The sequence below is a fragment of the Triticum urartu genome, chromosome 2 (assembly GCF_003073215.2).
Source record: "Triticum urartu cultivar G1812 chromosome 2, Tu2.1, whole genome shotgun sequence".
Classification (NCBI taxonomy): domain Eukaryota; kingdom Viridiplantae; phylum Streptophyta; class Magnoliopsida; order Poales; family Poaceae; genus Triticum; species Triticum urartu.
Window position 1 is genome coordinate 71858278 of NC_053023.1, and position 72089 is coordinate 71930366.

The 72089-nt window shown below is 44.2% G+C and overlaps 1 long non-coding RNA gene and 1 pseudogene across 8 annotated transcripts; one reads left to right on the forward strand and one right to left on the reverse strand.

Annotated features, from left to right (window-relative positions):
• Nucleotides 1-8998: 8998 nt before the first annotated feature.
• On the reverse strand, nucleotides 8999-15198 carry LOC125535868. Of its 8 annotated transcripts, none has more exons than XR_007294839.1 (4): nucleotides 13848-15198; nucleotides 12057-13742; nucleotides 11818-11984; nucleotides 8999-9505 (listed from the first exon to the last, which is right to left on the reverse strand). It is a non-coding gene; the product is annotated as an uncharacterized LOC125535868 (long non-coding RNA). The 8 variants fall into 8 exon arrangements; XR_007294834.1 differs by having other exon boundaries at nucleotides 11818-12473; nucleotides 12552-13742; nucleotides 13848-15197; XR_007294841.1 differs by having other exon boundaries at nucleotides 11818-12132; nucleotides 12261-13742; nucleotides 13848-15197.
• Nucleotides 9519-13172, forward strand: LOC125535867 (annotated as a pseudogene).
• Nucleotides 15199-72089: the final 56891 nt, after the last annotated feature.

Below are 72089 nucleotides of genomic sequence, written 5' to 3' on the forward strand. Positions count from 1 at the left end.
TTTAATGGCCTCAGTGATCCAAAACCCTTAGGTGATTCTTCCATGTTTGATATTATTTACGGAGTAGGAAATTTTGATACAAACAAGCGTATTTATTTAGTACATGCATGTGTAACCAGTTTCCTGTCGTTTTAATACTCACATCACCTGTCAAAGGTGAAAAAAAATATCTTTCTTTAGTTCTTCACCGACAGTCCATGGTTCTCGGGAGTCTGTACTGAAACGCCTTACAAAGAAGATAAGAAAAGCTTACACAACTTCTCTGTAGTATTTAGCTTTTCCTTTTATCATTGTGTATTTGTAGATGATCTTTTTACAGCATTGTGCGCTAGATGATGATTATGAACATTTTCAGTACCAGCTATGCTGATGAGTTGAAGGTTGTACTCGTAGTAGCAGCATGATGATCCTTTTTCCCACCCGAACAGATATAATACCATATTATTTACTACTGTATTGGGTGTCTTGTTTCAAAAGAAAATGAAATACTTTCGTGAAATAACTCATTCGAGTTTATTTATCATAAATTTAAGATAGACGGGCGCAGCAACGCGCGCCATCAATGATCTAGTTCCATATTATAGTGCGTGAATGTAGTGCGCATAAGGGCCGATAGCCATGCATGCACAGGCAAGGGGCAATTGTCATGTCTTGGTATAGGGGCTACAAACACAGGTTGGGGTCTATAGATGTGCAGAGTGTGCGGCCCGCGTAGGGCCCGTAAATTTTGGGGTCCCAAATTTTTATATAGACCTATGTATATTTCTAGGCGCTGGGTCATGCATGTCCTCCTGGGCGCTGAGTCGAGTGTCCTAGCTTCCTAGGCCGCCTGCTCGATGCGTTGGACATTTGACGATCGCTGGCTTTCTGGCAACCGTGTGGACGCCTCGATCAAAAACCATGTGGCCGCGTCGAAACGAGATATCGATCGCTTCCAGAGGCAGGCAAGACGGCACGTCCAGAGCTGGCGACTGGCGACACAGTAACATGCGGGGCAACAAGCATGCCGCTTCTGATTAACTTCGTCTGACCAACATGTTCCTCTCGCCAAAACAGGTAGTCGGCTACCTCTGGCTTGTCCTCCTAATTAATTTCGGCTCGTATAGCCCTACTCCTAATTCCTAAATTCTAATTCACTTTTGGTAGGGATCGTTACCTTGTTAGAGATCGGTTCTTGCCTCTTTGATTAAAGATCATAGTATAGCAGTTCAATCGGACAGGACACGAAACTAGGGTATGAATTTTTTATGTATCCAAGTGTTATGTAAGATATTATACCATATACATTTTAATTACTTGTTGGTTCATTTTTCTAGTGAGATAGGGTCTCATCTTTTAGTTTCGCACAGGGCCTTGTAAAATATTTATATCATATACATTTTAATTGCTTATTAGTTTATTTTTCTAATGAGATAGGGTCTCATTTTTTTAGTTTCACACATGGCCTTGGATTTTACCGGCCCGGCCTTGACAAACAAGACGCACTATAAAGGGGAATGAGGGAGTATTTTCTTCTCCCAAGCACAAAGTGTGATGCGCCATCTCGCCCAACATTTGTGTGTCATTTGAGAGTTATTTACGCAAAACCACCACACTTGGGACTAGGGTAACTACTTGGCACCATATTTGTGTCAGGGCACAAAAAACCACCAACTTTGTGCCTAATCGGTAACGCGGAGCACTGATTGTCCGATTTGCTCGTGAAAACAGGAAAACTGACAGTTTGGCCCCACCTGTCGGGCTGATGTGGCGAAGACCAAAAACTTTGACCAGCTGACGTGGCCAAAAAAACGTGGGTCCTACCTGTCAATGACTGTAACGCCATCTTCTTCACATCTCTTTCTAAGGGGCATTCCGTCGAGCAGGTTCTGGGCGGCCGAAGTATGTTTGCTGCGTCGTGCCTCCGGTGATCACCGTGAAGGCCACTATAGAGAGGAGACGCTCGGAGCTGCCTGTGTGTGTTTTGCCTCCATGGGAGCCGCGGGAGCCGTCGCTTCGACAGCCGAACCGGTCGCCATGCCCAGCGCGAGGAGCCATGGGAGCCGTCGCGTCGCACAGCCCGGCGAGCCGCCATGTCCAGCGCAACGAGCTACGCCACCAACACGACAACTGCAGGCTGTCAGAGGTCTGGCAGCAAGGAGCAGACATGCTCACAAACACCAAACACGCACACACACATCGAGCTAGAGCACGCGCACACACAATCACACAGAAAACTCACGTTGGCCGTCCAAATTGACGCTCGCTAACCATCGTAATCATGGTTAGACATCCAAATCAAGGGCCAGTGCACTCCCATGGCTAAAGGCCTTGTCCGCCCCGCCCAATTTCACCCGCTTGTCAGCGCGGCCGGAGACCTGCGGAAGATGCGCCGCCGCTCGGCTCGCGAAGATCAGCGGGCCCGGATTCCTACGCGTCTGCTGCTCCCATGGCTAGAGAGGCAACAACCACTTGCCCGTGGCTCTCATGACCGGCTCTCTGGTGCGCCGCCGCTCGCCGCCACGCAGCCTTGCTAGTGCGGACAACGCCGGGATGTCAAGCGGTCGTGGAGCCGGCGAGATGGCATACACTAGTGAAGCCGTGTTGCAGAGGAAGGATGGGGGATGTGGGTCGACTTGGGAGGCAGCAGCGGTCGAGACCGCCGGAATTCCTACCGTCGGGAGAGAAAGAGACGAGGAGGAAGAAGAAGAAAATAGGGGGAAAATGACGGGAAGCTGACAGGTGGGACCCTAGTCCACATCAGCATATTGTCCATGTAGGTACGCCAAGTCAGCCCGACAGGTGGGGCCAAACAATCAGTTTTCCTGTTTACGCGAGCAAATCGGACAATCAATGCTCCGGGTTACCAATTAGGTACAGAGTTGGTGGTTTTTTGTGCCCTGGCACAAATGTGGTACCAATTAGTTACCCTAGCCCCAAGTATGGTGGTTTTGCGTAAATAACTCGTCATTTGACCTAGTGTGAGAGTTTGGAGCATAGGGTTTGAGAGGCGGTTTGACATGTCTAGTTTTTCTATTTGAGTGAAATTTCACATATTTTTTCCGCAAAATAGCAGTTTCACATGTTTAGTGTGAAACAAGGCCGTCCTTGGACCTGTGCAGGATATGCGACCGCGCAGGGCCGCAAACTCCAAGAGTCTAGATTGAATCCCATCCACCACTTAATCCCTCCTTGTATTAGATGATGTAATAGCTACAGGGTTTGATAACTCAACCATTAAGAAGGTAACAAAAAAAAATCAACAGATGCTACTTCCACATGACAATTCTTTTGCCCCCGTAGATTGGGGTGGATCGGCGTTGTTTGGGCTGAGATTTTAGAGCGATGCTACACTTACGCGCAGGTTTTGACGGAAATAAAGGTTACGGACAGACGTGGCCTAACTAGATCGGGGAAAGGAGGGCCACATTCCTGAAATTCAGACGGCAGGGATGGATTAGAGGCCGCCACATCAATCCGTAGGGCAGCTTCCATGACACTCGTCTGTAAGTGGAGCAATTTCGGAGATTTTATCTCCCCTAACCCAAACCAAACGCTCGTTAAAGCATTTCCCGGGAATGGTTTCCAACTGGGCCAATCTACATGGATCGGGACCAAATTACGGCCGATCCTGTCTTCCAAATAAGGGAAAATAATCCTATGCGACCCGGGTCGTACACTTCTATCGTGAGACCCTGTTCACCGATGGACACTTGGCAAACACGAATCTCAATGCAACCAGCCAATTAATCTCAAAGCTCTAGTCCCCATTTACCAAATCTCAATCCCCTTTCCTCTTCGGCGTTCATGCTCGTTCCTTGCCGCCGCTCTCCCCGTCGAAAGCTTGTCGGCGCTGACGGAAGCTCATTTTGTCGCGGAAGCACCGGAGCTCTGTCCCCGCTGCTCTCCCCATCGTCCATGACCAGGCTCCTCGGCGCCCCGCAGCCACCGGTGCTCGCTGTGTTCCTAACCACCGGCCCTCCGTCCATGGCTACTTCCCATTGACCTGCTTGTTGCATCTTGACAGAAGTATAACTCCAAGTACAGAGCATGTATGTTGGTTGCAACACGAGCTCTCATCTGTTGGTTACAACACAGAAGTAGCTGGGGCAGTGCCGTGAGTTGGTCACCGACGGGAGGAAACGCGCCGGGCTGAGTGTTGTGCTTGGTGTCTACGAGCTCACTGGCAGCGACGTGACGCGTAGCCGGGAGTATCACAACGGCTGCTAGAATTTGGGAGGGTTCTGGAGATTGAAACTGATTTGCAAACGGGTAAGTGAGGAAAGAGAAGGCTGCTGAACCCCCCCCCTCCTCGAGCCGCTCCCGCAGGCATCCTCGGGGGAACCCTAGCGCGCCGCCACTCGTCCCCCCCCCCCCCCCCCCCGCCCCCCCCCCCCCCCCCCCCCCCCCCCCGTCGGCCTCTCCCCCTCCCGCCGCCGCCGCGAGGCGCCGCCGGGCAAAGCCCGGCCAGCGTGGGTGGCAGAGGGGATCTCACCACCTTCCTCGCGGTCAGCTGCTGGCGCGGGACGACGCAGCCGCGGGAGGGCGTTGGGCTGTGCGGGGCCCGGCGGCGCGGCGGCCCTGCTTGGCGGCGGTGCAGCAGCGACCTGGGGTCCTCTCGGCGTGCGGCGGCTGCGGTGTTCTTCCTCTGGTGGTGACGCGCAAGACGGCCCCGGGCAGATCTAGCTGATTTGGCTCCGGCGGCCCGTCGTGCGCTGGGGGCTGCGGGCTGCCTGGGCCACGGGCGTCTGGTTCTGCCATGGCCACGGCTGGTGGAGCAGGAGGCGTGGCGGCGGCGGTGAATGGTGCGCATCTAGGCGGGCGGGTGGCGGCTCGGTTGCTTGCCCTGTGATGGCGCGGGCCGTGTGTGGCTTGGGCCGCGGGCGGCTGGCGTTGCCGTGCTTAGGGGTGGCAATGCTGGTGGCGTGGTTGCGGTGGTGGCGGTGCGTACGCGTCCTGAGGTCCGGCCGGGCCTTTGTCCCGGACAGGGTGACGGCGTGTGGCGCGGGCGGACAGTCCGTGAGCCCTTCCTTGGCTGCAGTGGCGGCGATCCTTTCCCCTATCTTCGTCGGATGGGCAGCCGTCGGTGGCCTCTCGCCGGTCTGTGCCAGGGGCAGGGGTGAGGCGAAGCTGGGTGCTTCGGGTGGGAAGGCCAGTAGGAGGGATTGGGGCTTGAAGTGGTGCCCCCGTCTTCGGCACAAGTGTGTGCCGCTCCTCCCTTCCCGCTTCCTCACCCCGGTGCTTGTTGGTCGCTGACTCGGCGTTGCCTGAGGCGGGATGGTTTGTTGCTTCCGGCGGTGGTTGGGGTTTGTGTTGTCCAAAGCTTGCTCCTTTGATGTTCTCGGGGCTGTCTGGATGCAGGGCGGCGACCCTGGTGGTGGGAGGCATGCTGATCTTGGGCAGATTGCGCGGCTCGGGTGCGGGCGGGCAGTCATGGCCGCCCGGGTGGCATGGTTGCGGAAGGTTGGCGGAGCTGGGATGCGTTGGAGGGATCGGTGCACCGGGGTACATCACCTGCCTAATCCCGACCGACGGTGGCGGCGTCCGTGGACGTCGTTTCCTCCTTGCAGGCTCCGTCGTGGTGCTCCCACTCCCTTACGATTACTCCGGGTGAAAATTTGATCTGCGTGATCGGACGGTGGCGGCTATGGTCGTGCCCTTCTTGAAGGCATCGTTTTGGAGTTCTCGCTCCGCCGTTGGCCTCTCACCTCTCCTAGGTATCGCTCTCGGTGATCTCCGTCGGCTCAAGGCGGTGCTCCTTTACTTATCCTTTGTGTGCTTTGTAGTCGTGGGAGCGGTGTGTTGGTGCCCGACACCCTTGTATCTCGCCCTGGGTGTGTGTTGTGTGCGGTGTTGGTTGGTGTGTGTTTGTATCGTTCTCTCGAATGTACTGTGATATTGCTTTATATATAAAGCAGAGGAAAACCCTTTTTTGTAAAGAGAAGGTTGCTGTTTTGAGATTGGTGTCGCCACGCGTCGCACACGAGAGGAGGTCTCACCATCGACTTCGTATGACCCGGGTCGCATAGGATTATTTTTCCAAATAAGGCATCCATCTGGCGATTGTACGGTACTGTTCATTTGTAAGAAATTCTTCTGGCTCTGGTATTCACATCACCTTCCATGTAGGTCCTTGCTTCACCACAAACACATTATCCAAACATCCACTCACCACGTCGCGTATATGGGGAGTAGGTGAGACCCTGGAGCACCTGCTACTGCAATGACCCACACTATGTAATGTGGAGGCATGATTGGGACATTCATACGGCTGTTACAGCCCCAACTCCAGTTGCTACACATGTTCAAATTCTAGAAAAAAAAAAGACCAATCACTAGAACTCGTGCACGCCAATTAAATTATTAGGTAATTAATTTCATTTCTAGAAACAACTTCTAATGTTCATAAGAATATGTTGTTGCGTAAACAAGATATGTTTGTATCGCTGAGGGATGAAGGGCATGATGGACAAGAGGAGGAGCATTGGAGCATGAAGACAAAGGCGAGCGTGCAGGCAAGGATGACGAAGTTTCAAGTTCAGATTTCAGAACTTTGAAGCCATCATGATGATGCATGGAGAGATAGACACCATATACAAGATGACAGTTCATATTTTCATCCATAGCCTTTAATAGGCGCAAGCGCTATGTCTCGCCCATACCGAGACGTAATACATCTCACCTACGGCGCGACACTATTGGGCCTGCACAATACTGTAGCAGTGCATGATTTTTATTGCGGTTTTTATCGGCTTTTCACTGTTTTGCATCGGTTTTCTTGTATGGTTTCCTTGGTTCCCTCTTTTTTATTTTCTTCGGTTTTCTTTGTTCCTTTCTTTCATTTTCATCAGTTTTCTTTGTTTTTCTTTTTTACTTTTTTTTTCTCAACACAGGTGTACTTTTTTCATACATACTGTGCATTTTGTATACATCAGGAACATTTTCTTATACTTGTATAGCACATATGTTTAACATTTTTTTCAAATATATGGTTTGATGTCTACTTTTTTCTACATGTTGTACATTTTTCATATATATCTGAAACATTGTTTGTAGACACGTTCACAATTTTTCAAGTACATGATTAATATGCCATGCAAATAAAGTACATGATTGATATTTTAAAAATATATGTTTTTATGTCTACATTCTTTCACACATAATATACATTTTTCGTATTCATAAGGACCATTTTTTATACACGTCTAACTTTTTTTCAATTATATGTTTTTAGGTCTACTTTTTTTCATACACATTGTACATTTTTGTATACATCATGACATTGTTTAATACATGTTTAACAATTTTCAAATACATGATTACATTTTTCAAAAATAACGATGTCTACTTTTTTTCTACACATCGTACATTTTCTTATACATCAAGAACGTTTTTTATACATGTTTGCATTTTTCTAAATATATATTTAACATTTTTCAAATATTTTTCCATGTATACTTTTTCATAGATGCTGTACATTTTCCTTATACATCACATTTTTATATACACGTTTAACATTGTTTTTACACTGCTACAAGATGTTTTAAATATGTAATGAATGCTTTTAGAAAAGAAAAAGAAAAAACTGAAAAAAGAAACGCCAGAAAAACCAGGTGAAAAAACCATACAATATATGGAAAACCGCAAGGAAAATCGATCTAAAAAAACAAAATTGTTCGTATGTGTGTTAGATGACATTAGGCGGGCGCTGGTTCTGAACCATCTAATGGAGCGCTGCAGGCGAGGTATTATAGGACCGCTCTAAGCGATATACAGACGCTCCTTTCTATAGGTGTTGCATCACCATACTTTTGGGCCAGCTCATATAATTTTGAATTATACGACCATAGTTTTTAGAGCCCGTGTTATTGGAGGAAAACAGACTAGGCGGGCTTTTGGTTATCTCTCACAATTGCTAATTGTATTAGAGGATATGCTCTTCTCTCCCCAAAATAAAATAAAATTACAGGATAGGCTCTTACATCGACACTTTATGCTGTGGAATTTTTCTCTCTTTCCTTAAGCGTCTAAATTAGTGTCTCTACAGTGTAGATGCTCTAACTCAGCTTCCTTATGCGTGTGGAGACTTCGAATTTGATATTTCCTCAACCAATGAGAATTGTTTTTCAACCGATGAGACTTGACAAATGACTTACCGTGTTCGGTGTCCCGATCAGTGGTAAGTTATCTCAAAAAATAAAAAAAATCGTCTGGAAAAAAGATCTAGCTAGAAAGAAAAGTGTACCTTTTGAAGGGTCCACCCAACCAGTTGTGAATTTCTATCCCAGAGTACTTTTATGTGACATAACATTTTCTTTGAAACTATCATGGATTTGCAATTCTCGACACCAGAAATTAAATCTCAACAACATATATCAAATATCCAATGCTTTTGCTTGTTTTAATAGACCATAGTTCTGTGATTGCATTTGTGGTGTGCAAGGTTTCCAAAAAGTATGAGTTTCATATCAGTTGTTTTAGATTATTTTTTTAGACAAATATGAGTTGTTTTAGATGAATTCTCAGTGATGCATGGGAAACATACACACGGGAGCAGATAAATAGGACTATCAAGGACTTTCCACATGCATCTAACAGTAACAGAGTACTGTTAACCACATGAAAAAAGATGTTGTGAATATGCCAACCCATGGCATTTTAAATTTTTAGGGCTCCATAGCATCTGCTTCTGGAAACCAGCAGAAAATGTCACAGTTGCCACCTGCTAGCCAGAATATTACCCTGATTGGTTGTTGGTGACTTGGTGTCTATGCCTTCTTAAATCTGATCAATTCAAGCAACATTATACACGGCAAGCTACTCTGATCTGATGCAACATTTCAATTGCTAGTCTGATGCAAAGTCTTCCGTTATGCAGCGAGTCTAAATTAGCACAAATGGCATATGATATGAATTCAGAGTTCTGCTGCAAATCAAGAAAATCAAGAATAGCATAAACATCAACAAAGCTCTCATCTGGGCAAATGAATGACTGGTAGAGTGAGATGAACAAGCCAGATAGTCAGTAACACGTTTGTTTCCTTTTTTGGTCCCCTCGGACATTTTTACAGTTGTCCCTAGAGTCAAATCCACGTGTGAAAGAGGAAAAACAGGTGGTCAGATATAAAACTGATCCTCGTATATTCCCGGTACATTTGAACGCAGCACCAGCGACGAATAGACGTGGTCGGCACCAGTATGACTGCTGCAGCAGGAAAATGTGTTATGACGACCACGATGGTGACAACAACGCTGCTACACAGCCGACACATTGTGGACGATTTGGAATCGATGCAGCGCATCAAGCCATCCATGCAATTAGCAAAAGTGAGCATCACCGTCCACTCCTCCCGTCGTCCACAGTTCGGCCGGCGACTGTCGTCCGTACAGCAATTTCGTGGTGACAAAGAAGTCCATGCAGATTCAACAAGCATTGCTGGCCGATGCTTACCGTCCACCAATATTTCCAAAGAACTGGTCTTTCCCCACCAGTTCGTCCTTCGCACTCCACAGTCACGGGTCTTTCCTGATAAAGAAATGCTCTGCAATCAACACACTATTACTTGTCAACTCAGACACGAAATATCAAGACTTTTCTCTCCACCCAGCAACATGCTCTCTCTAGTACGATTTACATGACTGGAGTGGGAGAGAGCCCAGCGACGAGTCGCGCGCTGACATTGAGGACTTGAAGAATTTGTGGGAGCAGAGTACCGAAACAGCGAGTATCAAGCAGAAGGCATGCATCCCCTCGATCGGTGAGTATCTCCCCTTTTCAATTCTCCTCGGTACAAGTGTTCAGCTCATTTTTAGCTCCCACTCTCGTCAGATCTATCTGCTATGAGCCTATGACTAATTCACTGGTGGAATTGGAAGCTCAAGCGCAGTCATCATCATACTAACCGGAGGTTGTCCAAATAATCAGTCTAGCTATTGGCTCTCCAAAAAAAAAGTACAACAGACAGGGAAATTTCTAATATATGTTATTTTTAAACAAACTATGTAGGGAGCAGATACAAGGAGGAGCAATCAATGGCTGGGTCTGCTGTTAAGGCCGTGGTCGGGAATGTGAGCAAACTTGCGGTTTGGGAGACCTCACTTTTATGTGGTGTCACTGGTGAAGTAGGATTCTTGAAAGATGAATTGAAGCGGCTAAAGTGCTACCTTAGATCTGCTGATGCTAAACGGAGATCAGGAGATGGGTGTGTGGCTACCTGGGTCAGCCAGATCAGGGACGTGACATATGAGTCCGAGAATGTCATTGAAGCTGCAGATTACATGGAGAAGAGAAACAGGCTGAAGAATGGATTCTTGGGTGCCATTTCAAGGTATGCTCGCTTGCCAAGTGACATGGTTACCCTTCATAAAGTTGGTGTCGAAATCCAGCGTATAAGAAGGAAGATCGGTGAGATATTTGACAGTGCAAACTGTTTGAATATTGATTTGGATACTGGTGTTCTAGGCAAGTGCTGTGCCGAGGATGAGTTTCCACGAGGCAATGATCTCATGGATCAAAACTTTGAGGATGATGTTGTCATTGTTGGTTTTGAGGATGAGTGCCAAGAAATAACGGACAGGTTAGTTGACAAAGAGAACAATACTCTTAGTGCTATCTCCATAGTCGCCATGGGTGGGGCGGGAAAAACATCACTCGTCAGAAAAATCTACACATCATCAAGAGTAAAAGAACACTTCGACACAGTTGCTTGGGTGACTGTGTCTCAAAAGTTCAAGGCCATTGATTTACTAACAAGTGTTGTGGAACAAATAATGGGGACCAGAGTTGGTTTTAATCTCCGTTAGTGTGAGGTGGGAAAGGAGATACATGATTTTCTGTTGCAAAAAAGATTCTTAATAGTTTTCGATGATGTTTGGGAAACAGATACATGGGAGCAAATAAACAAAATGGTTAAAGCATTTCCAGATGTAGCTAATGGTAGTCGAGTACTGTTAACCACACGAAAGCAAGATGTTGCGAATCATGTGCAAATGCCAACTCATGTTCATCATTTGAAGAAGTTAAACGAAGAGAAAAGCTGGGAACTTTTTAGTAGCAAAGCTTTACCATCATACAACAGGTGTTCTGTATGCGATGTGGATGAGTTTGAAGAACTAGGAAAGAAGCTTGCAAAGAAATGTAATGGATTACCACTTGCACTTGCAGTTTTTGGGGGTTATCTATCAAAAAATCTGAACAAGGAAACATGGATTGATATACTCTTGAGCTGGCCATCAACCAAAGACGGACAGATGATGCGAGACATACTAGCTCGCAGTTACAACGACCTACCAGACCATTATTTAAGATCATGTTTCCTCTATGTTGGTGCTTTCCCCGAGGATTATGAAATATCTGTGTCGGATCTTATTGAGTTATGGATGGCAGAATGCTTCATTCCACATACACCAAGACATACACTGGAAGAAATAGCACGTAAGTATGTAACTGAGTTAGCTCAAAGAAGCTTGGTCCAAGTTGTTAGTAGAAGCAGAGCACATGGATGGATTGAAAGAATAAGGATCCATGATATCTTGCGTGACTGGTGCATAGAAGAAGCAAGAGAAGACGGCTTTCTTGACATGATTGACAAAACTGCATGTCAGGCTTCCTCTCTCTTTTCATATAGCCCTTTTTTTGGTTTCAATATATGTCTTAGTATGGTGTTTCTTGCTGACACGTGGATGCACTTTATAATGCAGGCTAGGATAGCACATCGTCATCCGAAAGAACGCTATCCTATCGCGCTTCATTCCAAAACTTCAGCGGTCAGATTTCACAGGCAACAACTCCTAATCTACGAACTCTGGTTGGCTTTGAACTTTCATCAATATTCCTACCTAAGCTGAGATTCCTGAGAGTTCTTCACATTGAAAACTCAGACCTCGAGAGTTTCTCTCCAGCCATTGGTGGGTGCATTCATCTAAGGTGCCTTAGGTTGAGAAGATGTGGAAATGTAACACTCCCTTCTTCAATTGAAGAACTCCTTTACTTGCAGATTATAGACCTGAGGAAAACAAACTTGGACTCAACAGTACCAAACTCTCTTTGGAATATTCCCACTCTAAGGCATGTTTACCTGAGCAGTGCATTTTCTTCACCAAGGAGTGTGGGACACAAAGATCTCCAGACCTTATGGTTGACTTGTGCATCTGCTGGTACCAAATATCGCTATCATGACATGGTGAAAATTTTCAGAAAAATGAGACAACTAACAACCTTGTTCTTGGTAATGAAGCCCATGCATGCTAAGATAATGAATATATTTGCGTACATGCCTCACCTGGTTGATATTCATCTCGCCAGTTTTGGTGTGCTTGATAAGCTTCCAGAGAGTAATCACTTCCCGCAGAGCCTTCGGCATCTCTATCTAGAAGCTGATGTCATTGAAATAGACCCGATGCCGATCCTGGAGAAGCTTCCCTGTCTTGTGGTATTGGAGTTGTCAGGGTATAAAGGTCGAACCATGTCGTTCTCTGCCCAAGGGTTTCCTCGCCTACAAGAGTTAAAACTTGATATTTTCTCCATCGAGGAGTGGAGGATGGAGGTAGGAACAATGCCAAAGCTCTCCCACCTGACACTTTGGTTGTGCAAGGAGATGTGGAAGTTCCCAAGCGGATTGCTGCACCTTCCATCCCTCAAGAATTTGAAACTAATGAGTAAGTCCCCGATTTCTGGAGATGACAGCACACTGAAGGAGCTGGAGCGGAGAGGATGCAAGGTACTGTAGCTTACTATGCCCTCATGTTCTTCTTTAATATTTACTGCTGTTTACGGTCAGATATTACAGTCCCCGTATATTTTCAGTACAAGGACCGAGATACTCATAATAAAGTTCTGTTTTAAACTTATCTGTGACTTGCTCTCCATCCTTCCCTGCCTTGCTTGTTTGGAATGATGGTTTAGGATAAACAGTTTGCGCACTCAAGTTATTTTCTGTTTTTTTTTCCTTGCAGGTGGAACTTTAAGAAGGTTTACGAGCTTCTTGCTGGTGGAACTTTAAGAAGATTTACGAGTGGCGGACATGTCTAAGTATTATTACTACTATTCCTAATTCAGATGTCTTTGTCCCCTTGTTGCGGTGGCATGAGAGAAGGATGCATCCTTTCTGAATGTATCTTTTTCGCCCTTCCTCAAATTATGTGCATGTTGTATGTTTTGCCTGAATGTAATATAATACAAAGGGCGATACGTCTAACCACCGGTGAATCTAGATGATGATGTGCGTATCTATATTTCTGATTTGAACCGTCGATGGATTTTGATTCCCACAAACAAAACTGATGTGTTATTTATCGAAAAAAATGTATTTTTCTCTCTTGACATGGTGAGCACTCACTTATCAGCTCGTGCAATGTCAGTCAGTTTGGTTCATTTCACTGAATGCCAAGTTCTAGACTCGGATGCCCCAGGTTCTGCTTCCCTTTTTCCCCTTTGTGCTACACCTGACGGTACACTAACTTTATTTTGGTTGTATTCTGCACGCAGCTACAAACTATACAACGACAGCAAAAAAATCTTAAACACCATCCACAGTCAACTAATTTTAAGCATTGTACTACTCGTAGATTTTTTTGTGTAACATTGCAGGGATTGCAGAGGAGGGGGGTGTGGCGGAGCAGTAGCAACAGTAAGTAGTACCGACTACCGGGAGCTCACAGCTTCCGCAGATCAAATACGTCGGCGAGGCAAAGGATGGCCGGCGCCCGGCGGCATCCTCCTGCCTGCGTTACGGCCAGCATCTTCAAGCTCTGATAAGCAAATCCTGCATACCACCACCACCGTGGCAGCATCAAACTTCTCATCAGGCGGATACAAATAGAGGGAGAGGCAGGGATTGGGGAGAAAGGAAAGGAGGAGGGGACTTTACGAGCTCGGGTACGGGGAGGGTCACGAGCCCTCCTGATGCCCGGTGCTGCTGCTGCTCTCTATGGCTGTCGGAGGTGGATTTTCGCCGGCGCCATGACCAGCGGGGGGAGAAAGAGGAGAGAAATTATCTACCTAGTGCTCCCCTCCGTCTGGTCACCGCTCCTTTCTCTCCCTCCCCTCTGTCACCGCCGGTGGTAGGCGCCGGGCTTAGCCTGTGCGTGCGCCGGCAGCGTCGGAGGCACTCCTCCTTCTCACGGGTCAAAGGGTGACGCGGGGCTCCCTGGCTCGAGAGTGTGACTCCGATCTGGGCTGCGGCGGCGCCGATCTGGTTCATGACAACCCAGATCTAAACTACGGCGGTGTGGCGGTTGGCCGGCGTCCTATCGACGGCGGTGGCAGGGCTGGCGCTGCTCCTCCCGATCTAGGGCGGAGGGACTTGGATCCGAGGCGACGACCCCGAGGTTGGCCTTCATGTCCGGTGGCGCGGCAGGGCGGGTAGGCTGCCGGCTCAGATGGTCGGCGATCCACCGGCGAGTTGGTGCCTCAGTGACCAACAGCGTTGAGCTGCTTCTTCCTCCAATACTTGCATCGTGCACTCTTGTCGTAACGAATATGGCTGTGCTGCTTGCCGGTCGCCGGGTGGGGCGGAACGGGAGATGGGGATTCGGATTGGGATAATTCCCTGGTTGGCTGGCTCCTGCCGGCCGCGTCTTCCTAGAGACGTCGTTTGGGTTTGCCCCATCTTTTTTCACTTCACGGTTTCTCGGATAAAAACCCTAGGACAGTGACGACATTCTTGACGCGGTGTCTTTTTTGAAAGCGTTGTCGTGAGATCTAAGTGCTCATGGGCAGTTGCAATTGGCGTGCCCCTCTTCCTTCAGGAGACATTTACTTGGATGATGACGAAAACTCTGATATCATTCTTCCTCTTGAAGGCATAATTTTGGAGCAGGTGTTGATTGGAAGGGCCCAGAGGCGAAGCGGGGTTTCATATTCCGCATCGATGACGGCGGGTCTCGGCGGCGTGGCGCAATGGAGGCTCGGCGTCCGATGCGGTTTGACGGACTCGCGCAGGAGGGTGACACTGTCTGGCGTCGTGGTGGCGTCGATGGTAGAGATGTCTGATTAGGTCAATGCATCAGTTCTGCTCTGATGATGGATCGATAGAAGATGGAGGTGACAGCCCTTGCAGCGTGCGGTGCTCACTAGAAGTGTGCCGGACCGGTATGTGACCCAGTCTAGATAGTGGCTTGATTGGAGCATTCAGCTTCAGATGTTAGGCTCTGATGCGATGTCTGTTTGGTATTAAACTTGGATATTCGGCACCCTTCATCAATGGATAAATTTATTGATGTATTACATTGTAAGGTCTCTAGGAATAATTAATAAAATAGTTGCATGCATATCCAAAGGCCGCGGTACATCCTTTTTTTTAAAAAAATCTACCTAATGCTTGTGAGCTTTTCTTTTTGAAAAAAACTATGATATTAGATTAGAGTAACACCAAAATGAACAACTTCAGCAAACACCGGCTTACAGTACTTCAATATTCCTCCTAGTTTCCTAGCATTTCTTTTCACTAGTAATGCAAATTCAATTACAAAAATGCCAACAAACAAGTTGCTCCATCCGTCCGGGTTTATTAGGCCCAAAAACAAGATTGGCAGGACCAAGGCAACCAGTAAATGGATCCGTTATTTTAGGCATTAACCTCTGCAGTAGATTAGGAGGTATTTGTTTTCAGCGATTTTTTGGTGTAGGGACTAGAAAAAGTCTCTTTTAGAGACTTTTTAACCAAATGAGAGGGACTACTAGAGACTAAAAGTTGATTTTTGGGACTAAATGAAGAAGAGTCTTTTTTGGAACTTTTTGGACTTTTCCAATAATGCCCCTCCCTGCACTCATTACCCCGCTGTCCAATGATGTTGTTTGGTTGTTATTTTTCTGTACACTAGAGATAACATGGTCATTTAATAACCTCTAGAAAGAGACTAGGAACTTTTTAGTCCCTGAAAACAAACATGAAGAGACTTTTTAGATATTAGGGACTTTTTAGTTAAAACTAGAAAAAGTCTTAGGACTTATGAACCAAACAGGCTCATAGTTGATGCTTCGTTTTGCATGTTAGTTATTGATGGCGCATGCGTGCAGCCACCATCCCAGCAGTCCCTGCCAATGGGACGAGACTTGCCTGCTCCCCGCTTGTGCGTCCATCCGTGCTTCCGCATACGTGGCTTGATTTGATTGAAACAAAACAAGACCCGGCCCCACCCCTTTAAAATCAGGAGAAGGATGATTAGATTAGAAAAAAAGAAAAAAAAAACCATAGGATAAGGTGGGAGCACGAATCCCTGCCAATGACACTTGTGCATGCATGTTCACGCACCCGGAGGGATGCATGTGTGGCGCAGATTCCGGAGTTTAGCCCCTCTGAATCAGCAATCAACAGTTAATTTGAGGGGGAAAGGTATGTGATTTTCAAAGCGGGCCTAAAAACGAACGGGATTCTTTTTAAACCCGGGCGGAGGGATTAGACGACAAACATTTGCGCCATGATGAAATCTTTAGCTTCTTGAACTCCGGAAGTGAATCCTTGCAAGCGAGCACATCTCCCAGTTGAAAATGTTCCTAAGCGCGCTCCTCTCCTTGCTTGTCCGTGGGTAGCTCGTGAAAACTGCATGCGCAGGAGATGAATGGTGTGTAGACTTGCCCTGCTCTCCAGCAAGTTCCTGGTTGCTTCAAGCATGTTGGCATTGGCGCGAGCTGCATGGTCACGGGTCAACCTTGACCTGTCATACTCACAGTCCGAGGAGCCAACCCTCTCTCAATTCTTGGTGGAGTTTGGATTTAGTTTTTCAACTTCAAAACTAGACAACTTGCATCCTTAACTTCTGAAACCGAACAAGATTCATCTTTGGTCACAGTTTTGACCGGTTTTGATGCTGACCGTGCAGACTCAAATTTGCCTACTTTTTTCAAGCCCGCGTAATGTTTTCAAATTCAGTTACTTTTTTTAAATACGTGAACTTTTTTAAAAGTTGTACTTTTTTAAAATCTGCATATTATTTCCAAGTTCATGTACTTTTTCAAATCTGCGTATATCTTTTAAGTTGATGTAGTTTTTTCAGGTTCATTTAATTTTTTAAAATTGATGTAACTTTTCATATTCGAGTTTTTTCTTGAAAGAGTTCATGAATTTGAAAATTTTATGTGAACTTGAAAATAGTACACGGAGTTGGACTTTTTGAACACAAAAAATATGTGGATTTGAAAACTTATGTCAACTTGAAACAAGTACATGAATTTCAAACAAAGTTCATGGGTTATAAAAGGAACATGAATTTTTTAAAAATATATGGACTTTGAGAAGCATGCAGATTTGAAATAAGTATGCGAATTTCAAAAACAGTTCATGCCTTTGAAAAATAATTGGATTTGATACAATTAGAAAAACTTGGGAAAATGCGCTGATTTGAAAGAAGTACGTAATTGTTTAAAAATCACGGATTTGAAAAAAGTACGCAAATTTCAAAATAGTTTGCTGATTTGAAAAGAGTATTTTATTTTTTAAAAACAATACGCGACCATGAAAAAACTATGCGGATTTCAAAGTGTATGTGAATTTCAAAAATTTCACGGATATTAAAAAAATTACACGAATATGAGTGAGCACCTGTCAAAACCGGGGTGAGTCAGCACCAAAACCGGTCAAAACCGAGACCAGGGACCAATCTTGTCCGGTTTCGATAGTCGGGGTGCAAGCTGTCCGGTTCTAAAGTTGAGGGACGAAATCTATGCTTCATCAAAAGTTGAGGAACAAAAAGTATACTTTTTACAAAATTCTATTGTACATATATACAATGGAAAATATCAAAAGGGAGAACGAATTCGAAAGAAAACTTGCTTGTGATTGTAGCCCGGAAAGGACTGGCTTGATTCCGGAATTGGCACTTTAAAAGGGAGGAGCTTCGGTTGCGGACGGCGGCTCGGCGAGGGGCCGCTTGATTGCTTCGATTACCGGCTGCAGCTCGGAAATGAGCTGCCCGAAATAGAGCTGCTGCTGCTTTGGTTGGGGATTGAAGCTCCCAATGGGGGAGCTGCTTGTTTGGGCGCCTCTGCTCAAGCACCGCTCGATCCTCGTACGAGGCCTTCGATGGCGACGGCGCTGGCGCGAGGGGTGAGATCGGCACGGCGGACGGCGGGCGGCGGCGCATAACTGACTGCTGATCCCCTTTCCTCTCTTGGTGGAACCCTTGCTAGTGGGCTTTGGTGGGCTCATAGGTCCAACTTCAGCCCACCACCGCGTACCGTCTCCAAAGCTTCATCAGTGATCGCGAACCAACCCGTGATTGAGATGGTTAGGTGGACAGTGGTATCTTCAACTCATCAGGGTTCAAATCCTGATGCTCACATTATTCCTGAATTTATTTCAGGATTTCCGGCGATGCGCTTTCAGTGGGCGGAGACGTTCCCGTCGACGACGAGGCGCCTACGATGGCTTCGTAAATCTCAAGATGATATGCCGGCTCAGTCTCTCGGAGGTGCTCATAGGGGTAGGGTGTGCGTGTGTGCATTCATAGGGATGAGTGTATGCGCGTGTATATGAGCGCTTGTGTCTGTACTGATGCTCAAAAAAAAAGCTTCATCAGTGATCTTGTGGTTTGTCTCAAAAAAAAATCAGTGATCTTGGTCAAATTCAAAAGACCAAACCAATTTGTGGTGCAAATAATCGCGAGTCGGGTAGCTTACCGTCATCTCCTTTGCTGCAAGTTGACAAGCAGAGAGCACATTTATTTCTTTGGACAATAGTTCGGTCGTCAAGGATATTGAAGCCAACGTGGTGTGTGGGGGGGGGGGGGGGGAGGAGGAGGAGCTCATGCAGTGGTGATCAAGGAGGCGAACGCGAGGAAAAGGATTTTGAAGCTTGTCGTTTTATCTGTGAATCTAGAAGTAGAAACTTTGAGCTCGTTGTTCATTGATGTTGGTAGGAATGGCTGGCTGGATGACCCACATGATCTTGTAACACTTTTTCTGAACATTGTTATTGAATAAAGTGTGACGAGGTTTTCTAAGAAAAACACGTTGCGTATTCAGACTCCACTTGATAGAGTGGCGACGTCTCACGACGAAGTGACGACGTGGCCGGTGGTGCACTGATGTTGTGAGGTGAGGCGCGACTGTTGAGCGGAGAAGGATGTGCCGATGCAAGGGGGTTATCGTCGGTGATTCTACAGGTGGAGCCGGTGCTACGTACAGAGATGTCGTCACTGTGCTGCGAGCGTCACCTCATGGGGCATTGGTGCTGCGAGAGGGCCAGAGCGAAGAGGAAGGGAATCAGAGGGTCATGCACAGACGCATTGCACGCTACAAAGGCGGTCAATATTTTCTACTCCACAACCAATTGCGCCTAGGGACGACCGGCTGCACAAACCTGGGAAACATGTTCTATTTAAGAAGAATATTATCTAGTTCACACTTGTTAGGAATGAGTGACAAATAATGTACAATAGCCTATGACACTTCACATGCCAGGATGACATTTGCGAACGGCATGATTAGCAGCTTTAGTGTTTTGGGGATTGCGTTTGTTACAGCAAGCATAACATTTCATTTATTTAAGTGCATTTTTCATCCAAAAATTGCCACCATCAGATCTTGATCCTGTGGATACGAGGGTCCCCAAAACACTAATATTCTTCTTAAGCAGTGGTGATCAAGGAGGCGAACGAGAGGAAAAGGATTTTGAAGCTTGTCGTTTTATCTGTGAATCTAGAAGTAGAAACTTTGAGCTCGTTGTTCATTGATGTTGGTAGGAATGGCTGGTTGGATGACCCACATGATCTTGTAACACTTTTTCTGAACATTGTTATTGAATAAAGTGTGACGAGGTTTTCTAAGAAAAACACGTTGCGTATTCAGACTCCACTTGGTAGAGTGGCGACGTCTCACGACGAAGTGACGACGTGGCCGGTGGTGCACTGATGTTGTGAGGTGAGGCGCGACTGTTGAGCGGAGAAGGATGTGCCGATGCAAGGGGGTTATCGTCGGTGATTCTACAGGTGGAGCCGGTGCTACGTACAGAGATGTCGCCACCGTGCTGCTAGCGTGACCTCATGGGGCATTGGTGCTGCGAGAGGGCCAGAGCGAAGAGGGAGGGAATCAGAGGGTCATGCACAGACGCATTGCATGCTACAAAGGCGGTCAATATTTTCTACTCCACAACCAATTGCGCCTAGGGACGACCGGCTGCACAAACCTGGGAAACATGTTCTATTTAAGAAGAATATTATCTAGTTCACACTTGTTAGGAATGAGTGACAAATAATGTACAATAGCCTATGACACTTCACATGCCAGGATGACATTTGCGAACGGCATGATTAGCAGCTTTAGTGTTTTAGGGATTGCGTTTGTTACATCAAGCATAACATTTCATTTATTTAAGTGCATTTTTCATCCAAAAATTGCCACCATCAGATCTTGATCCTGTGGATACGAGGGTCACTAGCAAAATCGCTATTTGCCTCACTCTAAAGAAGGATGGAAGGCCTCATGTATGAAAGATCATCAAACAATTTCCTTTCTTTGTTTGTGCCATCTTTATCAAATTCTACTCCTTAGCTAGCTTGATGCTTACATGTCTTGCCTTTGTTGATACTGGTCATGGAGACAAGAACTTTCATTGGAAGAGAGCAGATACCAATCCGAAACAACCATTAGAATTGCCTCATTCAAACGGACGATTGTCATTGATAAGACAGGCAAGTCCCTCCGATCTAATTTGTACTAAAAGCCGTACTAAAGTAGTGTCAATAAATATGGATCAGAGGGAGTACGCAAGATTATTAAGTCTTTCTCTTACAACAGTGGGTCTATTTGGTACGATGAAAATTAAGAGGGGAAATAGCACAACAAACTAAAATAATAGATAGAGAAAATGAAAAATAAATATGATTGTATGAAGCTAGATAAATAAATACGTAGTTGCTCAATACACAATAATAGAATTTCAAAGTTCACGACATTAAATGTTCAAATCTCCAAATTAAATATCAAAAGTCATACCATTTATTCTAAATAAAAGATATATCCAATTCTAGCCCCGCGAATGCGTGAAATTTTAATGAAAAAATAGCATGCCAAACTAAACTAATACATTGAGAAAATAAAAAAAAGCATATGACCATAATAAGCCACAAACATCAGAAATGAGGTCCTCAATACACAACAATATAATGTTCTAAACATTAAATGTTGTATTCTCTAAATTTAAGTATTGTCATGCCATGTTTTCTAAAGATATATGCATTTCTATCCACGTGAATGCCCAGGTGCACCTGCTAGTTAACAAATTAATTAATCAATCATGTGTTTGTTTTGAGGTTCATGCAGTTCTCATGGAAAGGACCACTCGGGCAATACTCTGGCTGCATTTAATAGATAGCTCACCATATATCAAGCAAAAGAAAATGAAACGGATGGAGTATTTTATTGTCAGTTCACCATATCAAGCAATAGTTAATTTGCTGCCAATAGATAAGGTATTCCTATGAGGCATCAAATGAATGATAGCCAACGATATCCCTGGATAGAGAAACATGACACCAAGAAATTAATTATCTCCCAAATTTTCTTCATCCATCCACCTCCATATACGCATGGCCAAAGAAGCATCACATCCAAATCAAGCCATTGAGCAGGTTAGAAACAAGGTCTCTCTTGTGATGGCGCTTCTCAAAACCAAGAACGCAATGTCTTTGTTCATGGTGACCATGACGATCATGGCTTTGGTCATGTCACCCTGCTTCGGTCAAGGAGGCGACAGTATATCATGTTTAGGTACTTTAACTAATTTGTTCTTATAATTTTACATGTCGGCGCGATTTTGTTGGGGATCATAGCAGAAATTTAAAATTTTCTACGCATCACCAAGATCAATTTATGGAGTAATCTAGCAACGAGTGGAAGGAGAGTGCATCTACATACCCTTGTAGATCGCTAAGCGGAAGCGTTGCAAAAACGCGGATGAAGGAGTCGTACTCGTAGCGATTCAGATCGCGGTTGATTCCGATCTAAGCGCCGAACCACGGCGCCTCCGCGTTCAACACACGTGCAGCCCGGTGACGTCTCCCACGCCTTGATCCAACAAGGGGAGAAGGAGAGGTTGGGAAGACTCCGTCCAGCAGCAGCACGACGGCGTGGTGGTGGTGGAGGAGCGCGGGACTCCAGCAGGGCTTCGCCAAGCACTACGAGAGACGAGGAGGGAGAGAGGTAGGGCTGCGCCAAGAGGGAGATGATCTCGTGTGTCTTGCAGCCCCCAATACCTCAAGTATATATAGGGGAAGGGGAGGGGCTGCGCCCCCATCTAGGGTTCCCTCCCTAGGGGTGGCGGCAGCCCCAAAACCCATCTAGGGTGGCGGCCAAGGGGGGAGAGGGGGAGGCGCACCTGGGGTGGGCCTTAGGGCCCATCTGCCCTAGGGTTTGCCCCCCTCCCCTCTTGGAGGCGCCTTGGGCCTTGGTGGGAGGTGCCCCAGCCCACCTAGGGGCTGGTCCCTTCCCACTATTGGCCCATGTAGGCCTCCGAGGCTGGTGGCCCCACCTGGTGGACCCCTCCGGTGGTCCCGGTACACTACCGGTGATGCCCGGAACACTTCTGGTGGCCAAAACCATACTTCCTATATATCAATCTTCAGTTTGACTAATTCACATCTAGATGTTTTTTAAGGATGTCACATCTAAGCTCCCACAAATACATAATGCAGCAACAAGAAACAAAAAAAAACAAAGACAAAAAAATAGACCACAAACAAAGTGAATATCAGCTTAGATGTGACATAACTATGTCACATCTAGATGTGTCCTAGAAAGACCCATCAATCTTTACCTCCGGACCATTTCAGAACTCTTTGTGATCTCCGGGGTCTCATTCGGGACTCCGAACAACATTCGGTAACCGTGTACATACTTTCCCTATAACCCTAGCGTCATCGAACCTTAAGTGTGTAGACCCTACAGGTTCGGGAGTCATGCAGACATGGCCGAGACAACTCCCCGGTCAATAACCAACAGCGGGATCTGGATACCCATGTTGGCTCCCACATGCTCCACGATGATCTCATCGGATGAACCACGATGTCAAGGATTCAATCAATCCCGTATACAATTCCCTTTGTCTATCGGTACGATACTTGCCCGAGATTCGATCGTCGGTATCCCGATACCTTGTTCAATCTCGTTACCGGCAAGTCTCTTTACTCGTTCCGTAACACATCATCCCGTGATCAACTCCTTGGTCACATTGTGCACATTATGATGATGTCCTACCGAGTGGGCCCAGAGATACCTCTCCGTTTACACGGAGTGACAAATCCCAGTCTCGATTCGTGCCAACCCAATAGATACTTTCAGAGATACCCGTAGTGCACCTTTATAGCCACCCAGTTACGTTGTGACGTTTGGCACACCCAAAGCACTCCTACGGCATCCGGGAGTTGCACAATCTCATGGTCTAAGGAAATGATACTTGACATTAGAAAAGCTTTAGCATACGAACTACACGATCTTGTGCTAGGCTTAGGATTGGGTCTTGTCCATCACATCATTCTCCTAATGATGTGATCCCATTATCAACGACATCCAATGTCCATGGTCAGGAAACCGTAACCATCTATTGATCAACGAGCTAGTTAACTAGAGGCTTACTAGGGACATGGTGTTGTCTATGTATCCACACATGTATCTGAGTTTCCTATCAATACAATTCTAGCATGGATAATAAACGATTATGATGAACAATGAAATATAATATAATAATAATTAATTTATTATTGCCTCTAGGGCATATTTCCAATAGCCTCCCACTTGCACTAGAGTCAATAATCTAGTTCACACCGCCATGTGATTAACACTCACAGGTCACATCGCCATGTGACCAACATCCAAAGAGTTTACTAGACTCAATAATCTAGTTCACATCACTATGTGATTAACACTCAATGAGTTCTGGGTTTGATCATGTTATGCTTGTGAGAGAGGTTGTAGTCAACGGGTCTGCAATATTCAGATCCCTATGTATTTCGCAAAACTTTATGTCATATCGTAGATGCTGCTACCACGTTCCACTTGGAGCTATTCCAAATTGTTGCTCCATTATATGTATCCGGTATCTCTACTCAGAGCTATCCGGATAGGTGTTAAGCTTGCATCGACGTAACTCTTTACGTCGAACTCTTTATCACCTCCATAACCGAGAAACATTTCCTTATTCCTCTAAAGATAATTTTGACCGCTATCTGGTGATCCACTCCTAGATCACCTTTGTACCCTCTTTCCAGACATGTGGCAAGGCACACATCAGGTGCGGTACTCAGCATGGCATACCGTATAGAGCCTATGACAAAAGCATAGGGGACGACCTTCGTCCTTCCTCTTTCTTCTGCCGTGGTCAATCTTCGAGTCTTACTCAACTTCACACCTTACAACTCAGGTAAGAACCCCTTCTTTGACTGATCTATTTTGAACTCCTTCAAAAACATGTCAAGGTGTGCGTTCTTTGAAAGTATCATCAGGCGTCTTGATCTATCTCTATAGATCTTGATGCCCAATATGTAAGCAGCTTTATCCAGGTCTTCCTTTTGAAAAACACTCTTCAAACAACCATTTATGCTTTCCAGAAATTCTACATTATTTCGGATCAATAATATGTCATCCACATATACTTATCAGAAATGTTGTAGTGCTCCCACTCACTTTCTTGTAAATACAAGTTTCTAGCAAACATTGTATAAACCTAAAAGCTTTGATCACTCCATCAAAGCATATATTCCGACTCCGAGATGCTTTCTCTAGTCCATAGAAGGATTGCTGGAGCCAGCATACCTTTTAGCATCCTTAGGATCGACAAAACCTTTTATTGTATCACATACAACTTTTCTTACGAAAACTGGTAAGAAAACTTGTTTTGACATCCATCTGTCAGATTTCATAATCAAAAAATACAGCTAATGCTAACATGATTCCTACGGACTTAAGCATCGCTACGGGTGAGAAATTCTCATCGTAGTCAACTCCTTGAACTTGTGAAAAGACTCTTTCCCATAAGTCGAGCTTCATAGACGGTAACATTACCGCCCACGTCCGTCTTCTTCTTAAAGATCCATTTATCTCAATGGCTTGCCGATCATCGGGCAAGTCCACCAAAGTCCATACTTTGTTCTGATACATGGATCCTATCTCGGATTTCATGGCTTCTAACCATTTGTCGGAATACGGGCCCACCATCGCTTCTCCATAGCTCGTAGGTTCATTGTTGTCCAACAACATGATATCTGAGACAGGATTACCGTACCACTCAGGAGTAGTACATATCCTTGTCGACCTATGAGATTCGATAGCAACTTGATCCGAAGCTTCATGATCACTATCATTAACTTCCTATTCAACAGACGTAGGCACCACAGAAAACATCTTTCTATGTTGCATCACTCTCTGGTTGAAGTAAAGGTTCGACAACCTCATCAAGTTCTATCTTCCTCCCACTCAATTCTTTTGAGAGAAACTCCTTCTCGAGAAAGGACCCGTTCTTAGCAACAAACAATTTGCCCTCGGATCTGAGATAGAAGGTATACCCAACTATCACCTTTGGGTATCCTATGAAGATGTGTTTGTCCTCTTTTGGGTTCGAGCTTCTCCGGCTGAAGCCTTAAGCATCGCAGCCCCAAACATTAAGAAACGACAACTTTGGTTTCTTGCCAAACCAATGTTCATATGACGTCGTCTCAACGGACTTAGATGGTGTCCTATCTAAAGTGAATGCAGCTGTCTCTAACGCATAACGTCAAAATGAAAATGGTACATCGGTAAGAGACATCATAGATCACACCATATCTCATAGGGTTCGATTACGACGTCCTGACACACCATTACCCTGTGGTGTTCCAGGTGGCTTCAACTGTGAAACAATTCCACAATGTCTTAAAGTGTTTGCCAAACTCATAACTCAGAAATTCTCATTGAAGATCGTAGGAATTTGATCTTCTTGTTATGATGATTCTTAACTTCACTCTGAAATCGCTTGAACTTTTCAAACGTTTCAGACTTGTGCTTCATTAAGTAAATATACCTATATCTACTCAAATTGTCAGTGAAGATGAGAAAATAGCGATATCCACCGCACGCTTCAATTTCTCATTGGATCACACGCATCAGCATGTATGATTTCCAACAAGTCACTTGCCCGTTTCATTGTACGTGAAAACGGGGTCTTAGTCATCCTGCCCATGAGGCATGGCTCGCATGTGTCAAGCGATTCAAAATCAAGTGACTCCAAACATCCATCGACATGGAGTTTCTTCATGCATCTTACGCCAATATGACCTAAGCGGCAGTGCCACAAGAAAGTGGTACTATCATTATTAACTCTACATCTTTTGGCGTGAACATGCGTACTACCACGACCGAGATTCAATGAACCATTCACATAGGGTGCATGACCATGAAGGTATTTTTCATGTAAACAGAATAACCATTATTCTCTAACTTAAATGAATAACCGTATTGCAATGAACATGATCTAATCATATTCATGCTCAACGTAGACACCTGATAACATTTATCTAGGTTCAATACTAATCCCGAAGGCAGATGGAGCGTGCGATGGTGATCTCATCAACTTTGGAAACACTTCCAACACACATCGTCACCTCGCCCTTAGCCAGTCTCCGTTTAGTCCGTAGCTTTTGCTTCAAGTCACCAATAATAGCAACTGAACCGGTATCCAATACCCAGGTGCTACCAGGAGTACTAGTGAGGTACACATTAATAACACGTAATACTTTGTTGAAGTTGCCAGCCTTCTTATCTACCATGCATTTAGGGTAATTCCGCTACCAGTGACCGTTCCCCTTACAATAGAAGCACTTAGTCTCGGGTTTGGGTTCAACCTTGGGTTCCTTTACTGGAGAGGCAACTGGTTTGCCATCCATGAAGTTTCCCTTCTAGCCCTTGCCCTTCTTGAAACCAGTGGTCTTGTTAAACCATCAACACTTGATGCTCCTTCTTGATTTCTACCTTTTGCGGTCTTAAGCACCGCGAATAGCTCCGGGATCATCTCCATCCCTTGCATGTCATAGTTCATCACGAAGATCTAGTAGCTTAGTGATAGTGACTAGAGAACTCTATCAATCACTATCTTATCTGGAAGTTTAACTCCCACTTGATTCAAGTGATTGTAGCACCCAGACATTCTGAGCACATGCTCACTAGCTGAGCTATTCTCCTCCATCTTGTTGGCAAAAGAACTTGTCAGAGGTCTCATACCTCTCAACACGGGCATGAGCCTAAAATCCCAATTTCAGCTCTTGGAACATCTCATATGGCGTTCAAAACGTCATTGGAATCCCGATTCTGCCGTAAAGTATGGTGCACTAAACTATTAAGTAGTCATCAGGATGTGTCTTCAGGTGTTCACAACATCCACAGACGACGTTGTAGGGGTTTGCACATCGAGCGGTGCATCCAAGACGTAAGCCTTCTGTGCAGCAGTGAGGACACTCCTCGGACTACGGACCCAGTCCACATCATTGCTTACAATATCTTTCAACTTAGTCTTTCTCTAGGAACGTATTGAAACAGGGAGCTACAACGTGAGCTATTTATCTACAACATATTTGCAAAGACAATTTAGACTATGTTCATGATAATTGAGTTCATCTAATCAAATTATTTAATGAACTCCCACTGAGATAGACATCCCTCTAGTCATCTAAGTGAAACATGATCCGAGTCAACTAGGCCGTGTCCGATCATCACGTGAGACGGACTAGTCAACATCGGTGAACATCTCCATGTTGATCGTACCTTCTGTACGACTCATGCTCGACCTTTCGGTCTTCCATGTTCCGAGGCCATGTCTGTACATGCTAGGCTCGTCAAGTCAACCTAAGTGTATTGCGTGTGTAAATATGGCTTACACCCGTTGTATTCGAACGTTAGAATCTATCACACCCGATCATCACGTGGTGCTTCGAAACAACGAACCTTTGCAACGGTGCACAGTTAGGGGGAACACTTTCTTGAAATTATTGCGAGGGATCATCTTATTTAAGCTACCGTCGTTCTAAGCAAATAAGATGTAAAACATGATAAACATCACATGCAATCAAATAGTGACATGATATGGCCAATATCATTTTGCTCCTTTTGATCTCCATCTTCGGGGCTCCATGATCATCATTGTCACCGGCATGACACCATGATCTCCATCATCATGTCTTCTTGAAGTTGTCTCGTCATCTATTACTTCTACTACTATGGCTAACTCTTTAGCAATAAAGTAAAGTAATTACATGACGCTTATGTTGACACGCAGGTCATAAATAAATTAAGACAACTCCTATGGCTCCTGCCGGTTGTCATACTCATCGACATGCAAGTCGTGATTCCTATTACAAGAACATGATCAATCTCATACATCACATATATCATTCATCACATCCTTTTGGCCATATCACATCACATGACACATGTTGCAAAAACAAGTTAGACGTCCTCTAATTGTTGTTGCAAGTTTTTACGTGGCTGCTATAGGTTTCTAGCAAGAAAGTTTCTTACCTACGCCAAAACCACAACGTGATATGCCAATTTCTATTTACCCTTCATAAGGACCCTTTTCACCGAATCCGATCCGACTAAAGTGGGAGATACAGACACCCGCTAGCCACCTTATGCAACTAGTGCATGTCAGTCGGTGGAACCAGTCTCACGTAAGAGTACGTGTAAGGTCGGTCCGGGCCGCTTCATCCCACGATGCCGCCGAATCAAGATAAGACTAGTAACGGCAAGTAAATTGACAAAATCGACGCCCACAACAACTTGTGTTCTACTCGTGCATAGAAACTACGCATAGACCTAGCTCATGATGCCACTGTTGGGGATCGTAGCAGAAATTTAAAATTTTCTATGCATCACCAAGATCAATCTATGGAGTAATCTAGCAACGAGTGGAAGGAGAGTGCATCTACATACCCTTGTAGATCGCTAAGCGGAAGCGTTGCAAGAACACGGATGAAGGAGTCGTACTCGTAGCGATTCAGATCGCGGTTGATTCCGATCTAAGCGCCGAACCACGGCGCCTCCGCGTTCAACACACGTGCAGCCCAGTGACGTCTCCCATGCCTTGATCCAGCAAGGGGAGAAGGAGAGGTTGGGAAGACTCTGTCCAGCAGCAGCACGATGGCATGGTGGTGGTGGAGGAGCGCGGGACTCTAGCAGGGCTTCGCCAAGCACTACGAGAGACGAGGAGTGAGAGAGGTAGGGCTGCGCCAAGAGGGAGATGATCTCGTGTGTCTTGCAGCCCCCAATACCTCAAGTATATATAGGGGAAGGGGAGGGGCTGCGCCCCCATCTAGGGTTCCCTCCCTAGGGGTGGCGGCAGCCCCAAAACCCATTTGGGGGGGGGGCAAGGGGGGGGGGAGGGGGGGAGGCGCACCTGGGGTGGGCCTTAGGGCCCATATGCCCTAGGGTTTGCCCCCTCCCCTCTTGGAGGCACCTTTGGCCTTGGTGGGAGGCGCCCCAACCCACCTAGGGGCTGGTCCCTTCCCACTATTGGCCCATGTAGGCCTCCGGGGCTGGTGGCCCCACCTGGTGGACCCCCGGACCCCTCCGGTGGTCCCGGTACACTACCGGTGATGCCCGGAACACTTCCGATGGCCAAAACCATACTTCCTATATATATCAATCTTTACCTTCAGACCATTCTGGAACTCCTCGTGACGTCCGGGATCTCATCCGGGACTCCGAACAACATTCGGTAACCGCGCACATACTTTCCCTATAACCCTAGCGTCATCAAACCTTAAGTGTGTAGATCCTACGGGTTTGGGAGTCATGCAGACATGGCCGAGACAACTCTCCGGTCAATAACCAATAGCGGGATCTGGATACCCATGTTGGCTCCCACATGCTCCATGATGATCTCATCGGATGAACCACGATGTCAAGGATTCAATCAATCCCGTATACAATTCCCTTTGTCTATCGGTACGATACTTGCCCGAGATTCGATCGTCGGTATCCCGATACCTTGTTCAATCTCGTTACCGGCAAGTCTCTTTACTCGTTCCGTAACACATCATCCCGTGATCAATTCCTTAGTCACATTGTGCACATTATGATGATGTACTACCGAGTGGGCCCAGAGATACCTCTCCGTTTACACGGAGTGACAAATCCTAGTCTCGATTCGTGCCAACCCAATAGACACTTTCGGAGATACCCGTAGTGCACCTTTATAGCCACCCAGTTATGTTGTGACGTTTGGCACACCCAAAGCACTCCTACGGCATCCGGGAGTTGCACAATCTCATGGTCTAAGGAAATGATACTTGACATTAGAAAAGCTTTAGCATACGAACTACACGATCTTGTGCTAGGCTTAGGATTGGGTCTTGTCCATCACATCATTCTCCTAATGACGTGATCCCATTATCAACGACATCCAATGTCTATGGTCAGGAAACTGTAACCATCTATTGATCAACGAGCTAGTTAACTAGAGGCTTACTAGGGACATGGTGTTGTCTATGTATCCACACATGTATCTGAGTTTCCTATCAATACAATTCTAGCATGGATAATAAACGATTATCATGAACAATGAAATATAATATAATAATAATTAATTTATTATTGCCTCTAGGGCATATTTCCAACAGATTTGACTTTGATCATTGCTCTTCTATATTGCAGTTGTTTGCGAAAAGCTGCCAGGATGCACTCTTGACAAGTGCAAACATTCATGTGTCACGTCGGGGATTACTAATTTTACAGCAACTTGTGGCGATCTTAAGGAGTTTGAAAGCTGTTGTTGCAAGTACAATTGTAAACGGGTTCCTCCTGTTTGAGGAAGGTTGGATCCGCAACTTTCTTTGCATTATCTAAAATAATATACAAATTGTCAGGACCTCGATTCCAAGTCACATCGATCTAGCCGGTAACACCTCATATCACATTGCGGCCTCACGCACGGTATTCCCACGGGTGTCGCCTTACCATGGCCTGGGACCGTTTGCGCCTTTTGGCTCATGTATATGATAGTGTCACTAGCATCCATATGACAGAGAACCCGGGCCGACATGGCTAGTCGTGAACCCAAAGCGGCACAGACCTATGGAGACAGGCATACGTGAATCACATCGAGCATGTCGGTCATCAGCGTGTGAATCCGGGCTGTAGCACTGGGCTAACAGGACTCCGGGGAACCCGGGCTATAGCAGGTTAGGCAGGACTCTGGAAGTCACCGCGTGACATTTCCCCGAAGGGACAGACATAGGAACAAAGTGAAACACATGCCAACCAGTCAAGTGTCCAGAGCAGTAGTGCTGGGCTAGCAGGACTCCGGTGAACCGGGCTGTAGTGGACTACTATCGCTCAGGAAGCACTAGACTACATTTCCCCATATGAGAGGCTGCCAAGGATAAACAACTAGATTGTCGGATCCCACTCATACCAAGCATTTCAATCATACACACAATATGCCCGATATGAGTACATACAACATGGCATCACAACAAAACTCTACAACTCAAGTACTTTATTTAAAGGCTCCAGAGAGCCATACATAACATGTTCATACAGGTAGGGGTCACATGACCCGACACTCAAGTCATACAAGCATACAAGCACATGCGGAAGCAAATAGTCTGAGTACAGACACTAGAAAGCAAGAAGGCTTCTCGAAGCCTGTCTATCTACATAGGGCCCTCCATGGCCATGATCACCACCTGGGTGGCAAGTTACTCATCGACGTCGAGATCTACATAAAACCCATCAGAGGGGGCGGTGTTGTCGTCTGAAAACAGTAATTAAGCAAACATGAGTACAAAGGTACTCAGCAAGTCTTACATCAGAACCTACTATACATGCTCATTCTCAAGAAGGTGGTGGAGTTATTGCAGCAAGCCAGCTTTGACTCTTGGCTAAGCTATCCTACGAGACTCCACTAGTAAAATAGTTCTCGCACACGAGTCCACTACTCACCAACACAATACTCCACCGGGGATCCTCCCTCGTCATCCTACAAGAGGGCCATCCTCGGTACTCACACTTATCTTGAGTCTTTTAGTAGTATCCATTAACTTGTCTATGAACTGTATAGGCAACCAAGTAGTCCTTTACCGTAGACGCGGCTATTCGAATAGATGATGTTAACCCTGCAGGGGTGTACTCCTTCATACATGCTCCCACCACTTACCTTCGTTTACACGACATGTACTTGGAAACCTTCAAGCGGAAGCCCAACGAGGGTGTCGGCCACGGCCTACCTAAACACTCAAGCCTCTAGTCCAGGTTTATCGCCTATCCAGGTTCCATCCGTAGGGAGTCCGGCCGAGGTTTCCACATACGGCCCCGAACGATGTGAACAGGGTCCCCGAGACACCAAACGGGTGACTCGGTACACCGTGCCACGGTGTATCTACCGCAACATAGCCCACCCCTAGGGTCAGCGCTACGCACGGCCGCCAACACATAACCTACAAACACCAGAAAATAATTGCAACTCCTGGACAGAATACTAGGGTGATTAAGAAGCCGAGAGGGTCAATTAAGGATCCCAATGCATGGTAGTAGCTGATTCTTAAAATCACACATACAGATCTCAGTTCTTAGGGACGGCCTCAATGAAACAACCCACCATGTACTCCTACATGGCCTCTCATCGATACCTTTACCAAATCATGTTCAACACATCCCTCACATTACCGACATAATCATTTCACTCTAGCCCATCACCTAGATGAACCAGACCTGACACAACTCTAAGCATAGCAGGCATAGCAAGGTAGGAAACACATACATGGCTCAAACAACTCCTACACATGCTAGTGGGTTTCATCTAGTTACTATGGCAATGATAGGTCATGTAGAGGATAAGGGTTCAACTACCGTAGCACACAGCAGTTTGAATCGTGTTGTCTTAATGCAGTAAACAAGAGCAGAAGCGAGAACATGGGTTTGTATCGGAATGATCAATGGGTTGCTTGCCTGATGGAGTGGTAGTAGGGTACTGCCCTTCAGTTGGATACTTGGTGATATTCTCGGAGGCAGAACCTACCACGAAGGACACACAACACATAATCAACACATGGCAATATGCAACAATATGATGCATGCTATGACATGGCAAAATGATGTGTCCTGCCTAATGCAATGTGAAACAAGTTGAAATGGGTCCATTTGAATCAAAGATTCAAATTAAGGTTAAAGTTCTTATGCATAAAAAGTGTATTAGCTTGTTTCACCTAAAAAGCAAGGTTGAAGTGGTTTGTCATGCATGAAACCATTACAAATGGATAGATTGAATTTTTCTGATCATTTTTCATATATAATTTGTTTGATTTGGAGCTATGGTTGATTTTCTATGATTTTTAGAAGTTTTGGCTATTTCCTGGAATTTCCTATATAAAAATAAATCCAGGTAATGAATAATTGCGTCAGCACTGCGTCACTGTGACATCAGCGAGTCAAAGGCACCAGGGCCAGTCAAACCTGACTGGTGGGCCCTGTCTGTCAGTGTCTCAGCTAACTAACAGGATTAAGTTAACACTAACTAACTGTCAGTGGGCCTGGGCCCACATGTCAGTGACTAAACTAATTATAATTAGTTAGCATTAATCCTAAACTAATTAACAGGCCGGCCCCACCTGTCATAGGCTCAGGGGGGAAGTCAACCTAGGCCCACACGTTAGCCCATGGGTCAAAACGTGGTCAACTCGCCGGCGTTTAGCCGCCGGCGACACAAACCGCGGCGGAGATCTTCAGAAATCGCCGTCCGGCGATGGTTCAACGCGCGGCTAGGCCTGCTCAACTCCTGGGAGTGCGCCGCATCTAGTGGTGCCACTGGTTGGAGCTGGTGTGGCCGGGAACAACGGCGGCGAGCACGTCCGCGGCAGCCGGAGTTCGGGCCTCAGCGGAAAACATGCTAGGTTGCACAACAGGACGTGGGGGTGGCCGCGTTCGACTCATGGGGATGTACTGAGTGCAGTGGTGAGCTCGGGTGCAAGCTTGCACGGCCGTAGCCACGGTGGCGACATGGCCGGCGGCGAGGAGCTATCGGCTCCGATGGCCATGGTGGTTAGAGGATGCGGACGAGCGCGGGGAGAGGGGGAAATGGTGGCTGAGCTCACAATGATCACGAAGAGGGGCTCGGCTTGCTCGGAGACAGCTTGGCGACGGCGAATCCGTCGATGGAGTCCGGCGTCCGTGCTCGGGGAAGACGACTCGTGGCGGCGATGTGGGGCTCCCGCGGTGGCATGGCTCGTGGTGGAAGTAAGAGGGGGTCGAGGCGGAGGCTCTGGGCCGGTCAGAGAAGCGAGGGAGAGGCGGTGGTCGCGGTGGTGCTTGTCAGCGGCGACGGCTGCGCTCGGCAGGGGATGGGGAGAGAGCCAGAGGAGGGAGAGGGGCACGGGAAGAGTGGGGAAAGTGAGAGGGGGACGAGGGGGAGTGCGTGGCACTCGTAGACAACGTCCTGGGCGTCGGCAGAAGCAGGAGGTGGCCGGCGTGTGGCTGCGGGCGCCAGCCACGCGCCTCTCGTCCTCCTGGCGGTAGCCAGTGGGCTGGGCCGAGCTGGGCCAGGCCAGGGCGACAGGTAAGTCCTCTGTTCCCTTGTTTCTCTTTTTTTTATTTGCTCTGCTTTGTGTATTGAAATGATTAACATACCATTCCATTTTTAAAAATCCTGGAAATATTCAGAGGCACATTTGAAAATATTCTCAACTGCCTAAAAATACCTCCAAGAGTATTTGAGCACTTTAAAATATTTATAGTATTTAAAATGCCCAAATTCAAATACTTATGGCTTGTTCAAAAATCCAGAATGGCTCCATAATTTGCAAGGCCATTTTTGGCAGAGGTTTAAACCAGAACCAAATATGGTGGGCTTTTATGAAGGGCATTTTGGGTTCATTGAAAATCCAATTGTTGGAAATTAGCATTTTCAGGGGGGTGTTGGGGTTGATTAGCCCCCATTTCAAGTTTAAAATAAATTTAAACATGATGCGCATGTTCATCCAATCCTAAGCATGACTAAAACCAAGGATGTGACAACTCACCCCCACTCAAAAGAATCTCGTCCCGAGATTTAGGATCCTCCGGGAAGAAGGTGGGGTACTCGAGTCGAAGACAATCCTCCCTTTCCCAAGTGGCTTCCTTTTCGGAATGGTGTGACCATTGAACCTTGAGAAACTTGATATTATGGCGTCGAGTGGTACGCTCGGCTTGATCAAGGATACGAACAGGATATTCCCGATATGAGAGGTTATCTTGTAGATCAAGCGTTTCGTGGTCCACTCCACGGATAGGATCCGCGAAGCAACGCCTGAGTTGAGAAACGTGGAAGACATCATGAACTCTAGAAAGATGCGAAGGTAGTTCCAATTGGTAGGCAACTTCTCCTTGTTTGGCAAGAATGCGAAAGGGTCCAATGTAACGAGGAGCCAATTTGCCTTTGATACCGAAACGATGGGTTCCCTTTAACGGAGTAACCCGAAGGTAAGCCTTCTCGCTGACTTCATAAGTCATGGGCTTATGTTTACGATCATATTGGCTCTTTTGACGAGATTGGGCTGTTTTCAATTTCTCACGAATAACGCGAACCTGCTCTTCTGCTTCCTGAATCATATCCGGGCCAAAGAGTTGTCTTTCCCTGGTTTCTGACCAGTTAAGAGGCGTTCGACATTTTTGTCCATAGAGAACTTCGAAAGGAGCTTTGCCCAAGCTAGCTTGATAACTATTGTTATAGGCAAACTCCGCGAATGGAAGGCAATTCTCCCAACCCATTCCGAATGAGATGACAGAAGCTCGGAGCATATCTTCCAGAATTTGATTGACTCGCTCTACTTGACCACTTGATTGAGGATGGAAGGCGGTGCTAAAAGAGAGACGAGTTCCCATAGCATTTTGGAAACTTTCCCAAAATCGAGAGGTGAAGAGACTCCCACGGTCTGAGTTAATTTCCAATGGAACACCATGAAGAGACACTATCCGGGAGATGTATAAATCAGCTAGCTGGCTAGCGGTGATACTCTCACGAATAGGTAGGAAATGGGATACTTTGGAAAGACGGTCGATCATGACGAAGATGGCATTATTCCCTCTCTTGGTCCTGGGAAACCCAGTAATGAAATCCATACTGATTTTATCCCATTTCCACTCAGGAATAGCCAAAGGTTGAAGGGTGCCAGCAGGCCATTGATGCTCTGCTTTAACATGACGATAGACGTCGCAGCTAGCAATGTATTGAGCAATTTCTCTCTTCATCCTAGTCCACCAAAACCTCTGGCATAGGTCTTGATACATCTTAGTACTACCGGGATGAATGGTGAGAGGGGATTCATGAGCTTCCTTAAGAATCAACTGGCGTAAATGTTGTTTCTTGGGAACCACCAAGCGGTTCTCGAAGAAGACAACACCTCGCTCATCCATGGAAAAACATTTAGCAACTCCGCTAGCGATGTTTTCCTTAATCCGGGATATGCCCTTATCATACCGCTGGGCAGTTATGATCTGATCCATAAGATTAGGCTTCGCCACCAGGGTGGATAGAAATCCTCGAGGAACAATGTGAAGATTAAGCTTACGAAATTCCTCATGGAGAAGTGGTTGACTTTGTTGTAACATCAGGTTGTTACAATAGGACTTACGACTTAGTGCATCAGCCATGACATTGGCTTTGCCTGGGGTGTAAGTTATTCCTAAGTCGTAATCCGAGATCAACTCGACCCAACGTTGTTGCCTAAGATTCAGATCCGGTTGGGTGAAGATATATTTCAAACTTTGGTGATCGGTGAAGATCTCGCAACGATTACCGAGGAGGTAATGTCGCCAAGTTTTAAGTGCATGGACTACAGCTGCAAGCTCTAGATCATGTGTGGGATAATTTTCCTCATGTGGGTGTAATTTCCGTGAAGCATAGGCAATTACCTGACGATCTTGCATGAGTATGCAACCTAGTCCTTGCCGCGAGGCGTCACAATAGATAATAAAGTCCTTGGAGAAATCTGGTGGTACCAGTACGGGAGCAGATGTCAGGCGTCTTTTCAGTTCCTGAAAGCTGAACTCGCACTGTGGGGTCCACTCAAACTTTTTATCTTTCTTGAGGAGTTCAATTAGAGGTTTAGCAACCTTGGAGAAATTCTCGACGAAGCGGCGGCAATAGCTCGCTAAGCCAAGGAAGCTCCGAACTTGCTTGACCGTCTCAGGTGGAGTCCAATCAAGGACGGCTTGAACTCGCTCGGGATTGACAGCAATACCCTTACCAGAGATTACATGGCCTAGAAAGGTCACTTCTGGCAATCAAAATTCACACTTGGAGAATTTGGCATAAAGGCGATGCTCTCGAAGTTTCGTCAATACCAGCCTTAGATGTTCGGCATGTTCCTCTTCATTCTTGGAGTAGATGAGTATGTCATCGAGGTATACTATGACGAATTTATCCAAATACTCCATGAAGACCGAGTTCATTAACCGAGAGAAGGTGGCTGGGGCATTGGTTAAACCGAAGGACATAACGGTGTACTCGTATTGGCCATAACGAGTAACAAAAGCCGTTTTGGGAATGTCCCCATTTCTGATTTTGATTTGATGGTAGCCCAACCTCAAATCCATCTTGGAAAAAACTGAGGATCCAGCGAGCTGGTCATACAGATCGTTGATCCTAGGAAGCGGATACTTGTTCTTGATAGTGACCAAGTTGACAGGTCGGTAACCTACAACCATCCGATCCGTTCCATCCTTCTTCTTGACGAAGAGGACGGGGCAAGCCCAAGGAGAGGAACTAGGACGGATGAAACCCTTTTTCAAGGACTCATCGAGTTGGTTCTTAAGCTCGGCTAGTTCTAAGGGTGCCATCTTATAGGGTCTTCTAGAAATTGGAACGGTTCCTGGAACGGTTCCAGGAGTCGTCGTCGACAGTGGCGTATGGCTCCTGGGCTCCAACGTCTGGTCGCAACAAACGGGTATAGAAAGGGGAAAAGGGGGAAGCAAAGCAATCGTGAGTACTCATCCAAAGTACTCGCAAGCAAGGAGCTACACTACATATGCATTGGTATCAAAGGAAAGGGGTAGTATATGTGGACTGAACTGCAGAATGCCAGAATAAGAGGGGGATTGCTAGTCATGTCGAAGACTACGCTTCTGGCAACCTCCATCTTGCAGCATGTAGAAGAGAGTAGATGGTAAGTTCACCAAGTATCATCGCATAGCATAATCCTACCCGGTGATCCTCCCCTCGTCGCCCTGTGAGACAGCGATCACCGGTTGTATCTGGCACATGGAAGGGTGTGTTTTATTAAGTATCCGGTTCTAGTTGTCATAAGGTCAAGGTACAACTCCGGGTCGTCCTTTTACCGAGGGACACGGCTATTCGAATAGATAAACTTCCCTGCAGGGGTGCACCACATTTCCCAACATGCTCGATCCCCTTTGGCCGGACACACTTTCCTGGGTCATACCCGGCCTCCGAAGATCAACACGTCGCAGCCCTACCTAGGCACAACAGAGAGGTCAACACGCTGGTCTAAATCATATGGCATAGGGGTCTGGGCCCATCGGCCATTGCACACCTGCACGTTGCGTACGCAGCCGGCGAGCAGACCTAGCCTCCCTTATACAAGAGCAGGCGTTCCAGTCCAACCCGGTCCGCGCCGCTCAGTCGTTGATGTCAAGAAGGCTTCGGCTGATACCACGATGTCAAGTGCCCATAATTGTTCCCGCGTAGTTGGTTAGTGCGTATAGGCCAGTGGTCACTCAGATCAAATACCTAGATCTCGTTAAGTGTGTTATTTCGAAATAACCACGGACACCGACCAGGGCCAGGCCCACCTCTCTCCTAGGTGGCCTCAACCTGCCATGTCGCTCCACGACAAAGATTCACTCAGAGGGCCATCGGGACAAACGTCCTTTCGGATCCAATCCATGAATCACTCGCGGGTACTCTACGAGCCGATCCGACTTTAGTCACCACAAGTATCATATAATATGTATATAAGTATATACCCGTGATCGCCTCCCAAGTGATCACGGCCCGATAGTATAGCATGGCAGACAGACCAGAATGTAGGGCCGCTGATGATAAACTAGCGTCCTATACTAAGCAATTAGGATTGCAGGTAAGGTATCAATAACTGTAGCAACAATGACAGGCTATGCATCAAGATAGGATTAACGAAAAGCAGTAACATGCTACACTACTCTAATGCAAGCAGTAGAGAGAAGAATAGGCGATATTTGGCGATCAAGGGGGGGCTTGCCAGGTTGCTATGGCAAGAAGGAGGGGTCGTCGTCGATGTAGTCGATCACAGGGGTATCAGCGCCAGTCTCGAGGTCTACCAGAATGAAGTAATGGAGGGGAACACAATAAATAACAGAGCAATCGAAGCATCGCAAAGCATAACATGGCAATACACGGTGCTAGAGGTGACCTAATGCAGTACTAGGGGACACCGGCAAAGGGGGGAAAACCTCCGGGAATGTGTTTCCGGTGTTTTGCGTTTTCGGACAGATGAACCGGAGGGGGAAAGTTGCGTGTTTGCTATGCTAGGGATGTGTGGCGGAACGGGCTGCGTATCCGGATTCGTCTCATCGTTGTGTGCAACTTTCATGTACAAAGTTTTCCCATCCGAGGTATGGTTTAATTTATATGATTTTTCCAAGTTTTATGAATATTTTGATATTTCTGAAATAATTAATAATTTCGAAAATAAAATAGCAAAAAGCTATATGTACCTAAGTGTGTACCCAACTGAGGCTTACAGGTGGGTCCAGGGGCGTTAGTTGACTGCTTGACTAGTCAAGGTTGGCTGGTCAACGAAGTCAACGTAGGACCCACATGTCATCCTCACATGTGTATAGAAAAGTAGCTAAACTAATCAAAATCAGAGCGGGGTGATATGTCTCCAACGTATCTATAATTTTTGATTGTTCCATGCTATTATATTATCAACCTTGGATGTTTTATATGCTATTTTATATGATTTTTGGGACTAACCTATTAACCCAGAGCCCAGTGCCAGTTTCTGTTTTTTCCTTGTTTTAGAGTATCGCAGAAAAGGAAAATCAAACGGAGTCCAATTGACCTGAAACTTCACGGAACTTATTTTTGGAACAGAAGCAATCCGAAAGACTTGGGGTGTACGTAAGGGAAGCAACGAGGAAGGCACGAGGCAGGGGGCGCGCCCTCCACCCTCGTGGGCCCCTCGTGGCCCCCTAACGTATTTCTTCCTCCTATATATATCCATATACCCTAAAAACTTCGGGGAGCACAATAGATCGGGAGTTCCGCTGCCAGAAGCCTCCGTAGCCACCGAAAACCAATCTAGACCCGTTCCGGCACCCTGCCGGAGGGGGAATCCCTCTTCGGTGGCCATCTTCATCATCCCGGTGCTCTCCATGACGAGGAGGGAGTAGTTCTCCCTCGGGGCTGAGGGTATGTACCAGTAGCTATGTGTTTGATCTCTTTCTCTCTCGTGTTCTTGAGGTGATACGATCTTGATGTATCGCGAGCTTTGCTATTATAGTTGGATCTTATGATGTTTCTCCCCCTCTACTCTCTTGTAATGGATTGAGTTTTCCCTTTGAAGGTATCTTATCGGATTGAGTCTTTAAGGATTTGAGAACACTTGATGTATGTCTTGCGTGGGATAACCGTGGTGACAATTGGTTATTCTATTGATTCACTTGATGTATGTTTTGGTGATCAACTTGCGGGTTCCGCCCATGAACCTATGCATAGGGGTTGGCACACGTTTTTGTCTTGACTCTCCGATAAAAACTTTGGGGCACTCTTTGAGGTCCTATGTGTTGGTTGAATAGATGAATCTGAGATTGTGTGATGCATATCGTATAATCATACCCACGGATACTTGAGGTGACATTGGAGTATCTAGGTGACATTAGGGTTTTGGTTGATTTGTGTCTTAAGGTGTTATTCTAGTACGAACTCTAGGTCTGTTTGTGACACTTATAGGAATAGCCCAACGGATTGATTGGAAAGAATAACTTTGAGGTGGTTTCGTACCCTACCATAATCTCTTCGTTTGTTCTCCGCTATTAGTGGCTTTGGAGTGACTCTTTGTTGCATGTTGAGGGATAGTTATATGATCCAGTTATGTTATTATTGTTGAGAGGACTTGCACTAGTGAAAGTATGAACCCTAGGCCTTGTTTCAACACATTGCAATATTGTTTGTGCTCACTTTTAGCATTAGTTACCTTGCTGTTTTTATATTTTCAGGTTACAAAAACCTTTATCTACCATCCATATACCACTTGTATCACCATCTCTTCGCCGAACTAGTGCACCTATACAATTTACCATTGTATTCGGTGTGTTGGGGACACAAGAGACTCTTTGTTATTTGGTTGCAGGGTTGCTTGAGAGAGACCATCTTCATCCTACGTCTCCTACGGATTGATAAACCTTAGGTCATCCACTTGAGGGAAATTTGCTACTGTCCTACAAACCTCTGCACTTGGAGGCCCAACAACGTCTACAAGAAGAAGGTTGTGTAGTAGACATCAAGCTCTTTTTTGGCGCCGTTGCCGGGGAGGTTAGTGCTTGAAAGTATATCTTTAGATCTTGCAATCGAAAGTTTTTGTTTCTTGTTTTAGCACTAGTTTAGTTTATAAAAGAAAACTAGAAAAAATATGGAATTGAGTTTGCCTCATACACTTCATATTTTTAATATCTTTCGTGAGTATGATGGAAAGGAAAGTTGTGCCAAAGTGTTAGAACAAGAATGCATTAAAATGTTTGGCACTAAATATTTGAATGATGAGCATGATTGCAATGTTGTTAGTATGAATTCCTTGAATATCCATGATGCTAATGATATGCAAAGCCACAAGCTTGCGGAAGCTATGTTTGATGGAGATGATATTTTTTGTCCCCCAAGTTTTGATGAGAAAATTTATTATTATGAAAGCATGCCTCCTATTTATGACGATTATATTGATGAAAGTGGATTTGGAGAGGTCATGACTTTATTTTGTGATGAATCCACTATTTCGGAAGAGGTTCCAATTGATTATGATAACAAAGTTGCTATCTATGATGATTATTGTGATGACTTGTATGCTATAAAGAATAATGATATCCATGAAACTTGTCATGATGATTTCAGTTTACAATTGGATTATGCCTCACATGATAATTATTTTGTTGAGTTTTCTCCCACTATTATTTATGAGAAGAATTTTGCTTGTGTGGAGAATAATAAAATTTCTATGCTTGTAGATCATGAAAAGAATGCTTTAGGTGCTGGTTATACTGTTGAATTCATTCATGATGCTACTGAAAATTATTATAAGGGAGGAATATATGCTTGTAGGAATTTCAATAATACCAAGTTTCCTCTCCATGTGCTTAAAGTTTTGAAGTTATGTTTGTTTTACCTTCCTATGCTAGTTGATTCTTGTTCCCATAAGTTGTTTGCTCACAAAATCCCTATGCATAGGAAGTGGGTTAGACTTAAATGTGCTAGTCATATTCTTCATGATGCTCTCTTTATGTTACAATTCTTATCTTTTATGTGAGCATCATTGAAATCATCATGCCTAGCTAGGGGCGTTAAACGATAGCGCTTGTTGGGAGGCAACCCAATTTTTATTTTTGTTCCTTGCTTTTTGCTCCTGTTTAGTAATAAATAATTTATCTAGCCTCTGTTTTGATTGTGTTATTTGTGTCTAATTAGTGTTTGTGCCAAGTAGAACCGTTGGGAAGACTTGGGGAAAGTCTTTTTAATCTTGCTGTAAAAAACAGAAACTTTAGCGCTCACGAGAATTGCTGCCATTTTTATTTGGAAAGTGCTATTTAGTTAATTATTTTTGAAGATGATTAACAGATAAATTACTCACGTCCAGAAATTTATTTTAGAATTTTTGAGGTTCCAGAAGTTTGCGTTAGCTACAGATTACTACAGACTGTTCTGTTTTTGACAGATTCTGTTTTTCGTGTGTTGTTTGCTTATTTTGATGAATCTATGAGTAGTATCAGAGGGTATGAACCATAGAGAAGTTGTAATACAGTAGGTTTAACACAAATATAAATCAAGAATGAGTTCATTGCAGTACCTAAGTGGTGATTTATTTTCTTATACTAACGGAGCTTACGAGTTTTCTGTTAAGTTTTGTGTTGTGAAGTTTTCAAGTTTTGGGTAAAGATTCGATGGACTGTGGAATAAGGAGTGGCAAGAGACTAAGCTTGGGGATTACCAAGGCACCCCAAGGTAATATTCAAGGACAAACAAGATCCTAAGCTTGGGGATGCCCCGGAAGGCATCCCCTCTTTCGTCTTCGTTCATCGGTAACTTTACTTGGAGCTATATTTTTATTCACCACATGATATGTGTTTTGCTTGGAGCGTCAATTTATTTTATTTTGTTTTGATTGATGTTTGAATAAAATACCAAGATCTGAAATTCTTAAATGTAGAGAGTCTTCACATAGTTGCATAATTATTCGACTACTCATTGATCTTCACTTATATCTTTCAGAGTAGTTTGTTGTTGCTCTAGTGCTTCACTTATATCTTTTTAGAGCACGGTGGTGGTTTTATTTTATAGAAATAGATGAAATATCATGCGTCACTTATATTATTTTGAGAGTCCTAAACAGCATGGTAATTTGATTTGGTTATGACTTTAGTCCTAATATGATGGGCATCCAAGAGGGATATAATAAAAACTTTCATATAAAGTGCATTGAATACTATGAGAAGTTTGATACTTGATGATTGTTTTGAGATATGAAGATGGTGATATTAGAGTCATGCTAGTTGATTAGTTGTGAATTTGAGAAATACTTGTGTTGAAGTTTGTGATTCCCGTAGCATGCACGTATGGTGAACCGTTATGTGATGAAGTCGTAGCATGATTTATTTATTGATTGTCTTCCTTATGAGTGGCGGTCGGGGACGAGCGATGGTATTTTCCTACCAATCTATCCCCCTAGGAGCATGCGTGTAATACTTTGTTTCGATAACTAATAAATTTTTTCAATAAGTATGTGAGTTCTTTATGACTAATGTTGAGTCCATGGATTATACGCACTCTCACCCTTCCACCATTGCTAGCCTCTCTAGTACCGCGCAACTTTCGCCGGTACCTTAAACCCACCATATACCTTCCTCAAAACAGCCACCATATCTACCTATTATGGCATTTCCATAGCCATTCCGAGATATATTGCCATGCAACTTTCCACCGTTCTGTTTATTATGACACACTCCATCATTGTCATATTGCTATGCATGATCATGTAGTTGACATTGTATTTGCAGCAAAGGCACCGTTCATAATTCTTTCATACATGTCACTCATGAGTCATTGCGCATCCTGGTACACCGCCGGAGGCATTCATATAGAGTCATATTTTGTTCTAAGAATCGAGTTGTAATTCTTGAGTTGTAAGTAAATAAAAGTGTGATGATCATCATTATTAGAGCATTGTCTCAGTGAGTAAAGGATGATGGAGACTATGATTCCCCCACAAGTCGGGATGAGACTCTGGACGAAAATAAATAAATAAATAAAAGAGGCCAAAGAAGCCCAAATAAAAAAAGAAGAGAAAAGAGGCCATAAAAAAGAGAAGGCCCAAATAAAAAAATAAAAAATGAGAGAAAAAGAGAGAAGGGACGATGCTACTCTCCTTTTACCACACTTGTGCTTCAAAGTAGCACCATGATCTTCATGATAGAGAGTCTCCTATGTTGTCATTTTCATATACTAGTGGGAATCTTTCATTATAGAACTTGGCTTTTATATTCCAATGGTGGGCTTCCTCAAAATGCCCTAGGTCTTCATGAGCAAGCGAGTTGGATGCACACCCACTTAGTTCCTTCTGTTGAGCTTTCATATACTTATAGCTCTAGTGCATCCGTTGCATGGCAATCCCTACTCACTCACATTGATATCTATTGATGGGCATCTCCATAGCCCGTTGATATGCCTAGTTGGTGTGAGACTATCTTCTCCCTTTTTGTCTTCACCACAACCACCATTCTATTCCACCTATAGTGCTATGTCCATGGCTCACGCTCATGTATTGCGTGAAGATTAAAAAAGTTTGAGAACATCAAAAGTATGAAACAATTGCTTGGCTTGTCATCGGGGTTGTGCATGATTTAAATACTTGGTGTGGTGAAGATGGAGCATAGCCAGACTATATGATTTTGTAGGGATAACTTTCTTTGGCCATGTTATTTTGAGAAGACATGATTGCTTAGTTAGTATGCTTGAAGTGTTATTATTTTTATGTCAATATTAAACTTTTGTCTTGAATCTTATGGATCTGAACATTCATGCCAAAATAAAGAGAATTACTTAGAGAAATATGTAAGGTAGCATTCCACATCAAAAATTCTGTTTTTATCATTTACCTACTCGAGGACGAGCAGGAATTAAGCTTGGGGATGCTGATGCGTCTCCAACGTATCTATAATTTTTGACTGTTCCATGGTATTATATTATCAACCTTGGATGTTTTATATGCATTTATATGCTATTTTATATGATTTTTGGGACTAACCTATTAACCTAGAGCCCAGTGCCAGTTTCTGTTTTTTCCTTGTTTTAGAGTATCGCAGAAAAGGAAAATCAAACGGAGTCCAATTGACCTGAAACTTCATGAAACTTATTTTTGGAACGGAAGCAATCCAGAAGACTTGGGGTGTACATAAGGGAAGCAACGAGGAAGGCACGAGGCAGGGGGCGCGCCCACCCCCCTGGGCGTGCCCTCCACCCTCGTGGGCCCCTCGTGCCCCCCTGACGTATTCCTTCCTCCTATATATATATATCCATATACCCTAAAAACTTCGGGGAGCACAATAGATCGGGAGTTCCACTGCCAGAAGCCTTCGTAGCCACCGAAAACCAATCTAGACCCGTTCTGGCACCCTGCCGGAGGGGGAATCCCTCTCCGGTGGCCATCTTCATCATCCCGGTGCTCTCCATGACGAGGAGGGAGTAGTTCTCCCTCGGGGATGAGGGTATGTACCAGTAGCTATGTGTTTGATCTCTCTCTCTCTCTCTCTGTCTCTCTCTCTGTTCTGTTTTCTTTTAGTCTCTAATTTATTTTTTGTTCTAAAAAGATTCAAGTAGTTCCTGATTTAGTATAACTAAATATACTACTGCCATATTAACTATGGCACCCAAATAAAATAGTTTAGTATTTTATTAAATATAAAAGGCATTTATTTAATTGTTTAAGATGTTGTTTTATTTATTTTAGTGTATTAAAATAATTTATAAAAATGTGGTTTCACCACCATAATCATCTAGGATTTATTTGCTGCATTTCGAACACTTCCGATTTAATATTTGAAAACTTTTATTGTCTGACTTGATTTTGAATTTGAATTCGGGATGAGATTTGAATCATCGTGAAAATAACAATAGTAATCATGGTGATGTGGCATCATTAGTAGATGGTTACCGTAGCTTAACTATTCGGGCATCACACCTATCTAGGAGATGCATAGCAACGAGAGAGGAGAGTGTGTCTATGTACCCTCGTAGACCGAAAGCAGAAGCGTTATGTTAACGCGGTTGATGTAGTCGAACATCTTCATGATCCAACCGATCCAAGTACCGAACGTACGACACCTCCGTGTTCAGCACACGTTCAGCACAATGACGTCCCTCGAGCTCTTGATCCAGTTGAGGGTCGAGGGAGAGTTCCGTTAGCACGACGGCGTGGCGACGGTGTTGGTGATGTGATCCGCGCAGGGCTTCGCCTAAGCACTACGACAATATGACCGAGGTGGTAAACTGTGGAGGGGGGCACCGCATACGGCTATAGAACAATTGATGTGCCTTTGGGGTGCCCCCTGCCCCCGTATATAAAGGAGGAGGGGAGGAGGCGACCGGCCTAGGGGGCGCGCCAAAGGGGGGAGTCCAACTAGGACTCCCAATCCTAGTCGGACTCCCTTTCCTTTTCCGGAGGGTGGAAAGAGGGAAGGGAGAGGAAGAGGAGAAGGAAAGGGGGGGGGCGCCCTCCCTAGTCTAATTCGGACTCCCTATAGGGAGGGGATGCGGCTACCCCTTGTGGGATGCCTCCCCTCTCCCCTATGGCCCATGTAGGCCCAATATTCCCCCGGGGGGGGGGGTCCGGTAACTCCTCGGTACTCCGGAAAAATACCCAAATCACTTGGAACCATTCCGATGTACGAATACAACCTTCCAATATATGAATCTTTACCTCTCGACCATTCCGAGACTCCTCGTCATGTCCATGATCTCATCTGGGACTCCGAACAAACTTCAGTCACCAAAACACATAACTTATAATACAAATCGTCATCGAACGTTAAGCGTGCGGACCCTACGCGTTCGAGAACTATGTAGACATGACCGAGACTTATCTCCGGTCAATAACCAATAGCGGAACCTGGATGCTCATATTGGTTCCTACATATTCTATGAAGATCTTTATCGGTCAAACCGCATAACAACATACGTTATTCCCTTTGTCATCGGTATGTTACTTGCCCGAGATTCGATCGTCGGTATCATCATACCTAATTCAATCTCGTTACCGGCAAGTCACTTTACTCATTTCATAATGCATCATCCCGCAACTAACTCATTAGTTACATTGCTGGGAAGGCTTATAGTGATGTGCATTACCGAGAGGGCCCAAATATACCTCTCCGATACACAGAGTGACAAATCCTAATCTCAATCTATGCCAACTCAACAAACACCTTTGCAGAAACCTGTAGAGCATCTTTATAATCACCCATTTACGTCATGACGTTTGATAGCACACAAGGTGTTCCTCCGGTATTCGGGAGTTGCATATCTCATAGTCAGAGGAATATGTATAAGTTATGAAGAAAGCAATAGCAATAAAACTAAACGATCATAATGCTAAGCTAACAGATGGGTCTTGTCCATCACTGATACGTCTCCAACGTATCTATAATTTATGAAGTTTTCATGCTATTATTTTATCATTCTTGGATGTTTTACAATCATTTTATAGCAACTTTATATCATTTTTTGGGACTAACCTATTGACCTTGTGCCCAATGCCAGTTGCTATTTTTTTTCTTGTTTTTTACATCACAGAAAATCAATATCAAACGGAGTCCAAACACCACGAAACTTTTTGTAGATTTTTTATGGGCTAGAAGACTCCCGATGGGCCAGAGCAGCACTTGGGGGGTGCCCCGAGGGGGGCACAACCCACCAGGGCGCGCCAGGCCCCCCTGGCGCCCACAGGTGGGTTGTGCCCACCTCGGTGGCCTCCCGTACCCTTTCTTTGCACTATAAATTCCAAAATATTCTGAAACCCCTGGGGGTTAACCTAGATCAGAAGTTCCGCCGCCGCAAGGCTCCGTAGCCACCGAAAACCAATCTAGACCCGTTCGGGCACCCTGCCGGAGGGGGGAATCATCTCTGGTGGCCATCTTCATCAACCCAGCGGCCACCACGATGAGGAGGGAGTAGTCCACCCTCGGGGCTGAGGGTTTGTACCAGTAGCTATGTGTTTTATCTCTCTCTCTCTCTCTCGTGATCTATATCATGGGCTTTGTTAATATAGTCAGATCATATGATGTTTCTCCCCTCTATACTCTTGTTGTGATGAATTGAATCTTTACCCTTTGAAGTTTTGTCATGTCGGATTGAATATTTAGAGATGAGAACACATAATATATGCCTTGCGGTATGAATACTTGAGGTGACAATTGGGGTATCTTATTGATTCACTTGATATATGTTATGGCATTCAACTCACGGATTCGCGCGGTGATATTGGGGTAATCTATGCATAGGGGTTGATGCATGTTTTTCTCCGGTAGAAACTTTAGGGTCTCTTTGTAGTTCTTTGTGTGGAATATGAATATGCTTTGGTATTATTCTAGTATGAACTCTAGGATAGATCGAACGGAAACAATAGCTTTGTGTTATTTTAGTACGAACTCTTGAATAGATAGAATGGAAAGAATAGCTTTGAGGTGGCTTCGTACCCTACAAACAATTCCTATCTTTTGTTCTCCGCTAATTTGAACCCGGGAGTGATTCTTCGTTACACTTTGAGGGATAGTCATATGATCCAACTATGTTAGCACTGTTGAGAGATTGCACTAGCGGAAGTACGGACCCTAGGCCTTGTTTTTAAGCATTGCAACACCGTTTTTGTGCCCGTTTATTATTAGTTACCTTGCTGTTTTTATAATTTCAGATTACAAAAACCAATATCTACTCTCCATATTACACTTTTATCACCATTTCTTCACCGAACTAGTGCACCTATACAATTTGCCATTGTATTGGGTGTGTTGGGGACACAAGAGATTTCTTGTATTTGGTTGCAGGGTCGTTTGAGAGAGACCATCTTCATCCTACACCTGTCATGGATTGATAAACCTTAGGTCATCCACTTGAGGGAAAATTGCTACTGTCCTACATAACTCTGCGCTTGGAGGCCCAACACGTGTCTACAAGAATAAAGTTGCGTAGTAGACATCAAGCTCTTTTCTGGTGCCGTTGCCGGGGAGGTGAGTGCTTGAAGGTATATCTTTAGATCTTGCAATTGTATCTTTTAGTTTCTTGTTTTATCACTAGTTTGGTTTATAAAAGAAAACTACATAAAAATGGAATTGAGGTTGCATCATATTATTGATCATCTTTATAATATCTTTCTTGAAAATGATGGTTCGGAAAATTGTGCTCAATTGTTAGAAGAATAAGTCAATAAAATGTTTGGCACAAAATATTTGAATGATGAGCATGATTGCAATGTTGTTAGTATGAATTCTTTGAATATCCATGATGCTAATGATATGCAAAGGCGTAAGCTTGGGGATGCTATATTTGATGAATATGATATCTTTAGTCCCCCAAGTTTTGATGGGAAAATTTATTATGATGATTGCATGCCTCCTATTTATGATGATTATATTGATGAAAGTGTATTTGGAGAGGTCATGACTTTATTTAATGATGAATCCACTATTTTCGAGGAGGTTGCAATTGATTATGACAACAAAGTTCCTATATATGGTGATTATGGTGATGACATGTATGCTATATTGAATAATTATAAACATGAAACTTGTCATCATGATTTTAATTTTCAATCCCATGATAGTTATTTTGTTGAGTTTACTCCCACTACTATTGATGAGAAGAAATTTGCTTATGTGGAGAGTAATAAAATTTCTATGCTATTGGATCATGAAAAGAATGCTTTATGTGATAGTTATATTGTTGAATTCATTCATGATGCCACTGAAAATTATTATGAGGGAGGAACATATGCTTGTAGGAGTTGCAATAATATCAACCCCTCTATGTGTTGAAAATCTTGAAGTTATGCTTGTTTTGCCTTCCTATGCTAGTTGATTCTTGTTCCCATAAATTGTTTGCTCACAAAATCCCTATGCATAGGAAGTGAGTTAGGCTTAAATGTGCTAGTTATATGCTTCATGATGCTCTTGTTATGTTTCAATTCTTATCTTTTATGTGAGCATCATTGAAATCATCATGCCTAGCTCAAAGGCATTAAAGAAAGCGCTTTTTTGGGAGACAATCCAACACTTGTACCTACTATTTTTTGTTTTAACATGATTAGGCTACTGTAGTAATCATGTTTTATTGCTTTTGTTTCAATAAAGTGCCAAGTAAGACCTTTGGGATGGCTTACGGTGATAGTTGATTTGATCTTGCTGAAAAACAGAAACTTTTGTGCTTAGGAAAAAAATTCTAATTTTTAACAAAAGCATGATAAAATTCTGATTCTTTTTGCAGACGATTAATAGAAAAATTTCTCAAGCTGTCCTAATTTTTCAGAATTTTTGGAGTAGCATAAGTATGGTTTGAGTACAGATTACTACAGACTGTTCTATTTTTGACAGATTCTGTTTTCAATGCATAGGTTGCTTTTTTCTAGTTTCTATGGCTTATATTGCTCAATATAAATTGTAGAAATGATATGCTACAGTAGGAATTGTGTGAGAACATTTATGAATCTTGTATTTGACAGTACCAAAAGTGGAATGGTTTGCTCTTTATCATACTAACCTATCTCACAAAGTTCCGTTAAGTTTTGTGTGATTGAAGTTTTCAAGTTTTGAGTGAGATGTCGATATGAGGAGAATAAGGAGTGACAATACCCTAAGCTTGGGGATTCCCAAGTCACCCCAAGTTAATATCCAAGGAGGATTCAAGCAACTAAGCTTGGGGATGCCCCGAAAGGCATCCCCTCTTTCGCCTCCAACATTATCGGTAACCTCACTTGGAGCTATGTTTTCATTCGTAACATGATATGAGTTTTGCTTGGAGCATCAATTTATTTTGTTAGGATTTTCTTGATGTTATTTAGAATAATGTTTTGCATCTTTTATTTCAATAAAATTGGCAATGATAGCCTTTGTCATGCTTATTTTGCAAGTATACATGTTGCTATTTGAAAACAGAAAGTTGACCGCTGTTGCAAAAATTCCCTAGAAAAGTAAGAATATGATAAAATGTTGAAACTTTTTGCAAAATGAGCTCTGATAAATTTTATTTAGTGTGGTAAATTTTCATAATGTTTGGAGTTAGGGAAGTATTGATACTCTTGCATTCTTTACAGACTGTACTTTTTTGGCAGATTGCTGTTATGTTTTTATTGTTTGAATATGTTTGCTTGTTTAATTATTCTATTTGAGGCTAGGAGTATTAAATATGCAGAGGAATTTAGTATGCAATGTTGAATAATAATTTTAGTGATTTTATACAGTAGAGAGTGATAAGGTTTTTGCATTGGTTTATACTAACTTATCTCATGAGTTCTTGTTGAGTTTTGTGTGGGTGAAGCTTTTGAGATTTAGGAAAACCGTGATATGAGAAGAATTAAGGAGACACAAAAGCTCAAGCTTGGGGATGCCCAAGGCACCCCAAGGTAATATTTCAAGAAGTCTCAAGCATATAAGCTTGGGGATGCCCCGGTAGGCATCCCACCTTTCTTCTTCAACAATTATCGGTTAGTATCAGTTGAGGCTAAGTTTTTGCTTCTTCACATGATGTGTGCTATTCTTGGAATGTCATTTTATTTTTGTTTTGCTTGCTGTTTTAATAAAATACTTAGATCTGAAAGTTTTAAATAAGAGAGAGTCCACACACATAGCTATCTATTTACTTAACTACTCATTTGATCTTCACATATATCTTTTTGGAGTAGCTTGTCGTTTACTCTTGAGATTCACTTATATCCTATGAGTAAATGGTTGAATAAATTGAATGTCATGAAGTTGAAATCATATCATGCCTAGTGGTAGATTCACATTGGGTTTAGAAAGTGGAAGCTTTTGAGGCTTGCTAATCACAATATTGGTCATACAAGAAATTCACGAATAATTAGTATAAGGAAGAGAACTTTCACGTGCAAATACACTATCATGGAAATCTTTGTGATTGTGAGACCCTATCAAAATATTATATGCCAAAATTGTTGACGTTGGACAAGGAAGACAACGTAATTATTTGTGTTGGTTTGTATTCACATAGAAGTTATATTGTCATAGATCCTTCAACATGTGGTGCTTGCTCCCCATCTTTGCTAGCCAAAAATTCTGCACCAAGTAGAGATACTACTTGTGCATCCAAAAACCCTTAAACCCAAATCTTATTTTCAAGAGTCCACCATACCTACCTATATGCGGTATTTCCATTCCATTCTAAGAAAATTTGTATGTGCCATCTCTAATTTTCAAAAATAAATTTCTCTTTTGTGTGGTCGTACCGCTCGCGAAGCGGTGAGGGGTAGCCAATATTTTCCATGCTAGATGTGTTATTCTCATGATGAGTGTTTATTCACTTGTCATTGCACGAGGGAAGGCAAAGGTATTAGGGATGCCCAGTCCTGAAATGAAAAATGAATTTACTTTATGTTGTCAAATAATAAATTCCTTGGAAAGTGTTGGTATGGAGGGCACCCGTGGATACGGCTAGCCATGGAAAGTGAAAGTATGGTGGAAAAAGGAATAAACTTTGTTTTCTGTTTGGGAACCGCCTATGATATATCTAGCATGGAAAGTGTTGGGAGCCCTAAGTCGTTTTCGTTGGTGGGAAAAGTATGCCTCTCAAAATGTTTTTATCTCTCAATTTTCGCTTTGAGCTCTGGCACCTCTACAAATCCCTACTTCCCTCTTCGAAGGGCCTATCTTTTACTTTTATGTATTTACTTTCATGCAAGAGTCAAAGTTTTTCTCTCTATTCCTTTTTATTTTTCTCTTTTGGCAAGCATCATGTGGTGAGGAAAGATCTAGGCACATATGCCCAGTTGAATATGGATAGCATGAATTATTATTGTTAACATAACCCTTGAGGTGAATACGTTGGGAGGAAAAACAATAAGCCCCTATCTTTCTATGTGTCCGGTTGAAACGTTTTGCTCATGTGTACAAGGTGAGTGTTAGCAATCATAGAAGACTATATGATGGTTGAGTATGTGGAGCTCTTAAACTCTGTTAAATAAGTTGAATTGCAATTGCTTGGTGACTGAGAACATAGGTTGTTGGGTTTCAAGAGAATTCATTGTTTGAACCATAACATGTGAATGGGTTGCCACTATAACATGAGAAGTTTTATAAGAAAGAATTGTTGTTATGATGCTAGGAAAAGTGATTGAAATTATCATTGATCAAACTTATGCACTTTGCTAGCATTCACACTTCATAAATTATTTCTTTTATCATTTACCTACTCGAGGATGAGTAGGAATTAAGCTTGGGGATGCTGATTGGTACATCTCCATCGTATCTACTTTTCCAAACACCTTTGACCTTGTTTTGGACTCTAACTTGCAAGATTTGAATGGAACTAACCTGGACTAATGTTGTTTTCAGCAGAATTGACATGGTGTTATTTTTGTGCAGAAATAAAGTTCTCGGAATGACCTGAAACTTCACGGAGAATATTTTTGGAATTTATAAAAAATACTGGCGAAAGAATCAACACCAGGGGGCCCACACCCTGTCCACGAGGGTGGGGGCGCGCCCCCCTGTCTCGTGGGCCCCTTGAGGCTCCACCAACGTCAACTCCAACTCTATATATTCATGTCCGGGGAGAAAAAAATCAAGGAGAAGGATTCATCGCGTTTTATGATACGGAGCCCCCACCAAGCCCTAATCTCTCTCGGGAGGGCTGATCTGGAGTCCGTTCGGGGCTCCGGAGAGGGGAATCCGTCGCCATCGTCATCATCAACCTTCCTCCATCACCAATTTCATGATGCTCACCGTCGTGCGTGAGTAATTCCATCGTAGGCTTGCTAGACGGTGATGGGTTGGATGAGATTTGTCATGTAATCGAGTTAGTTTTGTTAGGGTTTGATCCCTAGTATCCATTATGTTCTGAGATTGATGTTGCTATGACTTTGCTATGCTTAATGCTTGTCACTAGGGCCCGAGTGCCATGATTTCAGATCTGAACCTATTATGTTTTCATGAATATATATGAGTTCTTGATCCTATTTTGCAAGTCAATAGTCACCTACTATGTGTTATGATCCGGTAACCCCGAAGTGATAAAAATCGGGACCACTCCCGGTGATGACTATAGTTTGAGGAGTTCATGTATTCACTAAGTGTTAATGCTTTGGTCCGGTACTCTATTAAAAGGAGGCCTTAAAATGAAGAAAGCAATAGCAATAAAACTAAACGATCATAATGCTAAGCTAACGGATGGGTCTTGTCCATCACTGATACGTCTCCAACGTATCTATAATTTATGAAGTTTTCATGCTATTATTTTATCATCCTTGGATGTTTTACAATCATTTTATAGCAACTTTATATAATTTTTTGGGACTAACCTATTGACCTAGTGCCCAGTGCCAGTTGTTGTTTTTTTGCTTGTTTTTTACATCGCAAAAAATCATTACAGAGTCCAAACACTGCGAAACTTTTTGTGGATTTTTATGGGCTAGAAGACTCCTGATGGGCCAGAGCAGCACCTGGGGGGTGCCCCGAGGGGGGCACAACCCACCAGGGCGCGCTAGGCCCCCCTGGCGCACCCAGGTGGGCTGTGCCCACCTCGGTGGCCTCCCGTACCCCTTCTTTGCACTATAAATTCCAAAATATTCCGAAACCCCTGGGGGTTAACCTAGATCAGAAGTTCCACCGCCGCAGGGCTCTGTAGCCACCGAAAACCAATCTAGACCCGTTCCGACACCCTGCCGGAGGGGGGAATCATCTCCGGTGGCCATCTTCATCATCCCGGCGGTCACCACGATGAGGAGGGAGTAGTCCACCCTCGGGGCTGAGGGTTTGTACCAGTAGCTATGTGTTTGATCTCTCTCTCTCGTGATCTATATCATGGGCTTTGTTAATATAGTCGGATCATATGATGTTTATCCCCTCTATACTCTTGTTGTGATGAATTGAATCTTTACCCTTTGAAGTTTTGTCATGTTGGATTGAATATTCAGAGATGAGAACACATAATATATGTCTTGCGGCATGAATACTTGAGGTGATGATTGGGTATCTTATTGATTCACTTGATATATGTTATGGCATTAAACTCGCGGATTCCCGCGGTGATATTGGGGTAATCTATGCATAGGGGTTGATGCACGTTTTTCTCCGGTAAAAACTTTGGGGTCTCTTTGTAGTTCTTTGTGTGGATTGAGTATTATGAATATGAATATGCTTTGGTGTTATTCTAGTACGAACTCTAGGATAGATCGAATGGAAACAATTGCTTTGTGTTATTTTAGTACGAACTCTTGAATAGATCAAACAGAAAGAATAGCTTTGAGGTGGCTTCGTACCCTACAAACAATTTCTATCTTTTGTTCTCCGCTAATAGGAACTCGGGAGTGATTCTTCGTTACACTTTGAGGGATAATCATATGATCCAACTATGTTAGCACTGTTGAGAGATTGCACTATCGAAAGTACGAACTCTAGGCCTTGTTTTTAAGCATTGCCACACCATTTTTGTGCCCGTTTACTATTAGTTACCTTGCTGTTTTTATAATTTCAGATTCCAAAAACCAATATCTACTCTCCATATTACACTTTTATCACCATCTCTTCGCCGAACTAGTGCACCTATACAATTTTCCATTGTATTGGGTGTATTGGGGATACAAGAGATTTCTTGTATTTGGTTGCAGGGTCGTTTGAGAGAGACCATCTTCATCCTACACCTCTCACGGATTGATAAATGATAACCCACAAGTATAGGGGATCGCAACAGTTTTCGAGGGTAGAGTATTCAACCCAAATTTATCGATTCAACACAAGGGGAGCCAAAGAATATTCTCAAGTATTAGCAGCTGAGTTGTCAATTCAACCACACCCGGAAACTTAGTATCTGCAACAAAGTGTTTAGTAGCAAAGTAATATGATATTAGTGGTAATGGTAGCAAAAGGTAACAATAGCAAAAGTAATATTTTTGGTGTTTTATAGTGATGATAACAATAGCAACGGAAAAGTAAATAAGCGAAGAACAATATATGGAAAGCTCGTAGGCAATGGATCGGTGATAGAGAATTATGCCGGATGCGGTTGTGGTTCATCATGTAACAGTCATAACCTAGGGTGACACAAAACTAGCTCCAATTCATCAATGTAATGTAGGCATGTATTCCGAATATAGTCATATGTGCTTATGGAAAAGAACTTGCATGATATCTTTTGCCCTACCCTCCCGTGGTAGCGGGGTCCTAACGGAAACTAAGGGATATTAAGGCCTCCTTTTAATAGAATACCGAACCAAAGCATTAAAACATAGTGAATACATGAACTCCTCAAACTACGGTCATCACCGGAAGTGGTCCCGATTATTGTCACTTCGGGGTTGCCGGATCATAACACATAGTAGGTGACTATAGACTTGCAAGATAGGATCAAGAACTCTCATATATTCATGAAAACATAATAGGTTCAGATCTGAAATCATGGCACTCGGGCCCTAGTGACAAGCATTAAGCATAGCAAAGTCATAGCAACATCAATCTCAGAACATAGTGGATACTAGGGATCAAACCCTAACAAAACTAACTCGATTACATGATAAATCTCATCCAACCCATCACCATCCAACAAGCCTACGATGGAATTACTCACGCACGGCGGTGAGCATCATGAAATTGGTGATGGAGGATGGTTGATGATGACGATGGCGATGGATTCCCCTCTCTGGAGCCCCGAACGGACTCCAGATCAGCCCTCCCGAGAGAGTTTAGGGCTTGGCGGCGGCTCCGTATCGTAAAACATGATGAATCTTTATCCTTGATTTTTTTTCTCTCTGAACACGAATATATAGAGTTGGAGTTGAGGTCGGAGGAGCTCCAGGGGGCCCACGAGGTAGGGGGCGCGCCTAGGGGGGCAGGGGCGCCCCCCACCCTCGTGGCTAGGTTGTGGGCCCCCTGGTCTTGATCTTTTGCCAGCATTTTTCATTATTTCCAAAAATAATCTCCGTGAAGTTTCAGGTCATTCCGAGAACTTTTGTTTCTGCACATAAATAACACCATGGCAATTCTGCTGAAAATAGCGTCAGTTCGGGTTAGTTCCATTCAAATCATGCAACTTAGAGTCCAAAACAAGGGCAAAAGTGTTTGGAAAAGCAGATACGACGGAGACGTATCAATAAACCTTAGGTCATCCACTTGAGGGAAAATTGCTACTGCTCTACAAAACTCTGCGCTTGGAGGCCCAACACGTGTCTACAAGAATAAAGTTGCGTAGTAGACATCAATCACATCATTCTCTAATGATGTGATCCCGTTCATCAAATGACAACACATGTCTATGGTCATGAAACTTAACCATCTTTGATTAACGAGCTAGTCAAGTAGAGGCATACTAGGGGCTGATGTCGTGGACTTGACACGATAGATGTCCTAGCGCAAGGACTTAGTGGTGGAGCCATCGCAACTAGGTTAGCTTGAAGGGGTTAAACGGGACAAAGGACACAGAGAGTTTACCCAGGTTCGGCCCCTCTCAATGAGGTAAAAGCCTACTCCTGCTTTGTGTTGTAGTACTAGGGGTTCGATTACTAGGGTGCGAATACGCTTGACCTAGCTCTCGATTGTTGTTACCTGCCCTTAACTCGCCGCCCGGTCATCCCTTTAGAAGGAAATATGCCCTAGAGGCAATAATAAAGTTATTATTTATTTCCTTATTTCATGATAAATGTTTATTATTCATGCTAGAATTGTATTAACCGGAAACATAATACATGTGTGAATACATAGAGAAACAGAGTGTCACTAGTATGCCTCTACTTGACTAGCTCGTTGATCAAAGATGGTAATGTTTCCTAACCATAGACATGAGTTTTCATTTGATAAACAGGATCACATCATTAGGAGAATGATGTGATTGACTTGACCCATTTCGTAAGCTTAGCACTAGATCGTTTTAGTTTAATGCTATTGCTTTCTTCATGACTTATACATGTTCCTATGACTATGAGATTATGCAACTCCCGAATACTGGAGGAACACTTTGTGTGCTACCAAACGTCACAACGTAACTGGGTGATTATAAAGGAGCTCTACAGGTGTCTCCAATGGTACTTGTTGAGTTGGCATAGATCGAGATTGGGATTTGTCACTCCGATTGTCGGAGAGGTATCTCTGGGCCCTCTCGGTAATGCACATCACTATAAGCCTTGCAAGCAATGCAACTAATGAGTTAGTTGCGGGATGATGCATTACGGAACGAGTAAAAAGACTTGCCAGTAACGAGATTGAGCTAGGTATTGAGATACCGACGATCGAATCTCGGGCAAGCAACATACCGATGACAAAGGGAACAACGTATGTTGTTATGCGGTTTGATCGATAAAGATCTTCATAGAATATGTAGGAGCCAATATGAGCATCCAGGTTCCGCTATTGGTTATTTACCGGAGATGTTTCTCGGTCATGTCTACATAGTTCTCGAACCCGTAGGGTCCGCACGCTTAACGTTCGGTGACGATCGGTATTATGAGTTTATGTGATTTGATGTACCAAAGGTATTTCGGAGTCCCGGATGTGATCACGGACATGACGAGGAGTCTCGAAATGGTCGAGACATAAAGATTGATATATTGGACGACTATATTCGGACACCGGAAGTGTTCCGGGTGATTTCGGAGAAAACCGGAGTGCCAGAGGGTTACCGGAACCCCCCTGGAGAACTAATGGGCCACATGGGCCTTAGTGGAGATAGAGAGGTCCGGCCAGGGCAGGCCGCGCGCCCCCTCCCCCTCTGGTCCGAATTGGACTAGGGAAGGGGGGCGCCGGAAGGGGGGCGGCGCCCCCCTTTCCTTCTCCCTCTCCTCCTTCCTTTCCCCCTCCTAGTAGGAGTAGGAAAGGGGAATCCTACTCCTACTAGGAGGAGGACTCCTCCTCCTGGCGCGCCCTGCAAGGGCCGGGCGGCCTCCCCCCTTGCTCCTTTATATACGAGGGCAGGGGGAACCGTAGGGCACACAAGTTGATTGTTCCAAGCCGTGTGCGGTGCCCCCTCCACCATAATCCACCTCGATCATATCGTAGCGGTGCTTAGGCGAAGCCCTGCGTTGGTAACAACATCATCACCGTAATCACGCCGTCGTGCTGACGGAACTCTCCCGTGAAGCTCTGCTGGGTCGGAGTTTGTGGGACGTCATCGAGCTGAACGTGTGCTGAACTCGGAGGTGCCGTGCGTTCGGTACTTGGATTGGTCGGATCGTGAAGACGTACGACTACATCAACCGTGTTCTCATAACACTTCTGCTTACGGTCTACGAGGGTGCATGGACGATACTCTCCCATTTTGTTGCTATGCATCACCATGATCTTGCGTGTGCGTAGGAAAATTTTGAAATTACTACGTTCCCCAACAGTGGCATCCGAGCCAGGTTTATGCATAGATGTTATATGCACGAGTAGAACACAAGTGAGTTGTAGGCGATACAAGTCATACTGGTTACCAGCATGTCATACTTTGGTTCGGCGGTATTGTTGGATGAAGCGGCCCGGACCGACATTACGCGTACGCTTACGCGAGACTGGTTCTACCGACGTGCTTTCCACAGAGGTGGCTGGCGGGTGTCAGTTTCTCCAACTTTAGTTGAACCGAGTGTGACTACGCCTGGTCCTTGTTGAAGGTTAAAACAACACTAACTTGATGAAATATCGTTGTGGTTTTGATGCGTAGGTAAGAACGGTTCTTGCTCAGCCCGTAGCAGCCATGTAAAACTTGCAACAACAAAGTAGAGGATGTCTAACTTATTTTTGCAGGGCATGTTGTGATGTGATATGGTCAAGGCATGATGCTATATTTTATTGTATGAGATGATCATGTTTTGTAACGGAGTTATCGGCAACTGGCAGGAGCCATATGGTTGTCTCTTTATTGTATGCAATGCAATCGCCCTGCAATTCCTTTACTTTATCACTAAGCGATAGCGATAGTCGTGGAAGCAATAGTTGGCGAGACGACAACAACGCTACAATGGAGATCAAGGTGTCGCGCCGGTGACGATGGTGGTCATGACGGTGCTTTGGAGATGGAGATCAAAGGCACAAGATGATGATGGCCATATCATACCACTTATATTAATTGCATGTGATGTTTATCCTTTATGCATCTTATGTTGCTTGATTGACGGTAGCATTATAAGATGATCTCTCACTAAATTTCAAGGTACAAGTGTTCTCCCTGAGTATGCACCGTTGCCAAAGTTCCTCGTGCCGAGACAACACGTGATGATCGGGTGTGATAAGCTCTACGTTCACATACAACGGGTGCAAGCCAGTTTTGCACACGCAGAAATACTCGGGTTAAACTTGACGAGCCTAGCATATGCAGATATGGCCTTGGAACACTGAGACCGAAAGGTCAAGCGTGAATCATATAGTAGATATGATCAACATAGTGATGTTCACCATTGAAAACTACTCCATTTCACGTGATGATCGGTCATGGTTTAGTGTATTTGGATCACGCGATCACTTAGATGATTAGAGGGATGTCTATCTAAGTGGGATTTCTTAAATATGATTAATTGAACTTTAATTTATCATGAACTTAGTACCTGATAGTATTTTGCTTGTCTATGTTGTTGTAGATAGATGGCCCGTGTTGTTGTTCCGTCGAATTTTAATGCGTTCCTTGAGATAGCAAAGTTGAAAGATGATGGTAGCAATTACACGGTCTGGGTCCGTAACTTGAGGATTATCCTCATTGTTGGAAAGAAGAATTACGTCCTGGAAGCACCGCTAGGTGCCAAACCTGCTGCAGGAGCTGAACCAGATGTTATGAACGTCTGGCAAAGCAAAGCTGATGACTACTCGATAGTTAAGTGTGCCATGCTTTACAGCTTAGAATCGGGACTTCAACGACGTTTTGAACGTCATGGAGCATATGAGATGTTCTAGGAGTTGAAGTTAATATTTCAAGCAAATGCCCAGATTGAGAGATATGAGGTCTCCAATAAGTTCTACAGCTGCAAGATGGAGGAGAATAGTTCTGTCAGTGAACATATACTCAAAATGTCTGGGTATAACAATCACTTGATTCAACCGGGAGTTAATATTCCGGATGATAGTGTCATTGACAGAATTCTTCAATCACTGCCACCAAGCTACAAGAGCTTCGTGATGAACTATAACATGCAAGGGATGGATAAGACAATTCCCGAGCTCTTCGCAATGCTAAAGGCTGCGGAGGTAGAAATCAAGAAGGAGCATCAAGTGTTGATGGTCAACAAGACCACCAGTTTCAAGAAAAAGGGTAAAGCGAAGAAGAAGGGGAACTTCAAGAAGAACGGCAAAAAATTGCTGCTCAAGATAAGAAACCCAAGTCTGGACCTAAGCCTGAGACTGAGTGCTTCTACTGCAAAGGGACTGGTCACTGGAAGCGGAACTGCCCCAAGTATTTGGCAGATAAGAAGGATGGCAAGGTGAACAAAGGTATATGTGATATACATGTTATTGATGTGTACTTTACTAAAGCTTGCAGTAGCACCTGGGTATTTGATACTGGTTCTGTTGCTAATATTTGCAACTCGAAACAAGGACTAAGGATTAAGAGAAGATTGGCTAAGGACGAGGTGACGATGCGCGTGGGAAATGGTTCCAAAGTCGATGTGATCGCCGTCGGCACGCTACCTCTACATCTACCTTCGGGATTAGTTTTAGACCTGAATAATTGTTATTTAGTGCCAGCGTTGAGCATGAACATTATATCTGGATCTTGTTTGATGCGAGACGGTTATTCATTTAAATCAGAGAATAATGGTTGTTCTATTTATATGAGTAATATCTTTTATGGTCATGCACCCTTGAAGAATGGTCTATTTTAATGAATCTCGATAGTATTGATACACATATTCATAATGTTGAAGCCAAAAGATGCAGAGTTGATAATGATAGTGCAACTTATTTGTGGCACTGCCGTTTAGGTCATATTGGTGTAAAGCGCATGAAGAAACTCCATTCTTATGGACATTTGGAATCACTTGATTATGAATCACTTGGTACTTGCGAACCATGCCTCATGGGCAAGATGACTAAAAAGCCGTTCTCCGGAACTATGGAGCGAGCAACAGATTTGTTGGAGATCATACATATTGATGTATGTGGTCCGATGAATGTTGAGGCTCGCGGTGGGTATCGTTATTTTCTCACCTTCACAGATGATTTGAGCAGATATGGGTATATCTACTTGATGAAACATAAGGCTGAAACATTTGAAAAGTTTAAAGAATTTCAGAGTGAAGTGGAAAATCATCATAACAAGAAAATAAAGTTTCTACGATCTAATCGTGGAGGAGAATATTTGAGTTACGAGTTTGGTCTTCATTTGAAACAATGCGGAATAGTTTCGCAACTCACGCCACCCGGAACACCACAGCGTAATGGTGTGTCCGAACGTCGTAATCGTACTTTACTAGATATGGTGCGATCTATGATGTCTCTTACTAATTTACCGCTATCATTTTGGGGTTATGATTTAGAGACAGCCGCATTCACATTAAATCGGGCACCATCTAAATCCGTTGAGACGACGCCTTATGAACTATGGTTTGGCAAGAAACCAGAGTTGTCGTTTCTTAAAGTTTGGGGCTGCGATGCTTATGTGAAAAAGCTTCAACCTGATAAGCTCGAACCCAAATCAGAGAAATGTGTCTTCATAGGATACCCAAAGGAGACTGTTGGGTACACCTTCTATCACAGATCCGAATGCAAGACATTTGTTGCTAAGAATAGATCCTTTCTAGAGAGAGAGTTTCTCTCAAAAGAAGTGAGTGGGAGGAAGGTAGAACTTGATGAGGTAACTGTACCTGCTCCCTTATTGGAAAGTAGTCCATCACAGAAACCGGTTCCTGTGACACCTACACCAATTAGTGAGGAAGCCAATGATGATTATCATGAAACTTCAGATCAAGTTACTACCGAACCTCGTAGGTCAACCAGAGTAAGATCCGCACCATAGTGGTATGGTAATCCTGTTCTGGAGGTCATGTTACTTGACCATGACGAACCTACGAACTATGAGGAAGCGATGATGAGCCCAGATTCCGCAAAATGGCTTGAGGCCATGAAATCTGAGAAGGGATCCATGTATGAGAACAAAGTGTGGACTTTGGTTGACTTGGCCGATGATCGGCAAGCCATAGAGAATAAAGGGATCTTCAAGAAGAAGACTGATGCTGACGGTAACATTACCGTTTACAAAGCTCGACTTGTTGCAAAAGGTTTTCGACAAGTTCAAGGAGTTGACTACGATGAGACCTTCTCACCCGTAGCGATGCTTAAGTCCGTTCGGATCATGTTAGCAATTGCCGCGTTTTATGATTATGAAATTTGGCAAATGGATGTGAAGACTGCATTCCTGAATGGATTTCTGGAAGAAGAGTTGTATATGATGCAACCTGAAGGTTTTATCGATCCGAAGGGTGCTAACAAAGTGTGCAAGCTCCAGCGATCCATTTATGGACTGGTGCAAGCCCCTCGGAGTTGGAATAAACGTTTTGATAATGTGATCAAAACGTATGGTTTTATATAGACTTTTGGAGAAGCCTGTATTTACAAGAAAGTGCTCTGTAGCATTTCTAATATTATATGTGGATGACATATTGTTGATTGGAAATGATATAGAATTTCTGGATAGCATAAAAGGATACTTGAATAAGAGTTTTTCAATGAAAGACCTCGGTGAAGCTGCTTATATATTGGGCATCAAGATCTATAGAGATAGATCAAGACGCTTAATTGGACTTTCACAAAGCACATACCTTGATAAAGTTCTGAAGAAGTTCAAAATGGATCAATCTAAGAAAGGGTTCTTGCCTGTGTTACAAGGTGGGAATTTGAGTAAGACTCAATGCCCAACCACTGCAGAAGATAGAGAGAAAATGAAAAGTGTTCCCTATGCTTCATCCATAGGCTCTATCATGTATGCAATGCTGTGTACCAGACCTGATGTGTGCCTTGCTATTAGTTTAGCAGGGAGGTACCAAAGTAATCTAGGAGTGGATCACTGGACAGTGGTGAAGAACATCCTGAAATACCTGAAAAGGACTAAGGATATGTTTCTCGTTTATGGAGGTGACAAAGAGCTTGTCGTAAATGGTTACGTCGATGCAAGCTTTGACACTGATCCGGACGATTCTAAATCGCAAACCGAATACGTGTTTATATTGAACGGTGGAGCTGTCAGTTGGAGCAGTTCTAAACAAAGTGTCGTGGCGGGATCTACGTGTGAAGCGGAGTACATAGCTGCTTCGGAAGCAGCAAATGAAGGAGTCTGGATGAAGGAGTTCATATCCGATCTAGGTGTCATACCTAGTGCATCGGGTCCAATGAAAACCTTTTGTGACAATACTGGTGCAATTGCCTTGGCAAAGGAATCCAGTTTCACAAGAGAACCAAACACATCAAGAGACGCTTCAATTCCATCTGCGATCAAGTCCAGGTGGGAGACATAGAGATTTGCAAGATACATACGGATCTGAATGTTGCAGACCCATTGACTAAGCCTCTCTCACGAGAAAAACATGATCAACACCAAGGCTCCATGGGTGTTAGAATCATTACTGTGTAATATAGATTATTGACTCTAGTGAAAGTGGGAGACTAAAGGAAATATGCCCTAGAGGCAATAATAAAGTTATTATTTATTTCCTTATTTCATGATAAATGTTTATTATTCATGCTAGAATTTTATTAACCAGAAACATAATACATGTGTGAATACATAGAAAAACAGTGTGTCACTAGTATGCCTCTACTTGACTAGATCGTTGATCAAAGATGGTTATGTTTCCTAACCATAGACATGAGTTGTCATTTTATAAATGGGATCACATCATTAGGAGAATGATGTGATTGACTTGGCCCATTTCGTTAGCTTAGCACTTGATTGTTTTAGTTTACTGCTATTGCTTTCTTCATGACTTATACATGTTCCTATGACTATGAGATTATGCAACTCCCGAATACCGGAGGAACACTTTGTGTGCTACCAAACTTCACAACGTAACTGGGTGATTATAAAGGTGCTCTACAGGTGTCTCCGATGGTACTTGTTGAGTTGGCATAGATCGAGATTGGGATTTGTCACTCCGATTGTCAGAGAGGTATCTCTGGGCCCTCTCGGTAATGCACATCACTATAAGTCTTGTAAGCAATGCAACTAATGAGTTAGTTGTGGGATGATGCATTATGGAACGAGTAAAGAGACTTGCCAGTAACGAGATTGAGCTAGGTATTGAGATACCGATGATCGAATCTCGGGCAAGTAACATACCGATGACAAAGGGAACAATGTATCTTGTTATGCAGTTTGACCGATAAAGATCTTCATAGAATATGTAGGAGCCAATATGAGCATCCAGGTTCCGCTATTGGTTATTGACCAGAGATGTGTCTCAGTCATGTCTACATAGTTCTCGAACCCGTAGGGTCCGCACGCTTAACGTTCGGTGATGATCGGTATTATGAGTTTATGTGATTTGATGTACCGAAGGTAGTTCGGAGTCCCAAGTGTGATCATGGACATGACGAGGAGTCTCGAAATGGATATATTGGACGACTATATTCGGACACCAGAAGTGTTCCAGGTGATTTAGGAGAAAACCGGAGTGCCGGGGGGTTACTGGAACCCCCCGGGAGAACTAATGGGCCACATGGGCCTTAGTGGAGAGAGAGGGCCGGTCAGGGCAGGCCGCGCGCCCCCTCCCCCGCTGGTCCGAATTGGACTAGGGAAGGGGGGGGGGGCGCCCCCCTTTCCTTCTCCCTCTCCTCGTTCCTTTCCCCCTCCTAGTAGGAGTAGGAAAGGGGAGTCCTATTCCTACTAGGAGGAGGACTCCTCCTCCTGGCATGCCCTGCAAGGGCCGGGCGGCCTCCCCCCTTGCTCCTTTATATACGGGGGCAGGGGGCACCCTAGGACACACAAGTTGATTGTTCCAAGCTGTGTGCGGTGCCCCCCTCCACCATAATCCACCTCGATCATATCGTAGCGGTGCTTAGGCGAAGCCCTACGTCGGTAGCAACATCATCACCGTCATCACGCCGTCATGTTGACGGAACTCTCCCGTGAAGCTCTGCTGGATCGGAGTTTGTGGGACATCATCGAGCTGAACGTGTGCTGAACTCGGAGGTGCCGTGTGTTCGGTACTTGGATCGGTCGGATCATGAAGGCGTACGACTACATCAACCGCGTTCTCATAACGCTTCCGCTTACGGTCTACGAGGGTACGTGGACGATACTCCGCCCTCTCGTTGCTATGCATCACCATGATCTTGCGTGTGCATAGGAAAATTTTGAAATTACTACATTCCCCAACACCTTTATATACATAGGTTGACGCCTGGAGGCTTACAGAGTCCTGGCCGGCTCATACACAACGTGTCCGGCTCGGTGATTAACTAATCTTGCCTTACAATACAAGTTATACATGTGTGGCGGTTTATCCTCTTGGGCCTCAAGTTGCCTTTGGGTCTTGGGCCGTCAATGGGCTTGTATGAGCCGCCATCTTCATTGATAAATCTCCAGTGGTATGATCCGACCCTCCTTGGCGACTCATACCCAATAGTTATATCCACAACATTAGGTCCTAGGTTGATTTGAACTTGTTCATATCAATCTTCAATATCTGACTTTGTAAAAATCTTGCATTGCTTGTTTGATAAACCTTGCTGTAAACCACCATGATGTCAGCTCAAAGAATTTCGTAAACCGCCATGACGTCATTTCGCATTAATTTCACGCGAGGCCCAGAACATCTTAACTGAGCCTTATCTTAATGAGCATCCCAAAAACCGAGGCATCCATATAGCCACATGATGATTTCGGCCTCCTAGATTTCTGTGCATGCCTTGTATCCACCCCCTTATAAATAGGGACGGGGGTCTTTTCCATTTCCCCCCTTGCATCATCGCCTTCGTCTTCCTCTTGCTTCTCCTCTGCCGCCCGAGCTCCGCCGCCGCGACCTTCGACCACTGCATCAACTCAGGCTGCTGCATCGACCTGACTAGACCAGAGAACGCCGGTGCTCCACCGCAGTCCATCTGCAACCGTAAGTGTTCATCTCCTTCACTCTTAGATCTGCATTAGGGTTAGCCTTGTTCATCGGTGTTCTTCACCATTTTCATTTTCTCCTTTAGTTCAAGCAGCCTTTGATCTGGGCACAACGTGAAACTTATGCGATAGCAGTCTAGAATTTGTTTTTAACATCATAACACTTATTTTTCATAGAAAATCCCATCGGGGCACATGAACTTTTTTGCTACCACCACCTTAGGTTTAGAATTTACTGTCTTTTCTGCATTGTTGTAGATCCTCAATTATAGCTCCAGTTTGTGAAACCTGTTTCTCCATCACTTAGAAAAATTTTCACTGATGAATTTGAAGTACCATAACTGCTATGGCGGCTTATACCGTAAACCGTGACCCACCATATAACACTAGGCCTTGTTTAAACCGCCATCTATGCTTCATAACTTGCATGACCCGGCAATACATCTCTAGTTTAACCATGCTTGCTTATTCATCCTCATAATCTGGTTCTGCATAATACACTTGACTTTTAAACTCTGTCTGGCTTATCAGCAGAATACTTAACCCGGTAGGTACCATTAGTCCCGTTTTAAGCCGCCAATATGAATTCTGCATACTTCAATGTTCATCCTTCAGCTTAACTTGTCAGACATTTATAGCACTTTATCTTTGAATCAATAGTCCGATTTAATAACATCTTGAATCGCCTTGTGTAGGCCGTGCCCCCAATCATGACTAAGACAGTCACATCCTGCGACTGGGTCCCATCCATCGTTACTGAGGAAATGCTCCAAGACTATGTCAAAATCGGCTTCTTACAGGAAAAAAACGTCATTCACTAGCGTGCTCCAAAACCGGATGAAGTCAGACCTCAGCCGCAGGATGATGAAGTTATTGTTTTCACTGATCACATGAACCAGGGCTTCTCATCGCCCGGGTCAAAATTCTTTCGTGACGTTCTGCATTTTCTGCAATTTCATCCTCAAGATATCGGACCCAATTCCATTTCAAATATCTGCAATTTCCAAGTCTTCTATGAAGTATACCTTCAAGAAGAACCAAGTGTTGAACTCTTTAGAGAGTGTTTTTACTTGAACCGCCAAAATGAATTCACTGACGGGCCCAGCCAGGAGCTTGGAGGGATCTCAATTCAGCGACACAGAGATGCCATTTTCCTTATGCTTAGCTTCCAAGCCATCCCAAGGATTCGAATCAAACCTAGTTCTATCGCAAAGATACTTCTCCTGCTGATGAAAACCCCTTGCCAGGCTTCCGTGACCAACGACTCAACCCGAAGCACCCTCTTCCCGGACGGCTCACCACCTTTGAACGGGCCAAACTTGTGCCTACCTTTTCAAAGGTTAGAGCATTGTTGGCCAATGGATTGACCGGGGTTGACCTGGTTCGATGCTGGGTAGCTTGGAAGATCATACCTTCAAGCCGCCGGTCCGGTTTAATGTGCACATATACTGGCGATACCAAAGATCCACTGCGTTACAATTCAACATGTTTTGACTGGTAAAGCCATCAATGATATGACAAAGTGGGGCTGAATCCCTTTTGCACACTTAACCCGGCACCGGATGTAAGTCTGTCCGGTTTATATACTTTACTTCATTGTTCATATAACTTGCAAATCCCCAACATTTATTGTAATTTTTGCAGGTTGGAGCCACCTTTTGGAATAAGAAATATGATGAAAAAGTCGCCAAGAAGGCCAGGGCTAAGACCAAAGCTGTGAAGAAGAATAAAAAGAAATTCACTGAGTCTGATCTGTTGAACTTGGACGAAGATGATGAGTCAAAGGTAGACCTTGATTCCCTTGACTCTTTTTTCAACTATCTTATTGACATTGATTGCTATCAGGATGACGCAGAAACCAGCCAGGTGGGTGATGACGAGGTAACTATTATTTCTTCCGACTCAGAGCCTTTGCCAAGACAGAAAATTCGACGAGTAACCCGGAAAGTAAGGTTTTCTCACCCTTTAGCTCACTTGGATCCCAACTTTATTTTGAGGAAAAAACAGCATGAAAACCGGTGCAGAACCCGGACCAGTGGAGGCGGAGAGCTTTCCTCTGGTTTACCTAACACACCAGCCCCACGCAAACGCCGGAATGAGGTACTTCAAAATTCCGAGTCTATTTATTCCAAGGCATGTCTTATTCTTCAAGCACTTAATCCTTCTGACTCAATTATCAGGGGACCTCTCACTCTTCGTCTGGGGATTCATCTCAAACTTAGCTTCCGGCTTTCAAGACAGCCCCTGGGTACCAACTTTATCTGTGTTTTTCCACATCTCTAAACTCATAGTGACTTTTTGAATCCTCTTGTAGTGGAAAAGCAAAGCCTAGCAAAAGGCTAAAATGAACAAGCCAACAGAGGGCCCCAAGACTCATGAACCAGAAAAACAAGCACCAATATCTGAAGCCTCCGTGCAACAACCGGAAGAACCTGTTGATGAGCCGCTACCAGAAAACCCTGGTACCTCTGCTGAGCATATAATTGTTGATCCCTTGGGTGCTGAACCGCCAAGCCCATTCAAGCCTTCAGAACCAAACACTGAGGAAGTTCTGATCACCGACATTGGTTTTCAAGAATCGGGGAATCCTGTTGCTCTAGCAAAACATTCTGCCAAAGAAGAATTGATCGAGAAGCGCAAGGTCAAATTTGACGTGGCCAATTATTCTCATCTGAATATTAGTGAAATCCTCTCTGGTTATCTCAGCCAAGTACATAGCAACCGTGATCTGGAGATTGTCATGGTCAAGCACATGCACCAGAAATATGAGGTATCAATCTCTGCTTTTATCTAAGATATATTCCTTCAGCCCCCAAGTCTACTAAATACGATAGAGTAAAATATACTATAGACTTGTTAGATAGCCTTTAGCTATGCATCTGAATCAAAAACTGTAGCCGCCAAGGGCCAGCTTAAACTTATGAAGATAAGTCAGGACTTTCAAGAATCAACTTTGCAGCTGTAGCCCCCAAGGGCCGGTTTAATCAATATGATAAACCAGGACTTATCATTGTCACTGTAAATCTCATCTAGTCACCCCTACAAACCGGTTTAACTTGAAAAAGATGAACCAGAGTTGTCTGCCAGTGCTTAAAAGAAACTTTGTGCATCCATTAGCCCCCAAGTGCCAAGTGCTTTTGCTTGCAAAGGGCTTGGGACTTATTGATGTTTACTGCTTCATAAAGAAACTTTATGCACCCATTAGCCCCCAAGTGCGAACTGCTATTGCTTGCAAAGGGCTTGGGACTTTTTGTATAAGATCATGTCATCACTGTGCATACTTGTTCCAACCTTCTTGCAGGAAGTGTCCAGTCAATTTCAATCTGAGTTGACTGATTTAAAAACCCGGCTTGAAGTACAAGAAGCTGAGACCGGGAAGGCTGACTCCAAGTTCAAGTTTAGCTTGGATGAAAATGAAAAGTTTAAAACTGAGTTGCATGCTGAGAAATCCACCTGGGCTAAAGAGAAGGCTGCCCTGATCCAGAGGGCTGAAAAAGCTAAGGCCTCATTGGAGGAGGTCACCACATAACTTACTGGCTTGAAGCATCATATCACACAAAAGACCTTTGCTATTTTTGGTAAGATCTTTTATATTGTAATGACTTTCCACACTTCATTTTATAAGCCGTATGGTGACTTAATCATAATATGTCATGCAGGCCCCAGAACTAGCAATATTGGCAAAAGAAATGCTGATAAAGCTCAAGGTTGTTTATACATTAGTAGAACAACTATACACTGGAGCTCAGCGTACAATAGCCACCATCTCCTCAAGCAAGCAAGCACCATCTCTTCTCAGCAATGTCTTAAGACAACTTACTATCCTGCCTGCCAGAATTGAAGAGAACAAGCGACCAGCTGCCAGAGTGATACGTCTCTGTCGTATCTATAATTTTTTATTGTTCCATGCCAATATTATTCAACTTCCATATACTTTTTGGCAACTTTTTATACTATTTTTGGGACTAACTGATAACCCACAAGTATAGGGGATCGCAACCGTTTTCGATAAGTAAGAGTGTCGAACCCAACGAGGAGCTAAAGGTAGAACAAATATTCCCTCAAGTTCTATCGACCACCGATACAACTCTACGCACGCTTGACGTTCGCTTTACCTAGAACAAGTATGAAACTAGAAGTACTTTGTAGGTGTTTTCGGAAAGGCTTGCAAGAAAGCAAAGAGCATGAAAATAAAACTAGGGGCTGTTAAGGTAAAGAAGCAACTAAAGTAAATATAGCGGGTGTGGAAGAGTGGTGGTAGGAGTTGCGAAATTGTCCCTAAGCAATTGACTACTTTACTAGACCGATAGCAAGTATTATGTGGGAGAGGCCACTGCTAGCATGTCATCCCTTACTTGGAATTCTATGCACTTATGATTGGAACTATTAGCAAGCATCCGCAACTACTAATGTTCATTAAGGTAAAACCCAACCATAGCATTAAGATATATTGGTCCCCCTTCAATATCGTATGCATCAATTTCTATGCTAGGTTGAAGCTTCTGTCACTCTTGCCCTCCAATACATAGTCCTATCAACATACAACTAACCCTATGGTGTGATCCACGCGCGCGCTCATATGATGGGCACCAAAGGACTGTTGGGGAACGTAGTAATTTCAAAAAAATTCCTACGCACATGCAAGATCATGGTGATGCATAGCAACGAGAGGGGAGAGTGTTGTCTACGTACCCT